We start from the raw sequence: 72,089 nt of genomic DNA, 5'->3' as shown, positions 1-72,089 counted from the left end.
AGAAAAAGTTGGTTCTTTGAAAAACTAAACAAAATTGATAAACACTTAGCCAAGATAATGAAGAAAAAGAGAGAGAAAATCCAAATTATTAAATTTTTGATGAAAAAGGAAATATTGCCACAGACACCACTGAAATACAGACAATAATCAGAAACTACTTTAAAAATTTATACTCCAATAAAATAGAGAATCTTGAAGACATGGGCAAATTTCTAGAGACATATGAGCTACCCAAATTGAATCAAGAGGATATAGAAAATTTTAATAATCTATTTCAAGTAATGAAACTAGAGACACCATCAAAAACCTACCAACAAAGAAAGGACCAGATGGATTCTCAGCCAAATCCTAAAAGACCTTCAAAGAAGAACTTACACCATCCTCCTCAAATTATCCCATGAAGCTGAGTGTGGTGGTGTATGCCTATAATCCCAATGGTTCAGGAGGCTAAGGCAGGAGGATTGTGAGTTCAAAGCAAACTTTAGCAACTTAGTGAGGCCCTGAGTAACTCAGTGAGACCCTGTCTGTAAATTAAATATAAAAAAAAGGCTAAGGATGTGGCTCAGTGGTTAAATGCCTCTGGATTCACTACCCTGTACCTAAACAAAACAACAACAAAATAAAACATGAAATAGAAAAGAATGTAACCTTTCCAAACTCATTCTATGAAGCTAGTATCACCCCGACACCAAAACCAGACAAAGCCACATCAAGGAAAGAAAACTTCAGACCCATATCCCTGATAAACACAGATGCAAAAAGCCTCAATAAAATATTGGCAAAACACATACAAAAACATATTTAAGAGATTGTGCACCATGAGCAAGTGAGGTTCATTCCATGGATACAAGGTTGTTTAAATATACAGAAATCAATAAACATAATTCACCGCATCAATAGATTTAAAGACAAGAATCCCATGGTCATCTCAGTAGATGCAAAAGAAGGATTTGACAAAATTCATCATCCGTTCATGCTCAAAACAATAGAAAAGTGAGGCATTTTAGGAATACACATTAATATTGCAAAAACTGCATATGTAAACTTAAGGCCAAAAATTAGAAAAAAAAATGGAGAAAAATTAGAAATATTCTCTCTAAAAACTGGAACAAGACAGGGAAGCCTTCTTTCTTGAAACCCATAGACAGAGTAATTAAAAATGAAGGAAATTTAAAGGGTATGAATAGGAAACGAAGACTCAAACTATCCCTATTTTCTGATGACATGATTCTATATTTAAAGGATCCAAAAAACTCTGCCAGAAAGCTTCTAGACTTCATAAACAAACTCATCAAAGGATCAGGGTATAAAATAACACCAACATATCAGTTACATTCCTATATACCAATGACCTATTAGGTAGAAGAGAAATCAGGAAAACTATCCGTTTCACAATAGCCTTCACAAAAACAAACAGACAACAACAACAACAAAACTCTTAGAAATCAATCTAACAAAAACAGGCAAAAGACAATGAACATTATAAAATGAAAATTATGAATGAAATGAAAATTACAAACACTAAAGAAAGAAATTGAAAAAGACCTTAGAAAATAGATCTCACATGTTTTTGGTTAAGCAGAATTAATACTGTCAAAATAGCCATGTTAACAAAAGTGCTACACAAATTGAATGCAATTTCTATTAAAATATCAATGATATTCTTCACAGATACAGAAAAAGCAATTGTGGAATTCAATATACTACAGAGTTATAGCAAAAAATCCAGCATGTTACTAGCACAAAAACACACAGGAAGACCAGTGGAACAGAATAGAAGACACAGAGACAAACCCACAAAAATATAGTCATCTCATACTAGATAAAGGCACCATAAACATACATGGGAGAAAAGATATCTTCTTCCACATATGGTTCTGGGAAAACTGAAAAAAAAATAGGTAGTAGAATAAATTAAACCCCTATCTCTAATCCTGCACAAAACTCAACTCAAAGTGGATCAAGGACCCAGGCATTAGACCAGAGACCCTGCACCTACTAAAAGAAAATGTAGATCCAATTCTCCATCATGTTGGCTTAGGAACCAACTTCCTCAATAATACTCGTAAAGTACAAGAAGTAAAATCCGTAATCAATAAATGGGCCGGGCACAGTGGTGCATGCCTGTAATCCCAGCGGCTATGGAGTCTGAGACAGGAGGATAGAGAGTTCAAAGCCAGCCTTGGGAATGGCAAGGAGCTAAGCAACTCAGTGAGACCCTGTTTTAAAATAAAATACAAAAAAGGGCAGGGGATGTGGCTCAGTGTTAGAATACCCTTGAGTTCAATTCCTGGTACATCCCCCCCAAAAAAAGAGTCAATAAATAATAGGATATCAAACTAAAAATCTTCTTCACTGCAAATAATCAATGTGAACAGAGAGCCTATAGAATGGGAGAAAATCTTTGCCACCTGCATCTCAGATAGAGCATTAATCTCCAGGTTACACAAAGAACTCAAAAAAACTTAACACCATAAAACAAACAAACAAACAAACAAGTCAATAAATGGACAAAGGAACTAAACAGAAACTTTGCAGAAGAATTATAAATGGTCAAAAAATATGTGTTCAATATCTCTAGCAATTAGAGAAATGTAAATTAAAACTACACTGAGATTTTATCTCACTCCCATTAGAATGGCAATTATAAAAAATGCAAATAACAATAAATGTTGGAGAGGATGTGGAGAGAAAGGTACTCTTATACATTGCTGGTGGGACTGTACATTGGTACAACCACTATGGTAAGCGTATGGAGATTCCTTGGAAAACTTGGAATGGAACCATCATTTGATCCAGCTATCCCACTCTTCATTCTATACCCAAAGGACTTAAAATCAGCATATTGCATTGACACAGTCACATCAATATTTATAGCAGCTCAATTCATAATAGTAAGCTATGTAAACAGCCTACGTGCCATTGAACAGATAAATGGAATATAAAATGTGGTATATCTACACAATGGAATATTACTTGGCAAATGTCATGCTAAGTGAAATAAGCCAGTCCCCCAAAACCAAAGGCCATATGTTCTGTCTGCTTTGTGGATACTAATTCCTCAATAATGGAGTATGGTGAGAAGAAGAAGAGAAGTCCTTTGGATTAGACTAAGGGGAAGAAAGGGAAGAAGGGGACTTAGAGAGGACAGCAGAATTAATTGGACGTAACTTCCCTAGCCTGGATTTGAATATATGACCAGGGTATCTCCACATCATGTACAACCACAAGAATAGAATCCTAATTAGAATAAATTATACTCCATGTATGTATACATGCCAAAATACATTCTACTGTTATGTATATCTAAAAAGAACAAATAAAAAATTTAAAAGACTGCATTCTTAAAAATCAAGAATGTGTTCATTTGTTGTGAGAAGGATAATCTTTAGGATTTTGGTTTTAATTACAAGGTTTGGAATAGCATTCCCTGATTCATTCTCAGGTCTTCTCTGTTCACTGAGTCCATCTGAGCCCACATTGACGTTAAGTTCTTGAGGTGATGATACCCTTGCCTCTGCAAAGTCTGTTTTCTGGGAAAGGAAAACATTAAGTCCAGGAATTAATACATGAATAAGAAAGGCTAAGCTATCTTGATGTTTGCTTATCAAAACTCTCATTAAGGGCATTGACGTAGTTACTCATTTTATGTGGGTTTTTTTTCCTACCACAAGATAATGCAAATGTTTTGAAAATATCAGGACTGGATGGAACAGAAGTAATGCATATTAGTGTCACTTGGTTTCACATACACATGAATGGGACGAATTTGTCAGAAGTAAATGTAATGAGGCTACTGTGTTGGTTAATTTTATGTGTTAATTTGAATAGATTAAGGGATACCCAGATACACAGTAACACATTTTGCCACATGTGTCTGTGAGGGTTTTACCGAGAGTCTAGTATTTGAAGCAGTAGACTTGGTGATCAATGTGAGGGGCCATCTGCCAATCCACTGACGGATTGCCTGTAGATCAAAAAACAAAAGAAGGGGAAAATTCTCTGTCTCTATCTCTCTTTCTCTCTACCTTAACTGGATCATCCATCTTATTTCACTTTGGACACTAGAGCTACTGATCTGACCATGGATTTTGGCACTGTGGTCTTCAAGACTTCCCCACATCACACCTCACCTTCCAGGCTTAGACCTTTCAAGACCTTCAGACAGAATCACACCACCTCCTTTCCTCATTCTCCACCTTGCAGACAGCACATCAAGGGCTTCTGACCTCCGTATCTCCTGAGCCTGAAATGAGAAAATTCAGGAAAAATAAGAAGTTTTAATATGCTCATACATTGCTGAAAATTTTCAGATCGTTGGAATGTTAACTAGAGAAACAAATGGCTTGCACCCTTTTATTTTTACAAATGTTTTAAAATTGTTAATTCTGACCACTCGTTTTTATGTTAGTTCAGTTGCATTCTCTTTTGTCATCCCTCCATCCACACCTCTTCTTTCTCACTGATTTCCTTGCTTTTTCTTTACAGGTCATGCCTGAGGACCTTTGAGGTTGCTGTTCCCCGTGGCAATGCCCTCACTCTATCCAGGTCTTTGCTTCAATGCCACCCTGTCATGGAGTCCTTTCCCGACCATCTGAGTGAAACAGCCATTCTCCACTGGCCACATAAACTGTCCTGTCCTCCTGTGTCATTCTTCATAGGTCTTATCAATCCTTATCTACTATATGTTTTCTTGTTTAACTTCCTCAACTAGGAAAACTCCACAAGAGCAGTGATTTGATCAAATTTGTCCCAATGTGATTAATAGTACCTTAATATACACCAGTTTTTAATTTAAATTTAATTTAAATTCTAATGAATATTTGTTAATGGGATGATTAATTGTGATTTGCATTTAATTGTACTGATATTTCAAACCTTGAAAGCACTGTTTATAAAGTGAATTTTGCAGAATAAAAATCTTATAGATCAAAATTCAGTGCCTCTCAAGAGAGTGTTGATTTTCTCATGTTAGTGCTACCTCCTTTGTTTCCTCATTTAAGCCAACTCAGCAAACAACTGGTTGGGCCCTTACTAATTCCCTGAAATCAAACATTTAATGCAGAATCTTTGATTGGGGTGAGGGGTGCTATATTACCATTTTGTCCTGATTCAGCTTTTTCTGCCTTTCACAAAGACTAAAACCTTAATATCTTTTCCCACGTATGTGCCCAAGGTTTCCCTCCACATAAATTATAAAACACAAGTAGGTCATTTGGAGATTAACCCATCTCCCCATATGTCACCTACTATCTAGCAGCCTTCTGAGCCTTGAGTGTAGATAGAGATCTAGAAGCCAGGAGCAGTGGTGGTGGGTCCTGAAGCTCATCCTGTTGTCTTGCAGAGCAACAGCCTTAATGTGATGCAATAAAGTTTGCCTGGGAAATGCAAGGTCCAGAAAACTTTCCTTAGACAATACAGGATTAATTCCCTGAGATACAGTGGAGAGGTTTATTTTATGGGGGTAGAAAGGCTAATTCTACCACCAAATCAGACTCATCAGAATACAGGGGATCACTTCCTGAGTTTCCAAAGAGTCTTCCTACATATTTCTATTCCAGCCACCAGGATCTAATACCTCACAGTCAGTGCCTTCACTCTTTGTTGTTGTTTTTATTTTCAAATTTTTGTTCTTTTTAGTTATACCTGACAATAGAGTGCAATTTGACATATTTCTACAAACATGGAGTACATCTTATTCTAACTAGGATCCAAATCTTGTGATTGTACATGATGTAGAGATTCACTGTGGTGCAGTCAAATATATACGTAGGATAGTTATGTCAGAATCATTCCGCTGTCTTATTCCTATGTCCCCTTCCTTCCCTTCATTCCTCTTTGTCTAATACACTGAACTTCTGTTCCTCTCCTCTCTCCCCTTGCTGTGTGACAGCATCAATATATCAGAGAGAACATTGGACACTGGAGCTACTGATCAGAGAGAACATTGGACCTTTGATTTGGGTGGATTGGCTTATTTCGCTTAGCATAATAGTCTCAGGATCCAACCATTTTCTGCCTAATGTCATTAAGTCATTCTTTTTTTCTGGATAAGCAATGTGCCATCTTGTATATATACTACATTTTCTTTATCTATTCATCTGTTGTAGGGCACTTAGGATATTATGCTGTTTTAAAGTCTTTTGCATATATATCAAGAAGTAGGATTATTAAGTTAAATGGTGATTCCATTCCAAGTTTTCTGAGGAATCCCCATACTGTTTTACATAGTGGTTGCAACAATCTGCAATTCCACCAGAAATGTATCAGTGAAACTTTTTTCCCCACATCCTTGCCAATATTTACTTATGTTCTTGAATGCTGCCCTTCTGACTAAAGTGAGATGAAATCTTAGCATACTTTTAATTTGCATTTCTCTAATTGATAAGATGTTGAACCTCTTTTTAACATATTTTTTGACCAAACTGAATTCAAAGTGGATCAAAGACCTACAAATATAAATCCAATGCTCCATCGTGAATGCTTGGAAACTGGCTTCCTCAACAAGACTCCTAAAGCACAAGAAGTAAAATCAAGAACCAATAAATAGGATGGTACCAAACTAAAACCTTTCTTCACAGCAAAGAAAACAATGACTAGCATGAAGAGAGCCTACGGAATGAGAAAATCTTTGCCAGCTTCAACTCAGACAGAGCAGTAATCTCCAGGGAATAAAAAGAAATTAAAAAAAAAGAAAAAAAACCTTATCACAAACAAAACAAAACAAAAACAAAAAAACCCCCACAAAACCACAATTACTAAATGGCCAAAGGAACTGAACAGGCACTTCAGAATTAAAATAGACACACTGTTAGGTTTAAGAGTCCTATTTGCATTTTAATTTAGGCACCCAGCATTAACTTCACCTCAGCAGTCTCAGCACTAAATCTATAGCAGATAAGGGTCACTTCCTGAACAAACATGGACAAAATTTCAAATAATTTCTTCAGGGTTAGAGAGGTCATTCAGTTCCTGATTTCATCCTTTTTTCTTCCACTTTCTTCAGCCATATTAGGTTTAACAGCCAGTTACATTGTACTCATTAGTTTGAACAATTTTTCATGGTGTCTCAATTTGTTGGTGGGGCTACAGTGAAATACTTAGATGTAGTGATTTATACGGAATGGAAATTCATTCCTCTACTGTTCTGAAGTGTGAGAGGTCTTAGATCAAGGTGCCAGGGATCTGGAGTTTGCTGAGGTCCTGTTCTTTATGAGGCACAGCTGTGCTACAATTTTGGGTATAGGGAGGGAAAAGAGGAACATTGTGGGAATTTCACGTGATAGGATGATTGAATAGAGTGCCCCCATATGGTCATAGACAGAGAAACAGAAAGGGTCCCCCCCTAAGACCCTCAAGCTGTTCCATAAGGGCATTTATCCCCATCATGAGAATAGGGCTTAATCACCTAGTGACTGAGACTCAATCACCTCCTCAAGGTCATGCCTCCAAATATGATCACTCTGGATCCTTGATCTAAACATGACCTTTGAGTGGGCATATACTTTGAACCACAGCTTGTGGTTACTCTGATCCTTGTTTGGGGGCTATTTTGAGTATCCAATGTTTATATTTTGCGTTGCTCTATTGCCAGAGTATGCCTTGGCCTGCCATGTTCTATTTATTACTGAAAATAGAATTTTTAGTGCTTTTTCAATTTAACCAGGTTAGAGATCCAGTTCCAGAACCCTCAGAACCAAATCATGAAACTCATCCTTTAGATTCTGCTCCACTAGAACCAATTTCAGAACCAACATTCGGTTTTGATAGGGTTCTTCAGGGAATCAGAACTGACAATTTATTGATATATACTCTGTAACAAACATACATGATATTATAAGGATTAGTTCTTGTGATTATGAGGCAGAATAGTCCACATTTTCAGCTGGGAAGTACACTTAGGTCCTGGAGAGGATGAGTATTGCCAAAGAGGTTTCAATAGTATACAGTCTCTGCTCTGATATAGCCACATCTCTACTGTTTTTGTAACACAGAATGCATTCTTGTATATTTTGTGAACATTAACAAGCTTATAATCAATGTGCTATGCATTGTTAAATCCATGTAAGAAAAACATGTGTTAGAAGTAGAATTCATTATATTTCATTTTTGTCTACTTCTGTAGTTATATTCATCAGTTTTCTTGCTTTAGTATAAAGAAAAAACTTACAGACTTACAGACAGATGCAGACCCCACAATAGTAATAGTTGGGGACTTTACTACTTTACCTTCAGCAATGACAAGTCACCCAACCAGAAAATCATCACAGATACAGCAGAATTGAAGGCACCTAAGCTAATGGGCCAAAGAGAGTTCTACAGAACATTCCATCCAAGAACTGCATTCAACAGATGAAAAATTAGCATTCCTCTCTTCAGTACATGCAATATATATATCAGGATAAATTATAAGGCCAGAGAACGTTTCAACACAAATTTTTAAATTGAAATATTATCAAATGGCTTTTCTGACCACAATACATGAAAATAGAAATCAATAACGTGAAAATCATGTGAAATTGTTCAAATAGGTGGAAATTAAACAACCTACTTTTGGAACAAGCAGTGCATCAAGAGGGAAATCAAGTGGAATACTTCTAAATTTATTGAAACAAATGAAAATGGAGACCTTCCAAACCAAATAGATATAACAAAAGCATTACTGATGAAGTTCATAGCCTTCAATGCCTACATCTAAGAAGATAAATTACCTCAAATAAACAATTCATTGCTTATTGCAGCTTGAGGACATAAAAAAAATAAACCAACTTTAAAAGTAGGAGGAGGCTGGGCGTGGTGGAATATGCCTGTAATCCTAGCAGCTCTGGAGACTGAGGCAAAGCCAACCGCAGCAACAGTTAGGCTCTGAGCAACTCAGTGAGACCCTGTCTCTAATAAAATACAAAAAAGGGCTGGGGATGTGGCTCAGTGGTTTAGTGCACCTGAATTCAAAGCCTGGTAATCCCCACACCCAAAATAAAAAAGTAACAGAAGAAATGAAATCATAAAGATCAGAGGAGAAATATATGTAATGGAAACTTTAAAAAAATCAAGAAAACAAAGAGTTGGTTCTTGGAACATATTAATAAAATAGACAAAGCACTGGCTAGAGTAACTAACAAAATGGAAAAAAAAATCAGTTAAAATAAAATCAGAGATGTAAGGAAAACATTGGAGAACTCAGAAATACAAAAGATCATTAAAGGATTATTATGAACAATGATCCACAAATGAATTTGATGACCTAGACAAAATGGATATAATCCTAGATACATAACAACCCAGGGGGAATCATGAGAAACTAAAAACCTGAATACCCTAGTAACAAGAAATGAGACTAAATAAGTAATAAAAAGCCTACCACAAGAAACTGGTTTCCTTAGGGAGTTCTAAGAAACATTTAAAGAAGAAATAAATACCAATACTCTTTAAGTGGCTCAAAATAAATAAATAAATAAATAAAAAGATTGAGAACTAGTAGAAGAAGAAGAAGAAAGAGAAGAAGAAGAGGAGGAGGAGGAGGAGGAAGAGGAGGAAAGAATTACTCCAAGTTCAGTATATGATATCAGCATCTACCATGATTCCAAAACCACATGAAAGGCACGAGGACAACAGCAAAAAAGGAGTCTACAGTTGAATATCCTTAGTGAACATATATGCAAAATTCCCCAACAAAATCATATTCACCTGAATTCAAAGCATGTTTGCAATATCATGCACCACAGTCAAGTGGGGTTTCTCCCAGATGAAAGGATGTGCAGCAAATCAGTGAACAAGATTTGCCACATCAACAAAGAACAAAGGACAGAGACCATATTATCATCTCAATACATGAAGAAAAGGCATTTAATATATATTCATGCTTTAAAAAGACACTTAACAATCTAGGTATTGAAGGAAAATACCTCAGTATAATAAAGGCTATTTATAATAAGCTGTCAGCTAACTTTATGTCGATGGGAGATGCTGTGAGGAAGTAAAATAGAGAGCCAAGAAATAAACCCACGTGTTCATAGGCAACTGATTTTTCAAACACACTTTGTAGAAAACACTTTTAAATAATAGGGAAAGAATTGGATAGCCACACGCAAAAGAACCCAAAGGAAACTAGACCTTTTTCTCTCATCTGTTCAAGAACCAGCTCAAAGTACATTAAAGACGTGAACATAAGAACAAAAACCATGAAACCAGTGTGGTTTCAGACACTGGAATGAGCAAAGCCTTTTTTTTTTTTTTAAAGAAAATCCCCAAAGCTCAAAAAACTAAAGCAGAAATGGACCTATGGGATTGCAACAAACTAAAATGGTTTTGCACAGCAAATAAAATAATCAAGAGAGTGAAGAGACAACCTACAGAATGGGAGAAGAGATTTGAAAACTTTACGTCTAAAAGGGGCTGGGTAATCAGAATATAGAAGGAACCTCAAAACTCAAGAGAAAAACAAAACAACAACAACAACAACAACAAAAACCAAACAAGCAAATAACCTGATTGAAAATGAGAAATAGACATGAACAGACATTCCTCAAAAGAAGATATACAAATGGCCAACTGGTGTATGAGTAAAAGCTCAACTTCACTAATCATCAAGGAAATACAAATCCAAACCACTTTGAGATGTTACCTCACCACAGCAAAAGCAGCTTCATTGAAAAAACTAAAAATAACTACTTATGGCAAGAAGTAGAAGAAAGGGAAGGAAACTTATACCCTGTTGGTGGGAATATAGATTGGCACAGTCATTATGGACAATTGTATAGAAGTTAATGAAATAATTATAGAAACTTCATGCGATCCAGCAATTTCAACAATGAGTTTAAATTCAAAGGAAATTAGCTAGGCATGGTAGTACATCCCTCTAATTCCATCTACTCAAGAGGCTGAGGCAGGAGGATGGCAAGTTTGAGACTAGATCAGCAACTTTGCAAGACTCTATTGAAAAAAATAAAATAAAATAATAAAAATAATTTAAAAGGATCAGAGATCTAGTTCAGTGGTAGAGAGCCCCTGGGCTAAACACATAATACTGTAATTAATCAATGAATTCAAAAGAAATGAAATTGGTATGTCAGAAAGACATCTGTACCTTCATGTTCCCTTGGAATTTCTTCCAATATCTAAGAAATGGAAACAACCTGAGTGTCCAAAAACTGATAAAAGGATTAAGAAAGTGTGTCACCGATGCAATAGAAAATTTGGCTCAGTCATAAAGAAAGAACTGTTGTCATTGGCAAAAGTAGTTCATTATATAAAGTGAAATAAGCCAATCTAAAGACATTTTCTGAATGATCTCACTCATGTCCTTGAAAAGTCCTTCTCACAGAAGTCACGAATTAAGCAGTGTTTATCAGAGGATGGATATAACGGAGAAGGAGAGCTGGGGAGAGGATGATCATTGGTACTACTTTGCTGTTAGGAGCAAGAAGATCTGGTGAGCCATGGCACAGTAGGGAGACTACAGGTAACTCTTACATAGTGTGCACTTCAAAAAGCCAGAAGCAAGGATTTTTAAAGTTTTCCCAACAAGGAAATGAAAAGCATTTGAAAAGTTAGGTATGTTTGAACTTATTTAGGTGGTACACACTATATTCATGTACACAACAATCTAATGGTATGAGTCAATTTGTACAATTTTTGTGTTTTCATTTACCAATAAAGAGAAATTTAATTTTAAGAGTATAATTATGAACTTGATCCCTAAAGGCTCTTTAATTGCTTCTTCCTTAGCAAAGTGGGACAGGGAGCTGTAGATAGTCTCATGGGGAAAATCTCCAGAGGTCTCCAAATCGGTATGATTCTCTCCAGATCTCCATGTATTTGCCTCTGAAATCCCAAGCACTTCACATCACTTTATTTTAGAAGGAACAAGGTACAGGCCAGCTCCAGTGGACATCCTTTCTTCATCTGCATGATTATTGTTGGTATGCAGCCTTCTTCAAACCTGAGGGTTTGCTAAGAACCTTCAATTATGGTCAGAGAAACATTCAAATAAAAAAAAAATCACATTGGTTGATCTTAAATGATGTTATTTTTATGAGATCTTCTGTAGATGTTTCATTTATTCAGGAGCATGATCTATGAATTACCTGGGAGAGAAGTAATATTATCCTATGTTTTCTATGTAGAAGGAGGGGTAAGTAATTGTTCCCAGGGCACAGAAAGAACTCATGGTAGATTCTCAACTGGACCCATGTTAACTATCTTTTCTCCTTTTCTTCTGCCTTAGAGAACATGGAGTCTTTTGATGACTACCTGAGAGAGGCCTCCTCATAGAACTTATTCCATTTCCCATTCCTGATTTAATGAATTTAAAAATACCCCTCTGAATAAGCTGCCTTTCACTTCTAGCAGAGTGGTAAGCTCTCTATTCCATAACATTTCAGACAGAAGTGTAAGCCATGCAAAAGCACTGGGCTACCTGTGCCTGCTCTCAGTTATTTGAAAACTAAAGAAATGTTTCTCACAACTGAGGTAAGTCCATGCACAAATGTCAAACATCTATTATGGGGACTTTAATGATTCATAGAACAAGAACAAATCTAGCTTTAAAAATGAACAAAAAGTATTACAGATGATGCTTTGATTGATTAGTGACCTTATCTTGTTTACTCTATATTTGGACATCATCAAAGTTTAAAATGCAAACACAAAACAAAATCCCAGAAGTGAAATGATCCTTGTTTAAACTATAAAATAGTCCTCAATGAATGAACGGACTCTGATCTGTATTTAACCCTTTCACCATTGTCTCAGGCTTATTCTTGGGAGGTGACTGTAACTCATGAATCTTGAGTCTTTCTTATACTACCTGTTTAATTTTAGAGCTTCACACAACTCCCCATATTCCCAGTAGCCTTTCTGGTAAAATAAGAACAACAATACAATCTACTTCACACATTTAACACTTCCAGGAAAATCTCTTACCATTTGTTGTAGAACACAGTATCTCAAGTGTATTAAGAATACCAACCATGATGTCTTCATGGAAATTTAAGCTGTCAAATACACAGGAGAAATATGGAAGGCGGCATCCAAATTAACATATAGATTTGCGGAAAGAAATTTTCAGCAGGACTGATCCACAGGGAATTGCAGCAGCAGTTATCACAAGCTTAGAGTAATGGAAGACCTAGAAACAATCAAGAGCACAAAACACCAAAATGGCCATCACAGGGAGAAAAGGAAAATTGGGGAGAAAAGTTTAAGACATCAACATCACTCACAACTGAAGTCATAAATTTGAGCATCCACCTTGTTCAACATGGGCCATTATCCCCTTCTAGCCCCGTGATAGCTAGTACCCATCAGGATGTGCTTACACCCCAAATTTTATTTTCCTTTAGTATTATTTAGTTTTCACAAGAATGCCTCAAATAATATCTCTCATTAATGTCTTCCTTTTGCAGATGGAAATTGGATGTTCGTAGGAGTTACCTTAAGACTTGTGACTCTTAGGTGATAAATGGCAGGTCTGATGTGCCTCTCTAATGATAATCTAAGCTTTGTGTGTCTTCTGTATCTGATATGGATTCACTCTCAATTCCCTCTGCAGGCAGCACATGGTCCCACCATTCCAGCTAACCAACCACAGCCACTGTGTATAGAGATGTGCTATGTTGATTCAAATGTCAGACTCATCTCTGCGTAATCAAAGGTTATGCCTTTAGGCACATCAGTATCAACATGTGTAGATGTGCTGCTAATAATAAGCAGGAGATTTCTGGGGAAGGTTAATATACAATGAAGAGCTTATCAATTAATTTGGGGTCCTTCTGTGGTTGAAACAAGGACTATTTCACTGTTATAGATTTGCTTATTTGTTCTATATCTAATGAGAAGCAAGCATTGTTGTAAATAGGATGAATTTGCATCTTATCAATGACTCCCATATATGTAAAAACTAGCATATTTCATAGTTTCATATCACTATGAAACCCCAATTGCTGCTTGTAATTCACTTTAGCTCCTTAGATTTAGGAACCATTCAACATGGGTTAAGGATGGGTCCAGAGCAGAGATAAACAATTAGATTTTGCCAATATGAATGAGTTATTTTGCCTGTTATGCATCAATTTTTACATGGATAATACAATGAAAAAAATTCAAAATGTTATGGTGAGGAGACACAGAATGCACATTTAATGTACCTCCAGCAATTATCAGCAGGTGAACAATGTGAAAGTATCATTTTCTTTTCTAGGATACCTGAAAGAACTGAATGATTTGACCATAGAAGTAATGTAGATTAAGCTGTTAAACTGACTGCATTAACACTGTAAAAAAAAATTTAAATTGTGTACATGATCCCTTAAGATTCCTGAATTTCACAGCATGCAACATTGTAGAAGTGATGCAATCAATTTGATACAGAAAGTCATGCTTTTACTAGAGAATCTCAGATTACAACTTATTGCTGCAATGAAAGAATACATCTTGTATATATACTTTGAATTTTCAAATCATTAATTTTTCATTCTGTTCTTTCTTCTCAAAGCTATAGAACACCTAATGATTTTTAGGAAACTGATGGAAAATAGGACAGAAGTGACACAGTTCATCCTGCTGGGACTGACCAACGACCCAAGTCTGCAGCTTCCCCTCTTTGTGACCTTCCTGCTCATCTACATCATCAATCTGATTGGGAACCTGGGGATAATCCTGTTGATTGTCTTGGACTCACGTCTCCACACTCCCATGTATTTTTTCCTGGGCAACCTGTCTCTGGTTGACTTGTGCTACTCTTCAGCTGTCAGTTCCACAGTCATGGCTGGGCTCCTTCTTGGATACAAGGTCATCTCCTACAATGCTTGTGTCACCCAAATGTTCTTTTTTGGAGCCTTTGCCACTGTGGAAAACTACCTCCTGGCCTCGATGGCCTATGACCGCTATGCAGCAGTGTGTAAGCCCCTGCACTACACCACCACCATGACAACGAGTGTGTGTTCATACCTGATTGTAGGCTGCTATGTCAGTGGATTCCTGAGTGCCTGCATCCTCACTGGGAACACATTCAGTCTCGCCTACTCTAAGTCCAACATGGTCCATCATTTTTTCTGTGATGTTCTAGCAGTGATGGTTCTCTCTCACTCTGATAGACATGTGAATGAACTGGTTCTTATTTATGTAGCCAGCTTCAATATCTTAATTGCTCTCCTCATAATATTAATATCCTACATATTTATTTTTATCACAATCCTAAAGATGCGCTCAGCTGCAGGACATAGGAAGGCTATATCCACCTGTGCCTCCCACTTTACTGCAGTCTCTATATTTTATGGGACTCTAATCTTCGTGTACTTACAGCCCAGCTCCAGTCACTCCATGGACACATTCAAAGTCGCATCTGTGTTCTACACTATGGTCATTCCCATGCTGAACCCTGTGATCTACAGCCTCAGGAACAAGGAGGTCAAGATTGCATTCTTAAAAGTCAAGAGTGTGTTCATTTGTTGTGAGAAGAATAATCTTTAGGATTTTGATTTTAGCTTTGTGGTTTGGGGTAAGTTTTCTTGATTCATTCCTCTTAGGTCTTCTCTAAGTATTGGGTACATCTGAGGCCACATTGAAGTTAAGTTCTTGATGTTATGTTCTTACCATTGCAAAGTGTTTTATGGGAAGAGTAAACATCAAGTCCAGAAATTAATACCTGAATTAGAGTGGCTAAAATATCTTGATGTCTACTTTTCAAAACTCCCACTTAGGACATTGATGTAGTTACTCATTTGATGTGTTCTTTTCCTACCACCTGTTTTAAAAAAAAGGGACTAGGATGAAACAGAAGTAATACACACTAATGTCACTTAGTGTCACATTCACATTGATGTGGCAAATTTGCCAGAATTAAATGTAGTGGGGCTACTGTATTGGTTAATTTATGTGTTAATTTGAATAGATTAAGTGATACCCAGATACACAGTAATACATTTTGCCACATGTGTCTGTGAGGGTTTTACCGAGAATCTAGTATTTGAAGCAGTAGACTTGGTGATCAATGTGAGGGGCCATCTGCCAATCAACTGACAACTTGCCTATAGATCAAAAAGCAGAGAAGAGGAAAATTCTCTGTCTCTGTCTCTCACTCTTTACTTTAATTGTGACATCCATTTCTCCCATTCTAGACACAAGAGCTACTGGTCTGACCATGGGTTTTGTCACTGTGGTCTTCAAGACTTGCCGAAGTCATAGCTCACCTTCCAGGCTTAGAACTTTAAACTCAAAATCATACCATCTCCTTTCCTCATTCTCTGCCTTACAGACAGAATATCAAGGACTTCTGACCTCCATATCTCCTGAGCCTGAAAGAAGATAGTTCAGGAAAAATAAGACATTTTAACACACTCATACAATGCTGCAAAGTTTCAGACAATTGACATATTAAATAGAGAAAGAAATAATATTGCACACTTTTATTGCTGAAAATGCTTTGAAATTGTTAATTCTGACCACTCATTTTTACTTTAGTTGAGTTGCATTCTCTTTTGCTATTCCCCAGTTCTTTATACCTCTTCTTTCTCACTAATTTCCTTGTTCTTTCTTCACAATGAGACCCATGGTCTCTACTCTGTGGGAATGCCCTCACTCTATCCAGGTCTTGCTTCAATGTCACCCTGTCAGTGAGTCCTTCCATGACCACCTGCATGAAATAGTCACTGTTGATTCACCACATTAAATGACCCCTCCTCCTATGTCATTCTTCATAGTTCTTATCAACCCTCATCGACTGTACCTTTGCTTACTTGTTTCTTTTTTAACTCCCCCAACTATGTAAATTCTCCATGAAAACATGGACTTTATCAGGTTTGTCCCAACATGATTATTGATATATTAATAGGTGACTATTTCATCATTAAAGCAAATAAATATTTATGAAAGGAATGAATAATTTAGATTTCTATTTAATTGTACCAATATTTTGAACCTTTTTAGCATTGTTTATTAAGTGAATTTTGCATAATAAAAATCTTATAGATCAAAATTCAGTGCACCTCAAGACAGTGCTGATTTTCTGCTTTGCTGAAACGTTTTTTTCCCACATTGTCACTCAGTCTTCATACTCTTCACTTTGACTCAAACGGTTTTCGTTTTTTATATATTTTTAAAATTTTTAATGTAATTTCATTATAATATTATTTTCTTAGTTCTTTTTAGACATACATGACAGTAGAGTGTATTTTAAGATATACTATTTCATAATTCATAAAGACACACTGATAATAAAATTATTTAAAAGATGCATATCTGCTTATATTTGAGTGATTATTACATACACCAAAATATGCAATTAACTGAAATGATTCTAACATTGCAGGTAGATTATACATGACTGGGTATGTTAGTAGAAAACATAGGTAAATTCTGCACACTAATATAGATCTGGACCTTCATGTTTTAAATTAGATCTTCGGGGAGCTCAGTATTAGTGCCTTTTGTTCTTGGGTGGTAGCATTTACTCTGCAATGGCGGGACCCAATTAATCCGATGGTTTCAGTTTCAAAGTTTGCTTCTTACCATCCCACAGTGGGTAGCAGATTTAAAATAACACATCCTCTCTACCACTCCACTTATCCTTGTATTTGAGTCTCTTCATGAAGCCACAGTGTGTCAGGTTTTCTAATTCTCATGTTATTGCCACCTTTGATTCTACCTTTAAGCCAACTAAACAAACAACCCGTTGAACCCTTACTAACTCCCTGAACATTTAATGCAGAATCTCTGATAGAGGGTCTTCATCTTATTATTTTGTCCTGATTTAGCTTTTGCTTCCTTCCACAAGAACTAAAACCTTACTATCTTTATATACTATATATGTGCCCAAGGTTTCATTCCACATATTTATAAAACATAAGCAGTTCATATGGAGATTAGTCCATTTCCCCATATGTCACATGCTGCTTAGGGGGTATCTGAGACTTGAGTCTAGTAAAGATCAAGAAGCAAAGAGCCATGGTGGTAGGTCCTGCAACCCATCCATTTATCTTGCAGAGCAACAGCCTTAATGTGATTCAACAAATTTTGACTGTTAAGTGTAAGGTCAAAGGAAACTTACCTTAGGCAAATCAGGATTAATTCCCTGAGATACAATGTAGAGGTTTATTTTGCTGGAGGTAGAAAGGCTAATTCTACTGACAAATAAGACTCATCAGAATATAGGGGCTGGATGTCTTGAGTTTCTATAGGGTTTTCCTACATATCTCTATTCCAGGCACCACGATTCAATACCTTCACAGTCAGTGCCTTCAGTCTTAAAGTAGACACACTGTTAGGTTAGGAATCCAATTTGCATTTTAAGTTAAGTGCCCCTAGGATTGATTTCATCTCAGCAGTTTTAGCACTAAATCTACAGGAGATAACCATCACTTCCAGAACTAGGGGACATCTACAGAACACTTCATCCAATAACTGCACTCAACAAAGGCAGAATTAGCATTTTTCTCTTCAGCCCATACAGTGTTCTTGAGGCTAGATAATAAGGCCATAAAATGTCTCAACAAATCTTTAAATATTGAAATCTCATCAAATGCCTTTTCTGGCCACAATACATGAAAGTCAAAATCAATAACAAGAAAAATCTTTAAGAAGTATATAAATACATGAAAATTAAACAATTTATTTTTGAACAAGCAGATGGTCAAGAAAGGAATCAAGAAGGACATTTAAAAATTTATTGAAACAAATGAAAATGGAAACATTCTAAAGCCAATGGATACATCAAAAGCAGTGTTTAGGGAAGTTCATAGTAGTTAATATCTAAAAGAAAGAAACAAAATGACCGCAAATAAACAATTTATCACTGTAACTCATGGAACTAAATAAAAGAAGAAGAATCTAAATGAAAAAGTAATCTGAGGTTCAAAATAATATAGAACAGAGGAAAAATACATGAAATAAAAACAAACAAAACTTAAAAAAGATCAAGAAAATAAAGAGCTGGTTCTTTGAAAATATGAACAAAATAGAAAGTCATTAGTTACAGTAATGAGAGGGAAGATTCAATTAAATAAAATTAGAGATTAAAGGAAAGACAATGGATGCTTCAGAAATATTGAAGCTCATTAGAGATTATTATGAACAATGCTCCACAAATGAATTTTATGACCTAGAAATAATGGAGACAACTCTAGACACATATAACAACCAAGATGGAATTAAGAAGAAATAGAAAAACTTGAATACAGCAATAACCAGTTAAAATGTTGAATAATAAAAAGCCTACTATCAAGAACAAAAACTGCTGAGTTCTAGGAAACATTTAAAGAAGAAATAATACCAATTCTCCTTAAGTTGTTCCAAAGAGGAGGAGGAGGAGGAGGAGGAGGAGGAGGAGGAGGAAGGGGAGGGTGGAGGGAGAAGGAGGAGGAGGAGGAAGAATCCTTCCAAATACACTTTATGAGGTCATTATTACCCATCATAACAAAACCCATAAAGGGCACAAGAACAACAAAAATGAAACTGGAAGGTGAGTATCAATGAACATATATGCATAATTCTCCAACAGAATACTCATGAAGAGAATTCAATAGCCTGTTTGAAATATTATTCACCATGGTCAAGTGGAGTGTATCTCAGATGTAAGGATGTTCAAGATATGGAAATGAGTAAACAAGATACACTACATCCATAGAACTGGGGACCAAAATCGTATCATCTTAATATATGCAGAAAAGGATTTTTTCATGATTAAAAATATACATAACAAACTAGAAGGAAAATAGCTCAGCAGAATAAATGTCATACTATATAACCAACTAACATTATGATGAATGGGAAAATGTGGGAATCTTTCTAAGATCTGGAACAAGGCAAGGATGCTCATTTTCATCACATTTTATTCAACTTAGTGCTAGAAGTCTCAGGCAGAGCAATCAGGCAAGAGAGAGAATTAAGGGACATCTGTATTGCAAACAACAAAGTCAAATTGTTACTGTTTGAAGAACACTTGCTATTGCATTTAGAAAACTCCCAAATCTCCACCATCATATGAGTGCCAGAAAATGTTATAGGATTATTGACTGTGCAGTATATTAATTAGCGTGTGAGTTCGATAACGTCTGTAAGCACTGTGTACATGATGTAATGTAAACTGCAAAACTTAGATAAACTGCAGAACTTAGACAGACTTAGATAGTGATGTGAGAGTCTATGCCTGGGCATAAACCCCAGAGCTCACCCAGTTATCATTTGCAAGCACACAAAAAAAAATCGAACTAAGACTTAAAAAACCCAGTCTTTGGGGGCCAGAGGGACTAACGGGACTCGGACAGAAAGACCATCGCTGTTGTCCCCCTGCACCAGACTCCTCCATCCCAGATCTAGTTCCAGCGACACAGACTTAACACATGTCACAGGTGAGTGTCTGGGACCCTTGGGTGGAGACTTAGTTAGGACTTAGAATGTGTGTCTGAAGTGTGATGAGCATTAATAAAATAGATTTGGTTGAATCTAACTGTGCCTGAGACTGAGTCTGCAGAAACCGCTTGTGACACACCAAAAAACTTTTTTTTTCTATTTCTGTTTCTTCTATATTCCACAGTTCTACTGAAACCAGTCTTAAAAACCAAGATCAGGTCTCATTTCCCCATTGTTGAAGATAGAACACTGAGAAACGCTGAGCACGAGCAAAAAGTTTTGTTTAAAGAATAGAACAGAGAAGGTGGGGGAGGAGGGGATCCAGAGCTCTTGCCCAAGGGAGTAGAGGTGTCTTGCCACTTTTATAGATTTTAGATTTTCTTTTCTTTCTTCTCATGTTCCCTCCTCCCACTTTACCTATGTGATGACCAAAAGATGGAGTGACCTGTTAGAGTCTGTAAACAAGTCTGGATGGTACCTGGCAAAATGCCAGAGGGAGTGGTTTGTGAAGTAACACCAGCAAGCCATTAAGTGTGGAGATTCCTTATTGGTTGACTGATGTATCTAGTTTATGCTAATTAGATAAGCTGTGTGGAATGTATAAATACTGCTCCTGTCCTGCAATAAACGGCTCCTACTCCTGCTGTATCAACATACACAAGTTGTTCGTCACCCCCCAGTTATTTTGCCCAGCCAGCAGGGCTGCGGCAGAGACCAAAGATGTAGATAGAGCCACCAGGGGGTACTTGCTGAGAAGAACAATTCCCAGGACTCAGGTAACCTTGGCAGCAGGTTGGAGGAGTGGGAAATGCTCTGGGGATATTAGGATTGTATTTCCTTTTGAATCAGCCCCCACCTTCCTGACCCAGTCATTCATTATCTGCACTGTCTGTCCTTTTGCCCCATCTCAATCCACCCTCTGTTTTAAGGGAAGTCTTACTGTTGTAGAGGAAAATGAATTACTGCTCTGGCTAGATTGGGCTGAGGGAAGGTGATGTGGAACAAGCAGTTTGAGTTTCCCTTTTTGGGACTGTTTTGGGTCATTTGAAGGGTCTGTGGTAAAATCCTGGTTCAGAAAAAAACAGGTTCTGAAAAACTTTTGGAACTAATAAATTCAGCAAAAATTGCAGGCTACAAAATGAAAATCCAATAATAAGCAACATTGCTATATCACCATAGAAAATTATCTTAAATACAAATAAAGAAAGCAATCCATTTACAATAGCAACAGTATACCTGGATATAAGTTTCACTAAAGAAGTAAAAATTTTCTATAATAAAAATTATGATATATTGATGAAAAAAATTAGTGGTCACAAAGAAATGGAATGACATCTCATGTTCCTGGATTGAAAAAAAAGCAACATTGTTAAAATATTAAAATGTCTGTATTATCCAAAGCAACCTATATATTCAATGTCATCCCTAACAAAATGCCAAAATTATATTATTCAAACATCAAAATAGTGATATAAATACAGACACATACACCAGGGGAACAAAATAGACCAGAAGGAAACCCACACACCTACAGTCAACTGACTTGTGATAGGGGTGCTAAGACACACATTGGAGAAAAGAATTCCTTTTAAATAAATGGTGTTTGGAAAACTGAACATTCAGATGAAAAAAAATTAGGTAAGTAGAAAATGATTTCTCACCAGTTTCACAAATCAACTCAAAATGAATTAAAAAATGTAAGTGTATGTACAGAAACTATGAAGCCCATAAAAAGAAACATAGGAGAAATACTTTAACATAGGTCTGGCCAAAGAATTTTGCAGAAGACTCTTTCTCTGAAAGCAGAGAAAATAAAACCAAAAATAGACAAATGGAATTCCATCAAACTAAGAAGCTTCTGTACAGCAAAGGAAACAAGGGATTAGCAAGAAAACATAAACAATGGTAGAAAATATTTGAAACATGTACATCTGAAAAGGAAGTGATATACAGGACACAGAAGAAACTCCAAACTCTACAGAAAAAGAAAAATTTAAAGAAATGGCAAAAGGTGTTTGAAAATCCAAGACACACAAATGGCCAGCAGGTAAAGACAAAATGCTCAACTTCACTAATCATCAAGGGAAGGCAAATCAAACCAAAACGAGATACCATCTCACTACAGTAAAAATGGCCTTCTCAGAAATAACTAGCTCTGAAAAGGATGTGGAGGGAAGGGACCTGCACACAACTGGCAGGAAAGTAAATTAACACAGCCATTGTGGAAAATTGTGGAGATTACCAAAAAAAGTTAAAATAGAACTACAACATGATCCAGCCATCCCAATACTATCAATTCAAAGTAAATGAAGTCAGTATGTCAGAGAGATCTCTGCACATGTTCCTTGCAGCACTATTTACAATAAAAATAGAAACAATCTTGCAAAATAGAGTGACTGTAGATAACAATAATGTACCCTACATTTCAGAAAGGTAGACAAAGGAATTTAAAGTTTTTTGATGGACAAAGAAACTATAGAGCTCAGTAATACAATCAATAACTTAGACTTATCTGACATATATAGAATATTCCAACCTTCAATGAGAGAATATACTTTTTTACTCAGCAGCACATGGATCCTTCTCTAAAATAGACCATATACTAGGCCACAAAGAAACTCTTAGCAAATATAAAAAAGTAGATACACTACCCTGCATTCTATCAGATCATAATGGAATGAAATTAGAAATCAATGATAACATAAGAAATAAAATCCACCCCAACACTTGGAGACTAAATAATATGCTATTGAATGAACAATGGGTTACAAAAGACATCAAGGAGGAGATTTAAAAGTTTTTAGAGGTGAGTGAGAACACAGATACAACATATCAAAGTCTCTGGGACACTATGAAAGCAGTTCTAAAGGGAAAGTTCATTGCATGGAGTTCATTCCTTAAAAGAACAAAAAGTCAACAAGTAAATGACTTAAAACTACATCTTAAAGTCCTAGAAAAGAAGAACAAATCAACACCAAAAGCAGCAAAAGACAGGAAATCATTAAAATCAGAGCTGAAATCAATGAAATTGAAACAATTGAAAAAAATTTGCAGAACAAAAAGTTGGTTGTTTGAAAAAATAAATTAAATTGACAGACATTAGCCATGATATCAAAGAGAAGGAGAGATAAAACTCAGATCACTAACATACATGATGAAAAAGGAAATATCACAACAGACACTACAGAAATACAGAGGATAATTAGAAATTATTTGGAAAATCTGTACTCCAATAAAATAGAAAATATTGAAGGCATCAACAAATTTCTAGAGTCATATAGTTTGCCCAAATTAAATCATGATTATATACACAATTTAAACTGATCAATTTCAAGTGACAAAATAGCCATCAAAAGTCTACCAGCCAAGAAAAGCCCAGGACTGGATGGATACACAGCCGAATTCTAAAAGACCTTTAAAGAGGAACTAATACCAATACTCTCCAATTTATTTCAGGAAACATAAAAAGAAGCAGCACTTCCAAACTCATTCTATGATGCCAATATCACTCTGATTCCAAAACCAGGCAAAGACACAGATACACACACACACACACACACACACACAAAACAAACAAACAAACAAAAACTTCAGACGAGTATGTCTAATGAACATAGGTGCAAAAATTCTCAATAAAATTCTGGCAAATTGAATACAAAAACATATCAAAAAGATTTTGCACCATGATCAAGTGGGATTCATCCCAGGAATGCAAGGTTGGGTCAACATACCGAAATCAATAAATGTAATTCATCATATCAATAGACTTAAAGATAATAATCAAATGATCATCTGAATAGATGCAGAAAAAGCATTTGACAAAATACAGCACCTCTTTATGTTGAAAACACTAGAAAAACTAAGGATAACAGGAACATATCTCAACATCATAAAGGCGATCTATACTAAGCCCAGGCCAACATCATTCTAAATGGAGAAAAATTGAAGGCATTCCCTCTAAAAACTGGAATAAAACAGGATGCCATCTCTCACCACTTTTATTCAACATAGTTCTTGAAACACTGGCCAGAGCAGTTAGATGAAAGAAATTATAGGTTTACACATAAGAAATGAAGAACTCTAATTGGCACTATTTGCTGATGATATGACTCTATACCTGGAAGACCCTAAAAGTTCCAGAAAACTCCTAGAACTAGTAAATGAATTCATCAAAGTAGCAGGATATAAAATCAACACCCATAAATCAAAGGCATTTCTGTATATTAGTGACAAATCCTCAGAAAGGGAAATGAGGAAAACTACTCCATTCTCTATAGTTTCTTTATTCAACTTTTGTTTGGAAGATCTATCCAGTGATGAGAAAGGTGTGTTAAAGTCCCCCAAGATTATTGTGTTGTGGTCAATTTGACTCTTGAACTTGAGAAGAATTTGTTTGATGAACATAGCTGCACCATTGTTTGGGGCATATATATTTATGATTGTTATGTCTTGTTGGTGTATGGTTCCCTTGTGTAGTATGTAATATCCATCTTTATCCCTTTTGAGTAACTTTGGCTAGAAGTCTAGTTTATTTGATATGAGGATGGAAATCCCTGCTTGCTTCCACAGTCCATGTGAGTGGTATGATTTTTCCCAACCTTTCACCATCAGTCTGTGTATGTCTTTTCCTATCAGATGAGTCTCCTGGAGGCAGCATATTGTTGGGTCTTTTTTTTAATCTAATCTTCTATCCTATGTCTTTTGATTGGTAAGTTTAAGCCATTAACATTCAGGGTTATTTTTGATACATGGTTTGTATTCCCAGCCATAATTGTTTATTTTTGTTATTTAAATTTACTTGATTTTCTTCTTCAATTAGTTTTTTCTTTAGGGTACTACCTCCCTCTGCTGATTTTCATTGTTGTTTTTGTTACTTGAATTCTTGATTGTTGCCATTCTTCCTGGAATGAGATGAAATTTCAGTGTAATTTTAATTTGTTTTTCTCCAATTGCTAGAGATGTTGAACATTTATTTATATAAATGCAGACCATTAGTATTTATTTATTTTTTTGAGAAATGTCTGTTTAGTTCCTTTGCCCATTTATTGACTGGTTTATTTGTGGTTTTTTTTGTTTGTTTGTTTGTTTGGTTTGGTTTGGTTCTTTGTTTATCCTGGACATTAATGCCCTATCCAATTTGCAAGGGACAAAGATTTTCTCTGTAGGCTCTTTTTTCACACTCTTGATAGTTTCCATTATTATGAAGAAGCTTTGTACTTAGATGCCATCCCAAATATTGATTTATTATTTCAATTATTATGTTTTAGGAGTCTTGTTATGGAAGTCAGTTCCTGAGCTTTTGAGTGTTGTGCTCACATTTTTTTCTAGCATGTGCAGGATTTCTATTCTTATTCTTTGGTCTTTGATTTCACTTTGTGTTGGGTTTTGTGCAGGGTGATAGATAGAGGGTAAATTTCATTCTACTCTATGGGAATTCCTAGTTTCCCAGCACAATTTGTTGAAGGAGCTAACTTTTCTCCAACGTATGTTTTTGGCACCTTTGACATGTATGAGATAGCAGTATTTATGTGGGCTTGTCTCTGTGTCTTCTATTATATTCATGTGGTCTTTATGTCAGTTTTGGTGCCAAAACCATGCTGTTTTTATTCCTAAAGCTCTGTAGTATAATTTAAGTTCCAATATTATGACTCCTCCTGCTTCACTTTTCTTGCTAATATTGCTTTGCCTATTCTGGGCCTCTTATTTTTCCAAATAAATTTCATGACTGCTTTTTCTATTCCTATGAAGAACATCAATGCAATTTTAATGTGAAATGCATTGAATTTGTACAGTGCTTTTGGTAGTATGGCTACTTTGACAATATTCTGCCCAAACTGTATGATTCTAACAGCAGCAGAGTGGCATAAATACAGACACATACACCAGGGATTAAAATAGGCCAGAAGTAAACCCGCACATTATCTTCAGACTGATTTTTGACAAGGGTGCTAAGAACACAGATTGGAGAAAGGAGAACCTTTTAAATAAGTGATGTTTGGAAACTGAAAACTCATGAAAAAAAGTATGAAAGTAGACAATTATCTCTTGCCAGTTTTATAAATCAACTCAAAATGAATTAAAAGCTTAAGTATATAAATATAAACTGTGATGCTAATAGAAAGAAATGTAAGGTGAAGCTTCAACCATAAGAATTGCCAAAGAATTCTGGAGAAGACTGCCTCTACAAGAGCACAGAAAACAAATCCAAAAATAGACAAATGAGATCACATCAAACTAAGAAGCAAAAGAAACAATCAACAGATTAGCAAGAAAGCCTACAGAATGGTAGAAAATACTTGAAACTTGTACATCTGAAAAAGGATTGATATACAGAACACAGAAGAAACTCTGAAACTCAACAGAAAAAAATGGGATGAAAACTGGGCAATAGACATTTGAAAATGCAAGACATAAAAATGGTCAGCGGGAATATGACAAAATGCTCCAGTTCGCTAATTGTCTGCAGAAGACAAATCAAAACCACAATGAGATATCACCTCACCACAGTACAAATGGCCTTCTCAAAAAAATTAAAAATAACCAGCCCTGCCTGGGAAGGATGTGGAGGAAAGGAACCCTACCCACCCTGCTCGAGGTAAAGTTGATTAGCCTGGTCAGTAAGGAGGTTATGAAAAAATTAAAAAATAGAACTACGACGTGGTACAGCAATCCCATATTGACTCTAAATTCACAAGAAATGAAGTTAGCATGTCAGGAAGACCTCTGCACCACTGTGTTCCTTGCAGCACTATTTACAATATCAGAGAGAACCATGCATATTTGGGTGACTATAGATAACAATTATGTACCATGCATTTCCAAATAGTAGACAAAAGAGTTTTAAAGTTGTTAGTATTAAAAAAATGGTAAGTGTTGGACAGTCATGTTTAACCTGACTTAACCATTAAACAATGTATACACCCACACATATATACACATATATAAACATCTCAGGTACCCATATGTATATATACTATTTTTGTTTTGCATTTATCAGTTGAAAAATAATTTTATTTTAAAAATATAATAACCACCTTGATCCCTACAGACAGGTTAATTGCTTCAACCTTAGGAAAACGGAATGTGGATGCTCAGATAGTCTCATAGGGGAAACCTCCAGAGATCTCTGAGTTTCTATAATTCTCTCCAGATCTCTATGCATTAGCCTCTGAAATCTCAGTATGACTAAACAATATTGTCATTTAAGAAGGGACACATGCATGCCATTCCCCACTCTATGTCTTTCATCTGAATGACAATTGTTGTTAGTGCAAACAGCCCTTCTTCTGAAGTGAGTATTTCCTGTGAGCCTTCAATCAAGATCAGAGAAACAGAATATAAAAATCACATGGATTTATTTTTAAATGACAATACCTTCACCACGTTTTATGGACCTCTCTTGTTTATTATTTACAAAGATGATCTATGAATTGTGAGAGAAGTTGCTGATCATCTTTGTATTACAAATAAGAAGGAGGTAAGTAGTTTTCCACAAAGCACAGCAAGAATTTGTAGATTCAGAAGTTGACCAGTGTTAATATTGCTGCCTCCATTTTCCCCTCCTTGGAGAAGTTGGAATGTTTTGATCATGACCTGAGAGAAAGTTCTAACAGTACCTATGCAAAATTGCACATCTGGTTTTCATATTTCAAAATCACTCTTCTGGATGGACTCCTCTTTCATCTGTAACAAAGTGTTAAACTTCTATAATTCATAAACATTTAAGTAAGAAATGGAATTCATTCAAAAGCAGTAGGTTGTCAAACCTCCTATGAGTTATTTGCAAATAGAAAGAGATGCTTTCAAAATATTTCTAAAATAATGATGTAAATCTGGGGTCTAAAGTTCAAAATGGTGGGCATGATACATTCAATGATTTATATAACAAATCATGCTTCTTTCTGAAGACACGAATCAAAATTAAGAGGTGAAGCTTTATTTATTTGTGATATGATCTTATTCACTATACATTTGTACCTCATTAGGGATTAAAAGATAATGACACACAAAACAACCCTAAAACTCAGAATAGTGAAATGATCCTTCTTTCAACCACAAAAGGGTCCTAAGTGAATTAACATGCTCTGATCTGCATTACAACACTTTCATAATCATATCATTTTTTTCTCAGGAGGTGAATTTAACTTGGAAATCTCAAACCTTCCTCATACTCTCTATTTAACTTTGAATACCTTTTAAAATCCTGCTTCCTTACTGTGCAGTAGGAATAAGCACATGGCCTAACTTACACATGCACACTTACTTGTAAATACGTTATAATTTTAATGTGTTATTCTTCTAGAAAATATGTTCTAGAGCACGGTGTATGGTAAATGTGATCATGTGTGTGAAGACTGGCAACTACAATGTCTTCAGTGTCAGGTTCATAAATTGAAGTGACTAAAGGCTTAGGAGAGAAATGTTAAGGAATAATAGTGACTTCAAAAAAATGAAAGTTACTGTTATGACATAGAAACAAATTCAAATAAAATATTGTACAATGGGGATGTTACAATAAAGTTAGTGACCTAATGACAGGCCATAAAATGAAAAATTTCAATACTGTGTCTCTATTGTTTGGCTATTTGATGACAACAATAAGGGTAAGAATGAGTTTTAAGAACAACAGACTCTTACACAAGCTAAAATATGGATTTCAAGGAAGAAATTTTTAACAACAGTGGCTCACATGGAATTTAGGAACAGCAATCACATGCTTGGTTAAGGGCAGACTGAGAAACACTGACCATCACACAATATTACAGTGACTCTGAATGGGGAAGAAGGTAAATTGGGAGGAGAAGCTTCAAGAATTCTTTTATCTCACTGAGGACTGAAGGCCTGCTTGTTGGCAACCACTTTGATCAAACCAAGATGAGCTGTTATCCCATCCTAATAATAATGTGATGTTAACATTTCTAAGTTTTTTTTAGCATTTTATTGTATTTTATGTATTTACTATCTTAATTAATTCTCACAATAATACCTCAAAGTAGGTCTCATTGCTTTCTTGATCCTATAGGTAGAAATATGATATTCAGGTGAGATGGTTCAGAACCAGTATCACTCAGGTGGAAACGGTAAGTGTGATATGTGTCTCTCCCAGGGACCTGAGCTCTGTGCCTGCTACTTTTGAGGATATGCCTTTGCCCAGAAATGCACCTGCAAGATAAGCCTGCTCCCACTACCACAGTTATCCAACTGCATCTACTATGCAAAGAGATGTGCTACAGTGGTTTAGAAGGGAAACTTCTCTTCAAGCTAATCAATAGTTAATGCTTAAAACCACACCATCCATGTCAACATTTGCAGACTTGATGCTGAGAGCTCCAGGCAATTTTACCATTCAACCCAGACCTTGTTAATTCATTGAGGACACTATTGTCATTGAAAAAAGGGGTCATTTCAACTATTCTGAATTTTTGTTTTATTTGTTTTGTTTTACCTCCAATGAGAGGAGAATGGAATTATCATCTAATCAACCATTGTCTTATTCACTGTGAAATCTCAAATGCTGAGTTTGAACCAAAGGAGATAATGAGTCATTTTAAGCTCAGTTAAACACAGTTTTATTTAAATTCACTTCAGAACTTTGGATTTAGATTTATTATTACATTTATTATACATTGAAGGGTTGCTGAGATCATCAATTAATATTTTTGCAAATAGGAATAACTTAACTTCTTCTGCTGTATAATTTATATGAATGTGACAACCAACCAAACTCATAGTATTTTGAAGAGAAGAATGTTGAACACACACCTCAAATGTCTACAGCAGTTCTTGCAGGTGAGCAACATGGAAGTCTTAGCTTTTACTGAGCTCAAGAGAAGTTGATTCATAAATAGATACATCCAGGCAAGTCATATTTATCATTTTGAGTTGTTTGTGACTTAACAAATGTTTAAGATTTTATCATTGTTCACATGATCCAATGAATTCCTGAGATTCATGTTATGCAGCACTATAATATAATTAATGCATTCAATTTTATTATGAAGTTCATAATTTTTCCAGACAATCTTGAAATACTAGTTGTTTCTACAGTACCAGAATACATCTTATGCTATAATTTCCAATTTTATTTCATTTCTTTTTCTTCTTTTTTTTTTTTCTAGTGGTTTTAGGGCATGCAGTTACTCGGAGATAACTCTGATGGAGAACAGGACAGAAGTGACACACTTCATCCTGCTGGGACTAACCAATGACCCAGGTCTGCAGCTTCCCCTCTTTGTGACTTTCCTCTTTATCTACTCCATCACTCTGGCTGGGAACCTGGGGATGATCCTGTTGATTGTCTTGGACTCCCGTCTCCACACTCCCATGTACTTTTACCTCGGTAACTTATCTCTAGTGGATTGTTGTTACTCTTCAGCTGTCACTCCCACAGTCATGGCTGGGCTCCTTCTAGGAGACAAGGTCATCTCCTACAATGCATGTGCTGCTCAGATGTTTCTCTTTGCAGTCTTTGCTACTGTGGAAAATTGTCTCTTGGCCTCAATGGCCTATGATCGCTATGCAGCCGTGTGTAAGCCCCTGCACTACACCACCACCATGACAAGTGTGTGTACTTGGCTGATTTCAGGCTCATATGTCATTGGTTTCCTAAATGCCTCCATCTACACTGGAGACACATTCAGTCTCACCTTCTGCAAGTCCAATGTGGTCCACCATTTTTTTTGTGACATTCCAGCAGTCATGGTTCTCTCTTGCTCTGATAGACACGTGAATGAGCTACTTCTAGTGTACATTGTGAGTTTCAACATCATTTTTGCTCTTCTGGTAATCTGGATATCTTACACGCTCATTTTTATCAGCATCTTAAAGATGCACTCAGCTTCAGGGCATCGGAAGGCTATATCCACCTGTGCCTCCCACTTCACTGCAGTCTCTATTTTCTATGGGACTGTTATCTTCATGTATTTACAGCCCAGCTCCAGTCACTCCATGGACACTGATAAAATTGCATCTGTGTTCTACACTATGGTCATCCCCATGCTCAATCCTGTGGTCTACAGCCTGAGGAACAAGGAGGTCAAAAGTGCTTTCTTAAAGCTCAAAAATTCATTAAATTTTTGGAATCAAAATAAACTTTAGGATCTTGATTTTACCCTTGTGATATGCACTATTTCTGGATTCATCCCTATCAAATCTTCATGTACTGAGTTACATTGAGATTACACTAATGTTACACTCTTGTCGTGATACCCTTACTTCTGTAAACCTTTATTTACTGGGAAAAAGGAAATATTATACCCAGAAATAAATACCTGAGTGAGAATGACTAAATTATCTTGGGATCTTCTTGTCAAAACCCTCATTAAGTGTTTTTATGTATTCACTCATTTCACATGTAAACTTTGTACCACATGTTAACACACACATATGTAGAACAAGTGCAGAAAATAGCCCACAAACAGAAAAAATGGAGCAGGTGTCTTATGCTATCACTCACATAAGGGTGTGGTGAATTTGTCAGAATTAAATGTAATGTAACTGTGGTGGTTAATTTTATGTGTTGATTCGACTGGATTCCCAGATAGCTGGGAAAATACTTTTCCTTTTATGTTGGTGATTGTGTTTCTGATAGAGTCTAGTATTTAAAACAGTGGATGTAGGTAAAAAGATCTGTCCTCATTAATGTACATGTCTATCATCCAATCCAACGAGGGCTCACCCAAATAGAACAAACGAGTAGAGGAAGGGCAAATTCTCCACTCCTCTCTATTTCCCTCTCTCTCTTTTAACTGAGACATCCATCTTCTCTCGCTCTATGATCTGTCCTCTGATCTGTTCCTGAATCTTGGGCCTTAGGTCTTCCTTGAAGAGTAGCATCAGCTACTTTACCTTCTTTTTAGAGCTTTGAATAAACCACTTGCTTTCCTTTTTCTCCAGCTTAAATATAGCACATTAAGGAACTTTACAGCCTCTACAATTACAAAAGGCAATACCCATAATAAATTTCCTCTTATATGAAAATAATATATAAATAAAGGATATATATATAAATTTATTATATATATATACATATATCCTTTGATGAAACATTATATACTCAAGTTTAACAAACATAATATAATATATTGATTGGGTATTATAATACAAATTTTGGCTGATATTTTTCTAATTTTTCACTATCATTCTAATAGTTCTATTTTGAGAAGAAAAATATGCTATATAACTATATGCTATATATGCACTTTATTAGCGCAGTTTAACAAGAGATGCAAAAATGGTGGCATCTCATATGAATTCATATTTCTCTTTGACTAAGTCCTTCTCACAAGCAAGATAGCCATATTTTAATTTTCAAAAGGATAAAATAGACAATAAGAAAATTCCGGGGAAATGAAAGTATATTTAACATACTGATGTATTACTACAAACTTTCAGAGTATTTAAAAATTAAAGTTTGTAGTGGAACTGTATTACCTCAAACTTTCAGACTACTAAGTAAGCATTTTGCTTTTGGCAAATTCTTTGAGATTGTTAATTGTTAAATCGGACCATTCATTTTTATTTCAGTTGAGTTGTGTTCTCTCTTATCACAACTCCAAGCATGCTCCTGCCTGAGGGCCTTTGAGAGCCGTGTTCCCTGAGGCAATGCCCTCACTCCATTCAGGTTTTTGCTTCAATGTCACCCGACCACCTGCATGAAATAGTCACTCTTCACTCACCACGTAAGATGATCCCTCCTCCTATGTCTTCATAGTTCTTATCAACCTTCTCCCAGTATACATTTGTTCAGCTATATCTTATTTATCTCCCCCAACTAGAATGTCAACTCTGAGAAGAGTGACTTTGTTATGCTCTCATGATCATCAGCACCTGCATAAATGTTTTACAGTCGATTCTAATAAATATTTATTAAATGAATAAATAAAATCATTGTGTTAATTGTACTGAGTTTAATATTTTGAAGCTTTGAGTCTTTTTTTAGGATATGAATCCTGCATAATGAAAACCTTCTAGATCAACATTCAGTGCATTTGAAGAGGCACAGCTAATTTTCTGTTTTGCTGGAACAATATTTTTCTGCATTGCCACTCAATCTCACACTCCTTATTTATAGGAAAAATGCCTCCCTTAAATCCCAACATCAAGTCAGTCATTCCAAACCTCTTATAATGTTTAGTAGGAAGTGTTGTCTCATTAAGAGACAAGCGATATATTATAGAAGTATTATCTTATAATCATAAAACACATGAAATATAAATTAGAGTATTCTTATCTGATTATGTTTGAACAATTACTATTCATATACAATTTATATGATAAATGGAAATGATCCTAAATTCTAAGTAGAATATAAACTTGATAATATTTGCCATTAGAAAAAAATAAAGTACATTCAACATTTTAATAGAAAACACAACCTTCTCATTTCAATCTTCAGGGAGCTACATAGTAAGCAAAACCTATACCTAGGAACACGTCTCCATGTGTGATTTGCAACTCCTATAAATTAGGAGGCCTCAGCATTGTTTCATTTGTAGTTTTGGATCAAATGTACAATAATGGTCTTGCTGTTCCTTGTGCAGCTGTGTAATATAAAACAAGTATTCACTTCTCTTCTATAGTCCTGGTTCTAGGGAAATCACTCCTAATTATCATTGTAAGGATTATTTAATTGTATAGTTTCAGAGGATTTATGGAAAATTATGAGAGACTGTGTAATGCTGCCATATGACACTGTGGCAGCACAATGATGGATCCCAAAGAGATCCAAGTCCCAATTCTGAAACTTTCAGTGTTCCTCTATGTGGCTCTGAAGGACTCTGTAGATGTGAGCAAGTTAAGGATTTGAAGAATAAGAGTTGAGGAAAACCTTTAGGGTAAAGGAGGAATCAGGAGGAGGGAGCATGGGAAGGAGTAGGAAGATACTGGAGAGGAGATTGGCCAAATTAAGTTTCCCTGTATGTACAAAGACACCACTATGAAACTCACCATTCTGTGTAATTAATGCACACCAATAAAAAGAAATTTTAAAAAAAGAATATGACGTCATCCAGGATTATCTCTGTGAGTCCTAAAAATATAGAGAAAAAAAGGTAGGGGGGAATCCCACGAAAATAGAAGAGAGATCAGTGGAATGGAGGAAGGGGATCGAAGAGGAGGGAGAAGGGATGGGAAAAGAGAGCAATGGTGGAATGAAGCTGACCAAACTACTGTGTGTGTGTGTGTGTGTGTGTGTGTGTGTGTATGAATGTATCACAGTGAGTTTCCTCTTTGGGTATATCTATAATGCACTAATTTTAAAGAGCTATAAACACATAGAAGAAAGACCAGTAGAATGAGGAAAGGGAGCAAGTGAGGGAGGAGAAGAGGGAAAGAGGATGTACTGGGAATTGAAATGGTGCGAATTATGTTTCATGCTTGTATAATTATGTCAAAATGAACCCCAATGTTATGTGTAATTATAAGGCACTAATAAAAATGAAAAAAAAATTCTTGTATCCTTATGAAATACAGTTAGAAACATTTAACCATAGGCAAAACAAGATTCCACAAAGTCACCAGGGTGACAAACCGAAGCCAGGTGACCAGAGGGCATGAAATTCCACAACCCATGGAGGATGGTAGAGGCAAGAAACAGCAGTGTCCCTGGAGCCCATGAAGGGACCATGGCTCTGAGAGACCATTGATTCTGCTCGTGGAGATGATTTCACACTTCTGGTTTCCTTAACTGTGGAAGAAAAAATATGTGCTGTTGTAAACCTCCACGTTTCAGTACTTTGTTAACAGCAGTCACTGGAATTAATACAAATCCTCACCAGGTGTTATCCATGTGATAAGTTTTATTACTATGGCACATTTGCTTGGGGGAATTCACCAGGAAAATCCTGGAATTTCATTTGTTGGGAAGTTATTTGTGATTGATTCACTCTCTACACTTGTAGATATATTCAGATTTCCTTTTTCTCTACAGTCAGTTTTAGTAGTGTGTATTCCAGGAATTTGAATTTTATCTGTTATCCAGTTTGTTGGTATGCAGCTATATATAATATTTTGTTATATTATTTTTATAAGGGCAGACATGATATCCTTGCTTTCACTTATTAATTTAATAATTTGAGTTTTCTCTTTTTTCATAGTCAGTCTATAGAGTTTTATCATTTTGAATAATCTTTCCAAATAATCAATTTTTTGTTTGTTGATTTTTATTATTATTTTATTACATTCTGTTTTGTTTATTCTGCTCTAATCATAGTTCCTTCTTTGTGCTCCTTCAGATTCTGTTTTCACAGTTAATTCTTAAAGTTTCAAGTTAGCTTAAACACTTGAGATTATTTTTTATTTTTTGTCACTTAGAGTTATAAATTTCCTATGACCACTGTGTCTGCTTCCTATCACAAAACGGGATATGTTGTTTTTTCAAATTTGTTTTTCTATAACTATTTTTACATTTCTTTTGATGTATTTTTTACTGAATGATTATAGATGAGTTTGTTCTTCACTTTTATGTGAATATTTAATATTTTCCTTGTTACTTATTTCTAGTGCCATTGCATTGTGATTGGTGAAGCTGTTTTATCTGAGTTAAATCTTTAAAGCTTATTCAGACTGGGTTTTCAGCCTAATATAGGGTTTGTCAAATTGACTGATTCATAGGCAATTTGGAATTCCACTGCTCTTGGGAACAGTACTCTGTATATATCTGTTTGTATGGCTTAAATTGTGGGTTTGCTCACATCCTCTGCTTCTTATTGATTATCTCTAGCTATTGTATTCATTATTGAAATGGGGGTACCGAGGTCTTCAGCCCTCATTGCAGAACCATTTAGTTCTGTTGTCAACATTTGCTTTTATATTCTGGGCCTCTGGTGTGTGTGTGTGTGTGTGTGTGTGTGTGTGTATACACATTTTTATATATACACATTTATATATTATCTACACTCACTTTCCTAATTAATTGTCCCTGTTATCAATATACGATGTCTTATTTCACTCTTCTAAGAACAATTTTTGACTGCCAGTCTATTCTATTATTAGTATCATCATACTAAAAAGAAACCTGTTTTGGTTTCCATTAGTATGGTATATATATATATATATATATATATATATATATATATATATTTTCCCTCCTTTTACTTCCAATTTGTTTCTTTCAATGCAAACAGATGTTTATAGGCATGATTCAGGTTAATTCTATTTTTCTTATAAATTCTTTCAAATCTTTATTTTAATTGGTGAGTTTACACTTAAGTTCCTAATGAAAATGAAGCATTTACATCTCCATTTTGGTATTTGGTATATATACAAGTGTGTGCACGTGCACACCTGTGTACAGAGGCAAAGAGGTAAAAATGGGGAGAGAGAGAATGAGAAACAGAGGAAAAAAGCAGAGAGAGGCATTTGTCATTGGGAATTGACTGTGCACAATTCTGGAGGTGAGCAAGTCCAAATCAGTAAGCTTGGAGAGTTAACAAAGGATGAAGAATTGAAGGCTGCCTTTCAATGTGAGGCAGAGATGTAGGAAAGCTCATGATTCAATCCATCCAAAGGTTAGGATCGATCACCATTAATTTTTTCATTGCCTGGTGGTTCAGAGACATGAGGAACACAAAGTGATTAAGCAGCAATTTTAACTTCCAGTTCAATAGAATCACTCTCATATCTCCTGGAGAAGCATTTCTCACTCCCATTGATGTCACTTCCATTTTTACCTATTTCCGGACCTATGAATCTTGACAATGAGAGAAACAAAATCATTTGTTGATAACAATTCTGAGCATATTGGGTAAGAAGAAAACATCTGGAATGAAGGAGATCCCTTAGGACTTCTCTCAGTATAAATGTGCCTTGTGATTAAGTATAAAGGAAAATTATAACAATTCAATTAAAGCAGAACAACTAATATCCCAGATTCTTCAGAAATGAAGTTTTGGATATTCCCACCAAGTAAGAACATGACCAGCTGATGTGCTTGCTAAAGCTAAAGGTAATAACAGAATGATTAGCAGAAGAGGGCAGCTATGAATACCAGTTCTGACTACAACACCATTAAATAAATTAAATTTGCTATTGTAATGAATATCTCTTCTTTATTTTGTTATTGATATATGTGTGCTTGCCTCCTTGTATAATCTATTTCTTCCCTATGTAATCCCATTATCATGAAACACAAGATGTGTTGACTTAGATCATATTATTTGGATATCTCAATGCAGTAAAGTTGAACACATGAAATTCACCACCACAAAGAACCACATTACATGTAATTCTGGTAAATCATCTACATCCATGGGTACCTGTCATCATGGGATGCCTGCATGCATTTCTTCTATTTATGGGCCCATTAGAGTCCATATTATGTACATTTGCATTTGAATGTGGTAGAAAGAAACCACATGTAAAATGAATGGATGCATTAATATCTTTAACAAATGGGGGTTTTGACAAGCGGGTCCTAAGATATTGTAACCATTCTCTTTTAGATACTAATTTCAAGAAATAATACTTGCAGATCTAAGGATATCATTTCTAGAACTTAACTTCAGTGTGGTCCATAAAATGTCTACATACATGGAAAAGAGCTAAGTGAAATAAATCCAGAAATCATGCATCCACAAAGTAAAGACAAAACTTCTAAAGATTATTTTTCTTCCAACAAATAAAAATATCCTTGACCTTTAGGAATGCACTCTTTACCTCCTTGTTCCTGAGGCTGTAGACCACAGGGTTCAGCATGGGGATGACCATAGTGTAGAACACAGATGCAATTTTTTCTGTGTCCATGGAGTGACTGGAGCTGGGCTGCAAGTACATGAAGATACTTGTCCCGTAGAAAATAGAGACTGCAGTGAAGTGGGAGGCACAGGTGGACATAGCCTTCCTATGTCCTGAGCGTGAGTGCATCTTTAAGATGGTGACAAAAATGAATATGTAGGATATCCAGATAACTAGGAGCGCAAAAAAGATACAGAAACTCACAATATAAATAAGAACCAGTTCATTAATGTGTCTGTCAGAGCAAGAGAGAACCATGACTGCTGGAATATCACAGAAAAAATGGTGGATCACATGGGACAAACAGAAGGACAGACTGAATGTGTCTCCAATATGGATGGAGGCATTTAGGAAACCAATCACATAGGAGCCTGTGACCAGACTTGCACACACACTTCCTGTCATGATGCTGGTGTAGTGCAAGGGCTTACACACTGCTGCATAGCGATCGTAGGCCATTGAGGCCAACAGGTAGTTTTCCACAGTAACCAGAGCTGCAAAAAAGTACATCTGAGCAGCACAAGCATTGTAGGAGATGACCTGGTGTCCTATCAAGAGCCCAGCCATGACTGTGGGAGTGACAGAAGAAGAGGAACAAAAGTCCACCAGAGACAGGTTACCCAGGAAAAAGTACATGGGAGTGTGGAGACGGGAGTCCAAGAGAATCCACAGGATCATCCCCAGGTTCCCAAGCAGAGTGATGGTGTAGATGAAGAGGAAGGTCACAAAGAGGGGCAATTGCAGACCAGGGTCATTGGTCAGTCCCAGCAGGATGAACTCTGTCACTTCTGTCCTGTTCTCCATTGATGTTTTCTGAGAATCCTACATGGTCTGTAACAACATCAGCAACAAAGAACAGAATGACAAAGAATTTGAATCAAAACTGGAAAATATAATTACAACATGTAACTATACTTTACAATACTGCCAGTATAACAATAACCTGTACTTGGAATATTTCCAGAAAAGCATGTTCTTAAAAAACCATGAATGCATTACTTGCATGCAGGGTACCATACCCTTGAATCTGTAGAATCTTAATTATGTATGCAATTTTGAAATTTTATCACTTGTGGACAATTTAATTGCTTCATGAAAATTAATTGTATGACTCTATGGGCCAGTTCACTACTGATGACCTAGTAAAAGCTGACTCTTCCTTGTTGCCCACCTGCCTGGAACTGCTGTAGGCCCTGTGGATGTATATCCACTGTCTCCTCCCAAGAACATTATGAGTTTAATTGGCCATTACTTCAAGTATATAGTGAACCACAAGAGAAATTTAGTCATAATTGCCCAAGTGTTAATGACAACCTCAGCCCTGGACCCACGCCAATCTTTAACACATGTTGATTCATTCCTAAGTCTAAGGGTCTCATTTAAATTTAGATAAAATTGTTTTTAAATAAATTCATAATTACTCATTGTTCATTTTGTTTCCAACTCAGTGTTTAGGATTCATGGTGAATTTGAAAATGACTGAATAGGTGGAAAACTCATCTTGCTCAATGTATGTTTGCCTTTAATCAGTGGTAAAACAAACAAAATCTGGAAGAGTGAAATGATCCTTCTTTCAACCACATATGTGTACTGACTAACTTTGCGAACTCTGAGTTGCACTGTGACCTTTCCCCCACAATCTCATGCTTATTATCACCAGCACATCTACATAAGTTGACAAACCATGTGCCTAAAAATGCAAACTTTTAATCAAGCTGAAGATGAGTTTTACCTCTTGAATCAATATAGCACATTTGTATGCACTGTCCACATGCTGGGATCACAGGTTGGTGGAGCAAGTTCAATGGGTAGATGCAATTCTGTGTGAAGGCAGGTCATCTAGCATAGCAGGCACAAAGCTTAGGTCTTGGAAGAGACGAATATCAAACCTGCTGCCATTACCGCACAACAGACACTAGTCCTAACCTACCTCCCCAAGATATCCCACTTTCATCTTCAAAGTGAAGTCAGAAAAGAGATCTATGTTCAGGTATTATTGTGAAAGTTAAATAAGGAAGTGCATTAAAAATAATAGAATGCTGGGTATTAAGCCTAGCCTCCTGAGTGCCAGCTATTCTGTTACTGGGATGGGATTATGGTCCATGCTGATTTGATCAAGTTGAATGCTGAAATCCAGGGCTTTGGCTGTAGTAACTTTATAGTCTTGAAGCTTCGCTCTTCCCTCCCCAACTTGCCTTTTCCCCTGCATTAGGACCACTCACATTTCCTGTGATTTCCAGTGTTCTCTATCTTTACCTTAAACAAATGATTGTTGCTCCTGCAATTCCATGTGAGCTATTTATTAAAAAAAAAAAATCTTCCTTAAAATCTGTGTTTTTACTTGAGTAAAGATCCATTTTTCTTAGATTCATTCTTTCTCTTGTCACTCTTATAGCCAAGTCACAGAGCTCAAGGGTTGAAAGATCTATTTATGGGCTGTCTTGAGGCTCAAAGACCTATTGTGGTGGCAACATCTATTTTTATTTAAATGCTTCATTGTATAGCAGTATTTCAAACTTCTTCATTCACTTTGTTCTGCCTAGGCTGGCTTTGAATTTCCGTGCTTAATTGTTCCATCTTCCTCAGTCTCCAGATCAACAGGGACTCTAGGAATGCGACACTGCACCTCGCTCTTTCTTATTTGAATGAAGCCTTTGGAAGCATTTGTATCCAAAATTAACTACTATTCTTTCCCATTTTCCTGCTAGAGCTTTGGCATTTCCAATTTTTGAGCTCGCCCTTATGAAGTCATTATGTTGGCCAACCTTTAATTTACAATAACATTTTTAGCAAATATTAAATTTTACAACCAATGATAATGGCTTTGTGTATGAATGTGGGTATGTGTGTGTGTGTGTATGTGTGTGTGTGTGCATGTAAGGATTGTTATTAGTTATTCTGTATTTTTATTCTTACATTACAATGAAGTAAATCCAGGGTGTATGCAGTTATCTGATCTTCAAAAACATTATATAGCTAATAACGAGAAAGACTAAAAATTCACAATTTAAAGCCATCTTCAACCTAATTTCAAAATGTATACTTTTAGTCACAGCATCATAAACACTAGATGTATCTAGTATTATATGTAGTAATAATCTATATAGTAATAATTTATGTGAGACTATAGGGAAAATTATAATGCATTCAGAGCATGCCAATTCATTTAGGACTCTTGTAATTTAATAAAGGATCATTTCACTAGTCTGGTTTTGTTGTTGATGATTTTTTGTTTGTTTGTTTCTTTCTTTCTTTATCTTTAGCAATAGGTAAATATATAGAGAAAAGATGACATCAGCAGCTAACCAATCAATGTGCAATATGTCTTACTTTTTTGTCCATATTTTTGGAGAAATGGCACTGCTAAATTCCCCATGACAAAAGTGTTGGCATCCACACAACAGGCTCACCTCCTGTTTTAAGAGCAGCATTGAAAACAGCTCTTTCTCTTTAAAAACAACTCACAGTAAGTCTAGCTGCACCTCTGCTTTTGCATGAACTGTGCTTCCCTCTAATAATGTTCATGGAATATATACTCTTACCATATTATTGGAAGAGAAAGAAGAGTCAATTCAGAACATTCCATCTGAAATCATAAAGTAAGCCATGGGCTTTCATGAGTGCATCAGAGGAGATCCCGGGAAGTAAACAAAAGTTTGCAAAATCTCTACAAAAGAACATCAGCATGTATCAACTTCTAAGTCTTCCATGGATTCTTTGTGTTGTGGAAGAGTAGCTTACCTCCTCCTTATTTGGAAAACAAATATGATAAGATTGCATCGCTCACATAATGTTGTGTCTGAATATGGCAAACACAGGAAGTCTAGTGAATATCTCGTGAAGAGCTGATTACTTCAAAGTCAACCAACAAAATTTTAAAATTTGAGTCTTTTTGGCTGGGTTTGAAGGCTCAGCAAATCCTCAGGTCAGAAGATGGCCCATAGATAGTAAGCACTGATTACCATTCAGATGAATAATTGGTGTCCAATGGGGAGGGCCATGAATGTGACCCTTTTAAAACAATGTGGCGTTGAGTCATACTGGGATTTCAGAGGCTAATCTTGGAGATCTGGTGAGGATTGCAGACTTTGAGACCTCTGGAGATTCCTCCCAGGAGAATATCTGCAGTTCTCATCCTACTTTTCTAGGGAGGAAGCAATTAAACAGTCCATGGGGGTTAAGCTGGTTATATTTAGTGTGCACACATGTTTTGGTGTTACTTGTTATTTCTTATATTTCCTAATTAATGCATAATTTCCATAGGGTAACCCCTATAGTTTTAGCATCTAATTCCAAGAATTTTGTCTAGTGTGTCATCTTGTATTCATTACTGCAGTCACTAAAACAAATTCTCTGAGTTGTTCTTTCATAACATCTCTCACGTCTTACACCTGCCATCATCTTATTTTGCCTTTGCTAGAATGTCCTTAAATATATCTTATAATATTTGGTCTTTGAGTCTGATATTTTCATTTTATCCTTTGTGATCATCCTTATTGTCACCTATGTGATAGGACAATATTTTTGTTTCGAAGTAGTATTTCACTATATACAAATTATTTTTTTCCATTCTGCAGTTGAGTAACATCTGTGCTGGTTTTAGTGTTTGGTGATTATAAGTAGGCTGATCTAAGTGTTCACTGAAATATTTTTGTGTTGACATAGGTGTTCATGTCATGTCATTCAATACCTAGCAGGCAGGATGATTTCTCAAATAAGAATTGTTATCTGAATAAGAAACTGCCAACCTGTCTTCTAAAGAGACTCTTCCAATTTGAGCTCCCCTTAGCAATCCATTCAAATTTTTTTTCACATCTTTATCAACATTTTCTACGGTACCTTTTAAAATTATTATTGTTCTCTTTCATTTCTGCTTGTTCTCTAATACATCTCCAGAAATCTCCTTTGCAAATCCTGATTTATTTTTAACACCGACCATTATTACCCATATACCATTATTACAGCTCTGGCCTAGGAATGATTTCTTCTGGCAAAAGAAAGATGAGAGTCATTTTTTTTTTATTTGCACATTTGCTTTCAGTTCACACTCTCAAGCTGACTGATCAGAGAATTCTCAGGACAGGCACATGTGATCATGACACGTTTGTTCTATGCATCTGTGTTACTTCCCTTCAAATAGAGGCAGGGATTTAGCCTTTTCAAACTTCAGCTTCTCTATCATAACAAAAGAGATGGTAAAATCTTGTCATCCTCATAGGATTTTCAAGAACAGTGTTACACGACATATACACAAAGCATAGCACAATTTGTCCACATATTGGGGGTTCTACAGGATAATTACTAAGTTCATTATTTATCAATCTGATACAACAACATGGGTCACAAAAGCACAGCTACTAAAATAATTTTTCTGCTTCCTCATATCTTCCTGCCCCATTTGACTAGGTAGGACATGTAATAGTTCTGGCTGATGAACTGAGGAAGAATCACTATATGTGTTTGCCCATGCATGATTCTCCATTTGTCTTTTCTACTACCCTAGGAACCAGCAGGCTCCTGTCCCAGCAGGTGCCTTCATCTTTGAGATGTAGACAGAGCCCTCAACTAACCCACACAGCCTGTGTGAACGTGTAGGAGCACGAGCAAGAAACAAATCTGTAGGAGGCTTAATCATGATATCAGATATCAGAACCTAATATCTGGTGTCTGTATACATTATCTTACATGACAATGGCATTACAGTAGATTAAGTATAGTAAGATGAGAGATTAATCTGGTTTGTTTACTGCACCCTAAATTCAACTACCAATTCCATATAAAACCCAAACAGGAAAAATGGTAGATTGGGGTACCTCAATGGCCTGTTACTACATGTAAACACTGAAAAAAAAAACAATGAAAAATGTAACAAGGATCTTTGTTACAACTCTGGAAAAGTGTTATTGAAAACTTGGAGGTTACAACTGCACATATCACTCTTCTTCAGTTCTGGAAACCGGTAGTGTGAAATCATCTCCATGAGCCATTGTACCTTCCTAGGCTCCAGGGTACATTGCATTCCTTGCCTCTTCCATCCTCCAGGGGTTGTGGAATTCCATGCTTGTGGTCTTATTGCTTCAATATTGTTTCCTTGGTGACTTTTCCAGCTCCTCTTTTGCCTGTGGTTAAATCTTTTTAACTCTATTCTGTGAAGTATAGGGGATTGCATTTAGGGAGCACACACAGATAATCCTGCATAATTTTTCATCATTAGAATCCAAAACCACGTCTGCACAGTCCTTTTTGGCACCTTGAACATTGAAATGTTTCAGAATTAGGACACGGATTTTTTGTGTGGGTGGGGGGGACATTATTGAGCCTGCCATGGTGGGATACTGTGACGTCCTACACTATCTTTGAAATTTTCCCATAATTCTGAGATAATTCTAGAATACTACCAAATCATTAAAATAGTAATTAGAAATGGTTCCTGTTGGAGAACTTTCACCACAAATATGGAAGTGAAGATCTGTGTTAGACAGCACTGCTCCACATGGAGCATCACAACCACACAGCAGGTTAGAGCCCAGTATTACAAATGCTAAGATGACGCCTCATGCTTTCTAGGAGTATCAGACCCCAGGTGGAGTTCCATTCCTATGGGTAGGTTTTGTATAGCATTGAGGTGCGTGAGCTCTCTCTCATCCAGCAAGGAGGTCCATGGAACAGGGTAGAGGAGAGTGTGGCTGCTGAGTCAATAATCAAGACCTCTGGAGAACAAGCAGGAAGCAGGTCTGATTTTTTGCACAGTTATCACGTATATATACTCAGGCAGTAGCTAGGCAGATTACAGGCAACCACCAATACAATTTCTGCTCACTGTCCTTGCAGCAACCAATCAAGGAGTGGGCCATGGGGCAAGCGCAGGGACTGGATACATGGCCTCACACCCAGGGCTGTGCCTACAGGGTATGCAGTCTGCCACTCACATGCCTAGCACAAGGGAGTGGCCTGCCACTTAGACGCCCTTAATGTATGCCATGTATGCAGTACTCCATGCACTTGTCCCCACATTGAGGTCCCTCCAAATCAAAATTGAAAACATGAAGGTTGTGCTTTAGATTAGAGTAGTTAACATATCACATTTCTAATGACAAACATTGTCACATTGATATTCTACATAAAAATTTAGAATTTTTTATAATTTGTGTAATATTGTAATTGCTCAAGTATAATCACATATGAATTCTTTCAGTAATTTTATATTTAATGTGTCCTTCTGAATTATAATTGTTTGATACTATCAAATGTTACTTGACACTTAATGAGACCTCACTTCCCAAAAAACATTATGAGAGGGCTTGAAATGATCAACTTTGTGATGGGATTTCAAGGAAATCAGTTTGTCTAAAAACAAGGAGTGTGAGAACTGAAAATGTAGAAAGAATATTTCAAAAGAGCAGAAAATTACCTGTGCCTTTGGAATGCACTGGATATTGATCTAGAAGGCTTTCATTAGTAGGAGTCATCACAAAACCAATGATGCAAAGAGTCAACATATTAGTAAAATTAAACTCAAAGCTCAATTAGTTTATTCATCCATTTAACAAACATGTATTAGAAGATATTATGAAACAGACATGTATTCAGGTGCTGACGTTTATGTTGTGGACATAACAAGGTCACTGCTCTTGTGAAGTTCACATTCTGCTTGGGGGAGATAAATGAGATACAGCTGAACAAGTATATAATAGGTGAGGGTGATAAGAACTGTGAAGAATAATATAGGATGAGGGAAGGTTTAGGTAGTGAGTAGACAGGAACCAATATATAAAGGTGGTCAGGGAAGGACTCCATGTTAGGGAAACACTGAAGCAAAGGTCTGAATGAGGGGGTGAGAACATTCTCATATAAGGAATATTAAGTGAAAGACCCTGAGGCATGAGCATGGTTGGAGTTGTGAAGGAATACAGAAGAAATCAATAAAAAAGAGAGAGACTGGGGAATGACAAGAGAGAATGTAACTCGGCTTAAGTAAAACTGAATGTCAGCATTGATTTCAAAGCATTTGCAGATGAAATTTAAAATAATATTTGTTACTCAGTTTAATTTTTAAACAAGATGAAAGTTGGTGGTAATAGATGAATACATTAAAATGCTTTTATCATTCCTGAATTTTCTTATCTACTTTTTTATCCTTTTAAAAACTAAAATGTGGACATGTGGAAGACACAAAATGAGTTAGTCAAATGGAAATATGAATTCATATGAGATAACATTTATTTATCTCTCATTAAAAAGTCTAAAGCACATATGCTAATAATATATCACAGTTTTTCTCAAAAGGACTCCTAGAACAGCAGTAAAGGAAATGAAGAAATGTCAGACAAAGTTTTGTTCTAGTACCTAAGTCAAATATTAATTTATGATTATTAAACACTAGTATGTTAGTCTGGGTTCTCCAGTGAAATAGGATCAGTAGGATATGGAGAGATACGTAAGAGGAGATTTATTAGGAATATCAGATCATATAATTTGGAGTTTGGGAAGTCCCTTCACGTGCTGCTGTGTACAAACTGGAGAACAAGGAAAGCAGGTGCTTAATTCAGTCTGAATTCAAATGACCGTGAAGAAGAAGTTGAGTGTGAATGGTGTCAGTCTAAGAGAACCCAGGGCCAAATCCGTAGCTCTGGCATCCAAGGGTAAGAGAAGACGGGTGTCCCAGCTGAAGAAGTGAAAGAGAGACAGGGCAAGGGGGAAAGAGTGAATGAGACAGAGACAGAGAGACAGAGAAACACACACACACAGAGAGAGAGAGAGAGAGAGAGAGAGAGAGAGAGAGAGAGAAGAAGAAGAAGAAGAAGAAGAAGAAGAAGAAGAAGAAGAAGAAGAAGAAGAAGAAGAAGAAGTAGTGCTTCTCCATTTCAGCTGTATTCATGGAAGCCTGAATGGATTGGATCATGGCCACTGACATAGATGAGGGCAAATCTTCTTTCATAAGCCTATTATTTCAAATACTAGACTCTTTGGGAGACACAATTACACATGAAGAAGCATGCTTCAGTGGCTACTTGGTTATCACTTAACCTACTCAAGCCAACAAATTAACCACCACAAATAGTGACATCACAATTAGTTCTGGTAAATATACCTCATCCATCTATATGTGATCTCATGGGACACCTGCATGAATTTCCTCTATTTCTGGAAATAGAAATATTTCGTCAGTGAGAGTTTTCACAAGCAGACCCCGAAGAGAGCTATTCTCATTTTGTTTTTCTGGACAAAATATTTCTTTTTTCTTTTCCAGACAAGAACAGGTAACAATATCACAAAAGAACTTTAGTGTGGGGATAAAATGCAACTCAGCACATGGAGGGAATGTGAGAGAAATGAACCCAGCAATTGTGCACCAAAATTCAAAATCCTAAAGATTACTTTGCTTCTGGCAAATGAATAAACTCTTGATCTTCAAGAAGGCACCCTTGACTTCCCTGTTCCTCAGGCTGTAGACCACAGGGTTCAGCATGGGGATGACCATAGTATAGAACACAGATGAGATTTTGTCTGTGTCCATGGAGTGACTGGAGCTGGGCTGTAAGTACATGAAGATAACAGTCCCATAGAAAATGGAGACTGCAGTGAAGTGGGAGGCACAGGTGGACATGGCCTTCCTATATCCTGCTCCTGAGCGCATCTTTAGGATGGTGATAAAAATGAACATGTAGGATATTAAGATAACTAGGAGAGCAAAAAAGATATTGAAGCTCACAATAGAAACAAGAACCAGCTCACTAACATGCCTATCAGAGCAAGAGAGAACCATGACTGCTGGAACATCACAGAAAAAATGGTGGACCACATTGGACTTACAGAAGGAGAGACTGAACATGTCCCCAATGTGGATAGAGGCATTCAGGAAACTAACAATGTAGGAGCCTAAGATCAGCCAGGTACACACACGTGTGGTCATGGTGGTGGTGTAGTGCAGGGGCTTGCACACTGCTACATAGCGATCATAGGCCATTGAGGCCAGGAGATAATTTTCAACAGTACCAAAGGCTCCAAAAAAGTACATCTGAGCAGCACACGCATTGTAGGAGATGACCTTGTCTCCTAAAAGGAGCCCAGCCATGACCTTGGGAGTGACAGCTGAAGAGTAGCAAAAATCCACCAGAGACAAGTTACCAAGAAAAAAGTACATGGGAGTGTGGAGACGGGAGTCCAAGACAATCAACAGGATCATCCCCAGGTTCCCAACCAGAGTGATGGTGTAGATGAGGAAGAAGGTCACAAAGAGGGGAAGCTGTAGATCTGGGTCCTTGGTCAGTCCCAGCAGGATGAACTCTGTCACTTCTGTCCTGTTTTCCATCAGTGATACCTCACAATCACTATATATTATATAATCATGAGGGGAAAAAACAGAATGATAAAGAAATTAATTGAATTTGAAAGCATGCATACATGTTGTACTTTGAGATTCCCCAGAAATATCATGGCTATCAGAATCAAATTTGGTGCATTAATTATGCAAAGGGTTACATACTGTCAAATCTTTAGAATCTTAATCACATACACAATTTTTAAAACTACACACATTTGTTATCTGACATGTAGTCAATTAAAAATTTGATCATAAGGACTATTAAGGATGAATCTGCCCAGGCTCCTCTGCTGAATTCATTACAAACTGACCCTCCTTTTTGCCCACATTCCCAGAACTGCAGAAGGCCCTGAGGCTGTGTATCCACTGGCTCCTCTCAACATCATGAGTTCTATTGGTTGTTTCCTCATGTATATACTAAAGCACAAGAGGTACAGTAATTTAATCATCATTTGCACAAGTGTTAGTTGAAAATCCTGGCTCTGGACACATGAAAACCTTTTATACGTGTTGAGTAGTTCCTAAGTCTAAGGGTCTCATCTGTATTTTAACTGAATTTATGGTGAACAAAGGGTTTGATAGATGAGGGTAGTTTCATCTTGTTCACTATATATTTGCCTCTAATTGGATGACAAATAAAGAAATAAAAACCCAGAATGGTAAATTGACCCCTCTTTAATAACAAAAGTATCATAAGTAAATTAAAATATTTGAATTGCATTTTAACCTTTTTCCCATCATAAAATGTTTATTATCCTCAGCATACCTGCCCACGTTGATATGGTTGGTGTGATTGAAGCATAAACTATTGATTTAGGTTGAAGATGGGTTTGGCTTTGAAGCATCATAGCACATCTCTCTGCACAGCAGGTGTGGTAGGGTAACCAAGGGTGGTGGGACGCTGAGATGCCTGGGGATGCTGTTCTCAGTGAAGGTACATCATCAAGGCACAGAAGACTTGGAGCTTAAACTCTTGGAGGAGATGCATATCAGACCTTCCATTTACCACCCAGGAGTCACTGGTCCTATCCCAACCCCTCAGACATCCAATTTCCATCTGTAAAATGAAGACAGTGAAGAGACCTGCTTTGAGCTGATGTTGTGAGAGCTAAGTAAGACAATGCCCAGAGGACTACAGCCTGCTGGGCATAGGCACAGCCTGCAGAGTATAGCCATCATGATGTTTTCCTTAGGCTGCGATCATGACCTATGTCCTGGTTCAGTCAAGGTGGATGCCAACACGCGGGGCTTCGTTGGGGGTGACATTGGACTCTTGGAACATAACTCCCCAGTGGGCCTCTTCTCCCATGTTAGGGCCCATGTCCTGTTCTGTGCTCTCCAGTGATTCTCAGTCTGTTCTGATTCAAGTGTATGATCTCTGCTTCTGAAATTCCATGAGATCTTATCATTTTAAAATTTCTTCCTTGCTACCCATTTTAATTTGGACATAAGAGTCCATTGTTCTTAAAACCTATTCTTTTTCTCACTACTGATGTCCCATAGCCAAATCATAGACCAAGCTTGAGAGTACTCAGTTTTGGGGCTGTCTTTAGCTGACAGATCTGTCTCGTGGCAAGTTCCATATTGTAAAAGATTTAAGTTGAATTGATTCTTGCATAGAAAGAGTATTTTCAACTTCTTTATTTGAATTAAAGCCTTTGGAAAATATCCTTCCAAAACTAACTACTTTTGCCTAACATCTGTCTCTTTAGCCTGTGACACTTCAATTTACAAATCTATTCCATGAAGACATCACGGTGGCTGATGTTAACACACATGATCACAGTTAGCATGTACCATGTTATACAACAAATGATAAGGAGTTTGCATACAAGTGTGTTTTGTGTGTGCAGGTATAATGTAGTTAGTATTATTCTTCATTATGTTTTATTTGTGCATTGGAATTATGCATAGCAGTGGAATTAGTTGTGACATATTTGTACATAAACAAATATAATTGGATCAACTTCATTCCCCAGAACCTCCTGTTTTCCTTCAATTCTCCTTTTCCAAATCCTGCTCCTCTACTCTACTGGTTTCACTTCCATTGGGTTAATTGGTGCATATAATTATACCTCAAATTGGGATTCATTATTCTATGTACATGGAAGGAAAGGGGAGGTAATGGGGAAAAATGGACCAAATTACATTAATTATTATAATTCTTTATCCATAAGGACACTGAGAATTTGAGATGGTGTGTGATACTCTAATATTATACACATATTATGAGAAAGACTCAAGGTTCTAGACTTAAAGTCACCTTCCAAAAATAAGCATGAAATGGTTGAAAGGCAGGACAGAACATGTTAATTCATTTAGAACCCTTTTGTAGTGTAAAGAAGATCATTTTTTATTCTAGGTTTCTTTTTGTTGTTTTTTGATTTTTAATCTCCACAGAGATGCAAATAATATCACCACATAATCAATCAGGGCTTCAACTATCTTAATGTTAGTTTATAATTTTTAGGATACAATGTGATTTGTCATATACATCACTAAATCCACTATAATACATAATTTGTCATTGATTTCCCAGTCTGAACCTCACCATTTGAGAAATATTTGTAAAACACTTCTTTCCATTCATATATGTCATAGTAGGTGTAGACAGGCCACTGCTTTTACATGACTTAAACTTCTCACTAAAATGTTTATGGACTGCTGAAACTTACTAGTTTGCAAGAAAACAAAACACAGTCAGTCCATAATAGTCAATCTGAAATCATAAAATCAGCAATGGGTATTGTACAGGTTCCAAATCTCTAAAGCAGGGACATGAAAAAAAGAAGATTAACAGATCAAGTTCTGATTTTGCCATTAATTCTTTCTGTGTCTTTCAAAAAGCCACATACCTCCTCTGTATTTGTAAGATAAACATGAAAGATTGCTTCTCTCCCACACTCCACAGTTGGTAGGTAGCTTGTTAATTCATTTAGGACACTTCTGTAGTTTAAAGAAGATCATTTCACTTTTCTGAATTTTTTATTTGTTTGGCTTTGTTTGTTTGTTTTCACCTCCAGTGTTAGGTGAATGTATAAAAAAAGGAGAAAATCTCCAGCTTATATCTTATTTTTTTTTATTTTTGTTACTAGAGAGAATCCCTGGCCTCATTTTGTCAGTCATAAAACAGATTCCCCTCAATTTTTAGAAAAAACATTGAAGCCACCTCTTGCTGTTTTTAAGTAACCTCAGTAAGATAGCTGTCCTTACTTCTGCATGAATCCCAGAAAGCAGGTGCTTACCAGCTTGCCGGGGGAGAAAGAACATCCCATCCAAGATGTCAGTCTGATCATAAAGTCAGCCTTGGGGTACCTCATACCTTCTCTTAGAGGATCTCTCTCAGGTAGTCGTCAAAGTATCCAAGTTGTCTAAGGCATGGAAAAACAGAGGAAAGAACATTAACATGGATCATATTCTGAATTTACTGTTAATACTTTGTTTCATAGAGGGATCTCTTATCTCCTCCTCATTTGCAAAATAAACATGATAAGATTATATCTTTCATGTAATTCATTGAATGTGCCTGTAGAAACTAAAACAAAAATAAATAACAAATAACAGAGATTTATAAAACATCCTGTGAGAGGTTATCATTTAAATGTCAATGAAGAAAACTTTCATCATCGAGGGTCTCCCTGACCATGGTTGAAGTCCTATAGCAAATCCTCACGTCAGAAGAAGGCCTGAATGTGCTCTCAGTGATTGTCCTTCACACAGTAAACAATGACCAGCGAAGCACAGCATGGCGTGCGTTCACTCCGAGCAATGTATATTGAGTCATGTTGGGACTTCAGAGGCAAACGCATGGGGACCTGGAGAGAATTATAGAGACCTGGAGATCTCTGGAGGTTTCCCATGAGGCAGCTCCAGCCCTTGATCTTGCTTTCCTAGGGAAAAAGCAATTAAACTATTTGAGGAAATTGACTTAGTTATGATTAGTTATTTTACCATGTATGAATGCTTTTGTATCACTTGGGTTTTTCTTCTTTCTAGATTTTCTAAATAACTCATTATGTTCATAAAGCAATAGCCACATATACTAGTGGATAGGCCTAAGGATTTTGTCTAATGTGTAGTCACTAACCACTATGACAATCACCTAAACCAATTCCGGGCTTCTCTCATGATTTCTTTTCCTACCTACTCCCACTGGCATCAAAGAAACTGTATTTTCACAAATATTTTTGCCTTTGTTAGCAGTTCCTTGACTATATGATCTCTGAGTCTGACATCTTTAGCTCATCATTTCACATCCATCCCTGTGGCCACCCGTGAGACAGAAGAGGTTGTTGTTTTTTTTGTTGTTGTTGTTGTTTTTTTGGGGGGGGTTATTGAACAGTAGCATCTATTATGTGGAATTCACAAGGTTTTGTTTTGTTTTGTAATGTTGGGATTGAATCCATAATCTCTTTCAAGCTACACAAGCTCTCTACCACTAAGCCACATCCCCAGCCTGACTTTACAGATTTTTGGCTCTGCAGTTGAGGAGCATTTATGTTGGTTTTAGTGTTTTGTGGTTATAAATAAGGCTGTGAATATAAACAAGACTGATGCACAAACATCTGTTGGAGCAGCTGCATGGACATGGGCTTTCATGTCACATGAGTAAATGTGTTGAGTCAAGTTGATTTGTCAAAGTCAGGTGTTTTTTTTTTATTTTAATAAAAAACTGCTGAACTGTTTTCTAAAGAAATTGTTGCAATTTGAACTCATACCAGCCAGTCACTTACATAATCTAATACCTTTATCAACATTTGTTATTTTAAGTTTTAAAATCATTGCTTTTATTTTACTTTCATTTTTGGTCATTCTTTAACATATCTAAAGAAATTTTAGTGAATATATTTGTTTCTTCTTCTTATATACCCACCAAAATTATTATTATAGTTTTAGTCTAGAAAAGCTTTTAAAATTTTCTTACAATGAAAGAGGAACATTCATTTTCCTCATTTACATACTTGCCTCTCAGTCCACAGTACCAAGAACACTTATCATAACTTTCTCAGGGCAGGAAGATATCACGTTGGCTCTCCCAGGTCATGCGCAAGCTAGCCCCCCTGCAGATTTGGACTTCTCAGCCTTCATAATAACATGAACCAATTATTTCATATTTTGTATGTGTTTGTGTATATAATATGGGTATATATATATATGCATATATATAAAATATATACACAAACATATATATAGAATGTATATGTACATATATATAGAATAGAATAGAAATCATTATGACTATTTTTAGTAGTTTTGTAGGGTTTTTATTTTTGGCAGGGCTAGAGCTCAAACCCAAAGCCTTGTGCATGATAGACTGTGCTCTGCCACTGAGCTACACTTCCACCTCAATTTTCAGTTGTAAAGACAGTATGGTAGTCCATAGTGTGATCTGACAAGAGAGGAACACAAAATACAACCTTTGAATACGCACAATAAAATAATTTAAAAAAACACAAATATCTGAGTTAACATATGCTATAATATATTTGAAAGTTGTGGTCCCCACCCCCCCTGAAACTCACATGTTGGAACCTAAGACCTATTATGATTCTGATAAGAGGTGGGCCTTTAGAATGTGATTGAGTTTCCTTTTAGGAGGTGATTAAGTTCTGCCACCATGATTAGGATTAGTGCACTTATAGAAGGGCTTGAGAAAACCTGCTGGGTCCTGTTTTTCGAAGAGGTCCTCTTTTTCCACTCTTTTACGAAGTTATGCAGGGGTTCAAATCTTAGACTTCTATTCACCAATATAGATCTGGTTACAGCCATTGTTTAGTGTCCAGTATGTCGCAGCAGACACTAACTCCATGTCCCTGATTGGTGCCATTCCTTAGTATAACCAGCCAGTGAGCTGGTGCCAAGTAATCCTACTTGGCCACACCATTGTGGAATGGAAGCATTTTATTTTCACTGGAATAGACACTTATCACATATACAGGCTTCCCTTCCTTTCATGCAATGCTTCTACCAAAACTACCATTTGTGCAGTGATAGAAAGCCTCATCCTCTATAATAATATTCCAGTAGAATTGCTACCAATTATTATTTCACAGAAAAGGGAGTGGGACAATGGGTCCATATTCATGGAATTCACTGGGATGCCCTCACCCCATCATTCTGAAGTAGCTGACTTGATGGAATGCTGCAATAGCTTTTCAAAGACACAGTTACAGGGCTGGTTGTATGCAATACTCTGTAGGTCCTATGCATTGGTCTCATGTCTATATGCTCAAAATTAGAATCCCATATTTGTTTTTTTCCCCATTGCTAAGATGCATAGGTCAAGGGGCAAAGGGGTGACAAAGAAAATGACATCAATGCTAGTGAGAAATTCTTCCACCAGAAGACACAAGAGTGGTTCTAGAGAGTGGAAGTTAAGATTGGTGCTCAACCACTTTGAGCTCTCCATGTTTCTGAAATGAAAGGTTGTGAAAAATTTTAAGTATTCTCTGGTGATTGACACTGACTAGCGAAGGGACTTCTACTTCACTGTGGAGGTAAAGAAGAATATACTTGGAGTGCAGGAGACCCCCTTGGGACTCCTTTCACTATTAGTATGCAACTAATAATGAGGAGGTTATGCAAGAGTTCAAAACATAGACTCTGAGAAGGTCCTGCTGTCCTTTATGAATAATGACTCTCCTTTTGTAAAACAGATATTGAGAAATAGAAAGATATTGGGCATTGGCAGACACTGAAACCCTAACCATGGGCCCCAAATTACCAGCAACCTTAGCTGCTTATTGTAAATTGTATTTCAATTGACTAAAAGGAAAAATCCAATGGTTCAATTAAGGAAGGACTATTAGAACTTGTAGGATTATAGTTTTGGGTGAGCCCACCAATTAAGAGCCATGACCACCTGACATGCTTACTGAAGACAAAGGTAATAACAGAATGGGGAGCAGAAACATGTAGTTATGAACACCAGCTTTTACCACTTGCTCATTAAAAAAAAATCAAGGTTGTTATTCAAAGAATATTTCTTCCTTATTTTGTTATGGTAATATGTGCGCATGCCTAATGCAGTCATTGTCTTCCCTATCACACCAAAAACATTCACTGGAGAGAAGATAGCCTCTTCAACAAATGGTATTGGAAAACTTAGAAATCCACATGTGACAAAATGAAATTAAATTCATGTCTCTCACCAGGCATGAGACTCAATTTAAAGTGAATCAAAGACTAGAACAGAGACCCTACACTTAATGGAAGAAAAAGTAGGCCCAAATTTTCAATATGTCGGCTCAGGATCTGACTTCCTTAACAAGACTCCTAAAGTACAAGAATTAAAATCAAGAATCAAACTCCTAATGTTTTTGAGAGGAAACAATGAATACACATAGCAGGTGCAGCTTTTACTAAGCTTAGGTAAAGTATATCATCAGAGAGATTCATCCACACAAGTCATTTTACCAACTTGAGAAGTTGTCTAAATAGCAGTTCACAAAGCACAGAATTTTAAAATTAAGTACATGATCAATTAAAATTCTTTAATTTGACAGTAACCCTGTGCATAAAATTCTGGAGATTTTTAGAGTAGAGGTTTTTAAAAGAATACATAATACATAATGTATGTATTCTTCCCAATTTCAATTCGATTTCTTTATCATTCCTTTCCCTTTTCTCATGGTTACAGAACATCTTGTGATTCTCAGGTAACACTGATGGAGAACAGGACGGAAGTGACACACTTCATCCTGCTGACTGATCAATGACCCAGGTCTATAAGTCCTCCTTTTTGTGACCTTCCTCCTCATCTACACCATCACTCTGGCTGGGAACCTGGGGATGATCCTGGTTCCTAGTATTATCTTGGACTCCTGTCTCCACATTCCCATGCACTTTTCCCTGGGTAACCTGTCTCTGGTGGACTTTTGCTACTCTTCAGCTGTTACTTCCAAGATCATGGCTAGTCTCCATCTAGGAGACAAGGTCATTTCCTACAATGCGTGTGCTGTTCAGATACACTTCTTTGGAGCCTTTGGTACTGTTGAAAATTACCTCCTAGACTCAATGGACTCTATTGCTACGCAGCAGTGTGTAAGTCCCTGCATTACACCACTACCAAGACAACTAGGTTGTGTTCATATCTGGTTGTGGGCTCTTATATTGTTGGTTTCCTTAATGCCTCCATCTATACCGGGGACACATTCAGCCTCTCCTTCTGTAAGTCCAACCTGGTCCATCATTTCTTCTGTGATATTCCAGCACTTATGATTCTCTCTTGCTTTGAAAGACATGTGAATGAGCTGGTTCTTATTTATGTAGCAGCTTCAACATCTTTTTTGCTGTTATCAATATCTTAATATCCTACATGTTCATTTTCATCACAATCCTGAAGATGTGCTCAGGAGCAGGACATATGAAGGCTATGTCCACCTGTGCCTCCCACTTCACTGTAGTCTCCATTTTCTATGGGACTGTTATCTTCAGGTACTTACAGCCCAGCTCCAGTCACTCCATGGACACAAACAAACTTGCATCTGTGTTCTACACTATGGTCATCCTGATGCTGAACCCCGTGGTCTACAGCCTGAGGAACAAGGAGGTCAAGAGTGCATTTACAATGATCTTTCTGAAGCCCAAATAATCTTTATGAGTCTACTTTTTTACTCTTTTGAGATGTACAGTATCTATATTCATTTCTTTCAAATTTCCTCTATATAATGTGGCACATATTAAACCTTACACCATATTCAGGTTCCTGAGAGAGAACTCTGTCTCCCCAAACATTTAAATTTCCCATCTAATTTTTACCACATATCAGTGCAGATACATGTAAAACAAGTGCACAAGGAAGAACATGAATACAAACATTGCATTAAGGTGTCCTGAGAGAATGCAGACAGATGGGTATATGGAAATGTCCCAGAATTAAGTGCCATCTCTAACGTGTGTTGCTGACTTCTACATGTTAGTATATCCCTTAACTGAATGAAGGAATAGCTAGATAGGTAATAAAACACCTTGGGTGTTCGTGTGTCCGTGAGTCTGTTTCCTAAACAGACTACTATTTGAATCAGTAGATTTAACTAAAGATCTTCCCTCATAATATGGGTGAATTCAGTCTCTCTCTGTCTCTCTTTCCCCCCCTGTCTTTCTCCTCCTCTTCCTCCTCCTTCTCCCTATCCCCCCCCCACCCGTCGTGCACTGATACATATGTTTACTTTCTCGGGTCTTTGAACCAGATTGAATTACACTTCAGTTCCCTTGACATCCAGCTTTCATACAGCCCAGTGTGGGTCTACGAGGCTTTCATAACCTCAAGAGCACATACATGTAATAAGTCTCCTCTTATACTTTTGTACATGTTCTATTGATGGTGTTTCGCTACAGAACCCTGATTCATAGACAAGCTTTTAAGGATTATGAAAACATGGTACAGTATCAAATCAACTCTGTGATTCTTCTTTGCTATTTTTAACAAGAAACACATGCATCTGGCACCTCATATGAATTAGTGAATCTGTCTGAATGTATTATGTTATACAACCATTATATTCATGATTTAAATTTTGAAGGAATAAAATAGTCTTCTTACTAGTTAAATGAAAGAATAATAAAAGCAGTTTTTAATATGTTTATCTACCACTACTTCAATTTTTTAGACATGGTAAAAATTGCACAGAGAAACCAATAATGCTGTACATTTTTCTTTCTGTAAGTGCTTTGAAATTGTTAGTGCTCCTATTATTATTTTTTTAATTTTGTTGAGTTTTTTTCTCTACTGTCATTTCCCTAATGTTTTACTTCAGTCCATTCTCTCTGATTTCTGTGCTATTTCTTCACAAATTTCTTCACCTTGTTCACGTCTCTGGGTGTTTGCACTTTTTGTTCCCTGTGAGGAACACCCTCATACCATTCAGGTCTTTTCTTACCCCATCCTAAAGTCCTTCCCTGACCACAAACTGTCTCATTACCCTGTTATTATAAACACTTTCCTACTATATATTTACTTACTAGTTTCCTATTTTTTCCCAATCAGAATGTAAACTCCATAAGAGCAAGGACTTCCTGTTTTGTTCAAACATGACCATCAGTAATTGCATAGATACCTGTTTCATAGTAGATTATCAATACATATTTGTTAGAAGGGTGAATAAAATAGTTAAGCTTATTACAAGTCTGTTGACCTTTGTTGATTGCCAAGTCTTTCATGAGATAAACCATCTAGATAAACATGCATTGTAGGGACACAGTGAATTTTTTCCTTTTCTGCAACAGCTTTACTACATTGTCTCTCAATTCTCACATGCCTCACTTTATTGGGGGACAGGGGAATACCAGAGATTGAACTCAGGGGCACTTGATTGCCGCAGTCCGGCTGACAAACAACTTGTGTAGATTGATACAGCAGGAGAGGGAGCCGTTTATTGTAGGACAGGAGCAGTATCTATACATTCCACACAGCTTATCTAATTAGCATAAACTAGATACATCAGTCAACCAATCAGGAATCTCCACACTTAATGGCTCGCTTTTGTTACTTCTCAAACCACTCCCTCTGGCATTTTGCCAGGCACCATCCAGACTTGTTTACAAACTCTAACATTCCCCTGGCAAAATGCCAGGTGTTATTTTGACTTGTTTACAGACTCTAACACTTGATCACTGAGCCTCATCTGCAGCCCTATTTTGTATTTTATTTAGAGACAGGGTCTCACTGAGTTGCTTAGCCCATTGCTTTTGCTTAGGCTGGCTTTGAACTTGCAATCCTCCTGCCTCAGCCACACGAGCCTCTGGGATTACAGGCATGTGTCACCGTGCCCAGCACATGCTACACTTTTAAGGAAATCATTTCCTAGAAATTCCACCATGGAGTAGATCATTTCAAACACTCATAATTTTTACTTACAAGTGGTGTGTCATTAAATGGCAAGTAAAATGTCAATTGAGTACTATTCAGGAAACCATAAATTCAGTATGAGATGAATTAAAGTTTTCCCTCATTGTTATATTTTTAAAACTGCTTCACACACATAATACAATTAATTGAAAATATTCAAAAAGTCCACGTGGAATATACACACGACAGTATTTGTCAATAGAAGTTATAAGGTATATTCAATATGCCTATATCATGCACTATATCCTGGATTTTAAATTTAATCCTCAAAAAACTCAATATTATACAATACTCAAGCATAGTACTGTGCCCCCATGGGTAATTTTTTATTGCTATGCAATAACAGGCATCAACATCAATATATCTGGGACTGAATGTGCTAATATGGCCATACTGATACTTTGGAATAGTGTAGTTAACACTAACATTCAGTTCTTCACTTGTGGTGATATTTCTCCACTTGGAAAATTTTTAAATCATGTTTTCAATATTTTTAATTTTGAAGTTATTTTGTACTGGTAGAAAAATTTCAAACAGTGCATAGTGTGATTGACATACCAAATGCTGACAGGTTCCTTAATGGCCCTAAGAATGGTCAGGTTATGTTTTCCAAAACTTTTTACTGTTATTCTCCATGGCTCAGAGGAACTATGCAGGTATGATCAACTTAAGACTCTCAGGTCTGAGAAGTCATTGAAATTAACCATGCATGCCTTAAAGCCAATTCCATGCATATGATGAAAGGAAGTTAGAAAAACTTAACCACAGGAATCAGGGAAGTTGGCAACAAGACCACAGATACAGCACTGAAGTGGTGTTACCATTGATGCTGGCAGCCACCTCCAGGTGGAAGGGATAGATGATGGAGTGGCACCCAGAAATTATATAGAGACCAGGGATCTGATGCCACTTTGACTGCAGCTCAGGAAGATGGGTTTCAGACTTTTGTTTTCCAGAACTGTCAAAGAATCCATATGTACCATCAAAAGTTTCATATTTGCAATCCTGTTAGAGCAGCCATAGGAAACCGGCAAAAACACTCGTGGGGTCTCTTTCCTGTCATCATACATTACAATTATATGCTAGTTTGAGAGAATTCAGAGTGAACTCATTTGTTCCTGGACTTTCCTTTGTTGAAAAATAATTTATTATTTGCACTTTTCATAAGTATATTCAGAGTTCTTTTTTCTTTGTAGTTCATTTTGCTAGTGTGGGTATTTCAAGGAACTTTGTATTTTTTCACTATTTTCCAATCTGTTGTTGTATTCACAAAATTCTAATTGTTTATATATATATAAACAACAAAATATACATATTTTATTAATAATATATATTTGTACTGTTATAAATAATAATATAAAATATATGAATTTTAAAATATATATTTTCTAAAATATATATTTTTTTCTCTTACTTGGACCCCATTCAATCCTAGCAGATTTCAGGTCACTGGGAAAATGGGCTTGAGTAACACCAAAAAAAGGATAGGTTGCCTTTAAAACTCAGAGACAACTGCTCATTTATGTATATGTTAGAAAGACAGGCCAGATGAAGTAATTTATCCTTTACTTTCAAATAAATATCTCAAGATATAACAAACAACTGAATTTCTTGAAAGTTCACTGAGGAAAATGGCCCCTACCATTTATTTCCCACACACTGACACTCAAATGGCTTTCTAATAATACTAGAATATTTGTGAATTCTCCCTCACTATATCCAATCCCCATAATGTCATCCATCTAATGGGCCCAAGTGGTATCTTGTGGAAAGGAAAATTGATCAAGTTCCCTGAGGATTAAATTACCAAGTAGCCCAGGGGATGAAGCAGCCCTGAGGTGGGACATTGAAAGTGTTTTTAGCAGATAGCTTCTGGTTATCATCACTAACAAGGATAAAAATCAAAACAAACAAACAAAAAAACCAGCTACCACCCAAATACCAGATGATGTGTTAATTGCTCACAAAAAAACCCACATCTAATATAGTGACTATCATTTGAGTGTACATTCTATTTTAACTCCCCATAACTTACTTTTGTTCTCCAAGATACGTCTGCTTTGTGCACTGGCCAAACAGTTAATATGATGGCTGTATCGTGGGACTCACCACCTTTGCACTTGAAGTCCTCGATGGTGGAATCATTCTGAAATTCCTCCAAGCACGTGGAATTGCTTTTGACATACTGTTTGTCAGGTATATGCATTTGCATTGACTTCCCCATGGCCTTTCCAACCATAACAGCTGCCCTTCATAGGTCAGCAAATGATATGGAAATTCTGCCAATGGCTAAGTGTAACTGTTTTAGTTATGCATTCTGAAACTCTGGTCATAACCACATAATGGTATGGGGATGCACTGGGCCCAATGGGCCACTCGTTAATATTACTGGTGTGAGATTAGTAGCAGACGACAGTAATGCTTTTCATCTAAAAATAGCATCAGTTTCAGAGCTAAAGTCCAGTAGTCATCCAAAGTCCCAGTTATCTCCTTTTTCTGGTTTACATTACTCTGATAAAGGATTATAAAATATATTGGAGAAGGTTTAGATAAAATATACAACATACATCTTTGTGAGTTATTGGGATCCTGTTGCCATTAACTGGTTCACCTATGAGAATAGACTGAGTGATAATGTCTCTTGGCTTTTCTGATTCTCATGGACTTGTTCACTTGACTAGAATCTCTGCTCACACACATCAAATAATAATTAATAGTGTGGCTTTCTATTTCACTTCCAGGAACTCCGTAATCACCTTGCCAATACCACAAGACTCACACATCAGAATATTTTGACTGCTGCTTTCAACTTTCTGTGCATTTTGACAACATCACACAGCTTTCCTGCCACGTCAGGAAGCTTCACTATGATTATTTCACCAATTCAGAGACCTCACTTCTCATTTGATGGTTGGCCTAAAAAGTGGTGTGATTACAGAGTTCTTCAAAGGTGTTTTGGCTCCCCTCATAAAATTATTTTCTCTTATAGTTGTGGTAAAAGGTGTGTTTCCTAGGCCTTCTTGGGGTGCACATGAGGCTTACAATAACAAGTCCATTCTAATAGTCCAATAACCCTAAGCTTTGGAATCTTTGCTTCTACACCATGACAGTGTGTAAGGACTTCAAGTATACATTGTAGGGCACTTAGTGGTCCAAGTTTCAGAAAAGAATGTATGGCTAATTTCCTCAAACACCAGGACAGTCTGACATTACTACTCTCTAGTAGTGGTGGGAAGAAAGGTTTATTCCACTAATAAAGAAGATGAATCAGAATTTAGGATTTCCGTTTATTTATCTTCATTGCAGTCTTCTCAAATTTGCTGATTACAACATCTAGATCTTCATGCACAACCCATGGCATCACTTTTGTAGTAGATTCCCTGCCAGATTAAAAATTTAATTTGCATTTTAAATCAACCTGTCACACGGCCAAAGTGGAGACTATTATATCTTCATAAAGTGGAAGGCAGAGAGACAACAAAAGAATAGCTAGTTCCCAAAGCTCTCCTGTAACCACACTAAATCCAATTGCGAGGGAATATTTAAATCGCCTTCTAGAAGATACTTAATCAATTATTAAAGGTTCCACCTTTTAAAACCATCAAATTTGGTCTTAGTCTCCAAAAAATAATTTGGGAGATTTAAGTACTTTTAAATTATAGCAAATGTTCACTTGGGTGCATGGGATTACAGTAGTTGATTTATGTGAGTATTCAATGTTGCTGTTTTGTGTGTCTTTATTGCTAGATCATGCCATGAACTAACATGATCTCTTCACTATCAAAAACAGAGTCTTGAGTGATTTTAGATCTGACCCATCTGATAGGGCTCCATTTCCCCATCTCTAGAACCAATTCAGGAAACTCATCCTTAAAATAGGTCTCCTCTAGATCCAATTTCAATACAAAATTCTGTTTTAAAAAAGGTTATCAGATATTCAGAAGAAATAAAACTAATAGAATATCTCATAAGTTATTTTTATCTACTTATGGAATTGGTTCCCATGAATATGGAGACTGAGAAGACCAATATGCAAGAGGGAGCATGCTCAAGACCTGGAAGAACCAGTAGTTCTCTAATTAGTACACTGCCAAAAAAGCTCCAATATTGTATGGAATATCTCCTCCTTTTTCTTGTCATTTTATTAAAAATTACATGTTCATATGTTTGTGTTCATTACCATAGATTTATATTTGATGTTTTATGTATTTAAAAGACCATGAGTGAGGGACAGTGGAATTAAAACAAAAAATGCAATACTATGCAATTATATATATTTTTAATTATTATAGGCAGTCACCTTCAGCAGGACTTTGATATCTTTTCAAAATTGTTTTATTTTTAAGCCAATTATTTTTTATTATGATGATGGACAACCTTATATTCATGTGGGTTCAAGTTATTTTCTGGTGTCACTTCATTTCAGGTTGGAGGGACATTTATGCATTTCTTACAAAGCACCAGTGACCAACCCTCAAGTTTCCTTTATCTCATAAGGTCTCTGTTGTCTGATTCTTGAAGAATAGTTGTTATGATTTAGATATAAACTGTCCCGTGAAAATCTTTTATGTGAGATGATGCAAGAATTATATGGTGAAATGACTAGGTTATGAGAGCCTTCATCAAATCAATGGATTAATCTACTGATAAGGATGAACTGGGTGGTAACTAGAGGTAAGTAGAGGCTGGAGGAAGCAGGCCACTGAGGGGTGCTTTGTGGTTTACATTTTGTTTCTGGTGAGCAGAGATTTTTTCACTCTGTTTCCTGGTTGCAATATTCTGTGTTGCTTTCCTCCACTACACCCTTCCATTGTGATATTCTGCCACACCTGGTTGGGGGGGGGTGGCCTGAGCTATGAAGATGGTCAACAATGCAGTGAATCTCTAAAACTATGAATCTTAATCAACTTTTCTTCCTCTACATTGTTCTTGTCAGGTCTTCACTTGTCACAGTGAAGGGAAGCTGACAGCAACAATAGTTTTATTGTATATAGATTTGTTCAAGATGTTTTCTCTCCTGTTCTCAAATATTGAATATGTCTTCTTACTACTTCTGGATCCATGGTTATTTATGAGAAAAGCCCTATTAATCTGATTAGTAATCCCTCGAGTTACTCAAGATGTAACAAGGTTCTTATCTTTCCGGTTTTTATGTTCCTCTCTTTGACTTTGAACAGTTGAATTATGATGTATGTGTGCATTTCTTTAGGTTTGTACTAAGGCTTCATGGGTTCTATAAACATTTTGGAAAAGGAGGTTCACATCTTTTATCAAATGTGAGCTTCTAGACATATTATATTAACTATTCTTAAATTCTTCCATTCTTCATATTTTTTCTCCTTTTATTCCAGTTATCCATATGTTGGTAACTGTGGGGCAAGCAATAGGTCTGTTAGGCTCCATTAAGTTATTATTCATTCTTGAATCTTTTCTACTCCTTCTACAGAATTATAGTGATTGATTTATCTTCAACATCACTGATTCTTCTACATGCTCAAATCACCACTTAAACTTTCTAATGAACATTTTATTTCACTTACTGTGGTTTTTAGATCTACCTGGGTCCATTTAAATTTTCTTTGTCTTTATTGATATTTAATAATTATGGAAACATCATTTTCCTATATTGCTCTAGTTCCTTGTTCAATATTTCCTCAATTGTTTTGGGTATATTTAAGACAGCTGATCTAGATTCTTTCTAAATATAATGTTCATCCTCTTTCAGGCCAGTTACTGTGAATTTCTGTTTTCTGTGAATGAGAAATATTTTATTATTTATTTTCATATATATTCCTTATGGTTGACAATTGGACATTGGTAATATTTTAGTGTGGTTACACAGTAAATCAAATACTTCTCCATCACCAAGGTCATTGCTTGTTATGGGTGCTGTTGCTAATTTTGTTGAGTTCTCTAAAAATCAATTATTTTGGTTCTGGGTATTGAAGCCAGGGTTCTGTGCATACAAGGCAAGCACTCTACCACTGAGCTATAGTCCCAGTCCCTAAAATACTTTCAAGAGTGTATAGTCTTTGACAATATTGGTCTGAAACCTCTGTCCTTTTCCCTGAGAAAATCGGAAGTTTGACAAATATTTCTTAAATTCCATGCATATTTACTTTCTTCATTATTATTTTTTAAAAATTTTTATTGGTAGATTACAATTACACATAACAGTGGGATTGATTATTCAATATTCATATGTTCATATAATGTAATTTGATCAGTCTCATTCCCCAGGACCTCCTTTTTCTTCACCTCCTCTTTCTCCGCATGATCAACATAGTCTATTCTGTTAATCTGCCTTCTGTTATTATTTTAATTTGTTGATTTCAATTCTCCACAATCAAAATAATTGAAATATAGTTTATACATAATGTATAAAATAATATTTATAATATCATATATAATATATAAATAGTATATAAATATAATAAAATAATATATATAATACAAAATAATATATACTTATATAAATTATATATATACATGCTATGTATATAAACAATAGTTTATATATTATATATGTAAATAATATGTATAAAGTAATATATACACATACTATATATATATAAACTATATATATGTGTGTGTGTGTATATATATATATATATATATATATATATATATATATATAAAGTAGGATTCATTATACTATGATCAGGCATGAACATAGCATAATTCGGTAGATTTCATTCCTTAGTGCTTCCTTATGTCCTCCCCACATACCTTCCCAATCCCCTTCTCTACTCTTTAGATATACCTTCTATTTTTATGATATCACCTTTTTATTCCCCACACACCACTTTCTCTTTGTCCACATATGAGAAAAAGTATTTGACATTTTCTGTCTCTGGCTAATTTCACTTAGCATGTTGGTTTCAAGTTTCATCCGTTTATAAGTAAATGACATGATTTTTTCCTGATTCACTAATAACTAATTTTCTAAAAATACTAAAAAATTCCAAAAATATTAGAAAATTTCACAGGAACCCAGCCTTTAGACTCAGAGAGGTTTCAATTTCTTTGGGGGTATTCTGTGGTGTAACAAGCCCTTGGTATACCTCAAACTACCTTTTACTTCAGTTCTATCATATAAGGAAATGGTAGCTTGCATCTAGACCCCCTATGTAATTCACATTCATCACTCATCTCAGTGGCTGTTTAAGAAGAAAACAAGTTTTGCTAAAGAAATTTCTATAGATGTGTTAAAGAATACCAAAAATGAAAGTATATAAGAAAATAATTTAAAAATTTAAATACCAAATAAAAATAAAAATGTGAAACAACGCAAATAGATTGTTGGTGGGAATTCAAAGGAGAAGAGACTTTCAGAAAATAGTTTCAAATTTTTTTATTCAATCAAGAAGTACTTATTCTTTCACAAATCAACCAGACTCCTTTATATTTACACATGTGCCATAAAGCTGATATTCACACACACCCCCACAAAGTTGAAACAACTATTTAGATCAGTCTGAAGTGTAATGACCAAAGACTAAAGCAAAAGCAAATGGTTCTTACAGAATGGAATTAATGTATAAGCTTACTATTGTTTGATACATGAGTTTCCACAATGATGCAGTTGAAAATAGGAATGGACTTCAAACTCTAAGTAAAAATGTGGAATTCGAAGACAACGTAGTCTAGTACTCCATGTCAATAGCTGGAGACATTCTACCAAAGGGAAAATCAATTGGATGAAAACAGCTGACGAAGGGCAGAATATGGGCAAGTTATCCAATAGGAGCTCAAACGAAAAGCTTTACATGATTGTGGGAGTAGTTACAGGGCCATGCGTTTGACAAAGTCCTTAGAACTACATACTATAAAATGTGTATTTTATTGTATATGAATTATGCATTAACTAGAACTTTTGAAAAACAAAAAGGCAGTACAAAAACCTGTGCATGTTATGGTAGCCTATTGATTCCCACAGGTAGTTTAATTGCTTGTTTCCCAGAAAATAGAATGAGACACTACAGAGAGTCTCACAGGTAAAAATGCTACAGATCTCCAAGTCTATATAATTCTCTCCACATCTCCATGTATTATTCTCAAAAGAAAAAAAAATGCATAGGACTCAATGTCACATTGTTTTTGAAGGAACACATGACATGCCAATGCTTCATTGGTCATTGTTTATTAATCTGAATGATTGTCCTTAGGACACACAGGCCTTCTGACATGAGGACTTGCTAATGGCCTTTAAACAGGGTCAGGGAATCACACAAAGACAATAGTCCCATTGTTTGACATTTAAGCGATAAGTTCATCCCAAGATGTATTAGAGACCTGGCTTCTTGTTGTTTATGGACATAGTCCGTGAATTATGTGGGAGATATAATCTTATCAGCCTTATTTTACAAATAAGGAGGAGAAGGGAGATTCTTCAATGAAACAGAAAGAATTAATGATAAATTTGGAACTTTACCCATGTTTGTGTTCTGTCCTCCATTTCTGCATGCCAGGGACAACTTGGAAAGTTTTGACTACTGCCTGGGAGAGATCCACTCACAGAATATATGCAGTACTCCGTGGTGGATTGTATGATTTCTGACTGACTATTCTGAATTGAGAGTTTTTTTCCCCTCCTACACCAAACTGGTAAGCTCTGTATTCCTTAAATATTCTTAATAAGAAGTGTAATTTATGCAAAAAACCAACAACAGTGCGGTGGCCATAGTACCTGAGAGTTATTTTAAAAGAGAAAGGAATGAATTCAACACTTTTCTGAAAAACTGAGAAGACTCTGGGATATAAATGTCAAAATGCCTGTTACAATTAATTTAGTGATTCTCATGACACATCATGCTTACTTTTACAAAAATACACATGAAAATATGAAAAAGAAGATTCTCTCATTGTTTAGCAGGTGATTTCATCTTGTTCACTATGCATTTATGACTCATTATAGGTCAAACAAACAAACAACCCCTCCCCCTAAAAAAATCCTAGAAGAGTGAAACGATCCTTCTTTAAACTAGAAAGGGGTCCTCAGGATTAAGAAGCTCTGAATTGCCCTCCCTCACCTGCCTGCAGGCTCCTGCTCATCATTACTAGAACTTCCATACACTTTGACAATGAGGGAGCTTAAAGCATTCATTTAGATTCTGGAGAAGATGACATTAAATGTTTCATTTTGAGACTTTCTCATTCTAGCTATATAATTTTGGAAGATCAGAAACTTCTCAAATCCTCAATTTTCTAAAAGACTATATAAAAATAGTATGCTGTCTACCTTACCCACACATGAATGCCTAAAGCCCTTATAATTTCTTGTGGAAATATATGTTGGTTAAGGTGATGTGTGTTACATTAGACCAACACAATGACTTCACAGGAGGCAGGCACATAAAGTGAAGAAGTCAAAGTCCTAGGAGATGTGATGTTAGGAAACAATAATTATTTTGGGGTAGAAATTCTTCCAAAGGCTCAATGCAAATTTTTTAAAAAATAATGTTACTACAAAGAAAATTTGAAATATGATATTACAGGAAAGGGAATATACAGCAAAAGCTAAAGACGGCCCATAAACTGGAAGCTTTTAACCCTGGGTTTCTGAGATTTGTCTATGCAGTGACAGTAGGAGTGAAAGAATATTTGTTGTTGTTGTAAAGAAAAATGAATTCTTCTACTCAAACAAAATATATGCATTTTAAAGAAGACTTTTTAAATTTGTTTTAATTAGCTATACAGACAGTAGTATGCACTTTGATAGATTATATATAATGGAGTGTAATTTCTCATTCTTCTGACTGCACATGATATAGAATCACACTGGTCATATAGTTATATATTTACATAGGGTAATAATGTCTGATTCATTCTACTGTCCTTCATATCCCCATACCCCCCCCCTTTCCCTTCACTCCCCTCTACCTGATCTAAAGTAACTCTATTCTTCCTTAGTTCCCCCACCCCAACCATGGTGAATTAGCATCCACATTATCAGAGAAAACATTCTGCTTTTGGCTTTTGGGGGATTGGCTCATTTCACTTAGCATGATATTTTCCAACTCCATCCATTTACTAGCAAATGCCATAATTTCATTGTTTTTTAAGGCTGAGTAATATTCATTTATACACACACACACACACACACACACACACATACACACCATGTTTTTTATCTATTCATCTGTTGAAATTTTAAGAGTGTGGCCCATTGAAATTACAGGAGCATCAGTCACATGCTTGGGGCAAGGACAGAATGTCAGTGGAGAGATCACAAAATGTCAGTGGACTTAGTGTGGGAGAAATGCTATTTGGGGAGAGAAGCTTCAAAACTTCAAACTCACCCACAACTGAAGTCTGCATGTGAGCATGCCCTCCATCAAATCAAGATAAAGACCATGATCCCATCCTAATAAGAACATGATAGCTACACTCAACAGGCTGTGATTACACCCAGTATTTTGTTGTCTTTTCTGCATATCTTATTTGATTCCCACCATGATACCTCATAATAGTCCTCCTTATGATATTCACTATGCAGATGGACATAATGTGCTCAGGATAGTTGTGTTAGGATTGGTGATTCTTAGTGGTTAATGGTAGGTTTGATGTGAGTTTCTTACTAGAACCCAAACTCTATGTCTGCTAAATCTGATGGCATGGCTTCTCACAAAATCACTTCTGCACGCTGAATAGAGTTCGTCTAGAGCTGTGATCCAAGCCTCTCTTGCTTCATAATTTGCATGAATATTGCAACCAACCAAACTCCTAATATTATTGAGAGGAAACAATGAATACACATCTGATATGTCCAGAGCAGTTGTAGGTCAGTGAGAAACATGGAAGGGCCAGCTTTGACAGCTCAGCAGAAGTATATGGTTGGAGAGATGTACCTACTCTTATGTTATTTTCCAAAGGGTAGTAATTATCTAATCACAGTTTAAATAGCATTAAAATTTTAAAAATTATGTTCATAATTCATTAATGTTCCTCAATTTGACAGTATGTCACCCTGTTACATATACAATTATATATAATTTGTCACAAATAATTATATATATAACTTGTACGCCAAATACGGTTTGTTTGTTTTTTTCCCAAACACGGTTTTAAGTTCAATGCTTTTTCTGAAGAATTTTTAGCATGCAAGTTTTTGAAAGACTACATAGGATACGCATACTTCCCAAGTTCACTATAATTTCCTTATCATTCTTTTCATTTTTCTCATGCTGTAGAATTTCACTGTCTTCTTCAGATAACATAGATGGAGAACAGGACAGAAGTGACACAGTTCATCCTTCTGGGACTGACCAATGACCCAGATCTACAAGTCCCCCTCTTTGTGACCTTCCTCCTCATCTACACCATCACTCTGGTTGGGAACCTGGGGATGATCCTGTTGATTGTCTTGGACTCCCGTCTCCACACTCCCATGTACCTTTTTCTAGGTAACCTGTCTCTGGTGGACTTGTGCTACTCTTCAGCTGTCACTCCCAAGGTCATGAATGGCCTCCTTCTTGGAGACAAGGTCATCTCCTACAATGCTTGTGCTGCTCAGATGTTCTTTTTTGTAGTCTCAGCTACTGTTGAAAATTTCCTCTTGTGCTCAATGGCCTATGATCGCTATGCAGCAGTGTGCAAGCCCCTGCACTACACCACCACCATGACAACAAGTATGTGTATGTGGCTGATCTTAGGCTGTTATGTCATTGGTTTCCTAAATGCCTCCATCCACACTGGGAACACGTTCAGTCTTATGTTCTGTCTTTCCAATGTGGTCCATCACTTTTTCTGTGAAATTCCAGCAGTCATGGTTCTCTCATGCTCGGAGAGACATGTTAATGAGCTGGTTCTTATTTATGTAGCCAGCTTCAATATATTTTTTGGTGTTATAGTTATCATAATATCCTACGTATTCATTTTCATCACAATCCTGAAGATGCGCTCAGATACAGGACATAGGAAGGCTCTGTCCACCTGTGCCTCCCACTTCACTGCAGTCTCCATTTTCTATGGGACTCTAATCTTCATGTACTTACAGCCCAGCTCCAGTCACTCCATGGACACTGACAAAATCATATCTGTGTTCTACACTATGGTCATCCCCATGCTGAACCCTATGGTCTACAGCCTGAGGAACAAGGAGGTCAAGAGCGCATTCACAAAGACAGTTTTAAAGGCAAAATAATCTTTATGATTCTGCTTTTAACTTTTTTGAGATGCATAGTACCTGAACTCATTTCTTTATGATCTTTTCCATGTGATGTGGCACACATTTCATGGTCTTTAATTTTGAAATTATTATGCATTGGTGGAAAAATTCAAACACGGTGCATAGTGTGACTGGCATATGGAATGCTGACAAGCTCCATATTGGCCCTATAATTAGTCAAGTGCTGTTTTCTAAAACCTTTTTTCAGTTATTCTACCTGGCACACAGGAACTAACTATGCAGGTATGATTAACTGAGACTTTTAGGACTGAGAAGCCATTGAAATTAACCATGCATGCCTTAAAGCCAATCCCATGCATATTATGAAAGAAAGTCAGAAAAACATGACCACAGAAAAAGGGGAGTTGGCAACAAGACCATGGATGCAGGGGATGTTACCATTGATGGTAGCCGCCACCTCAAGGTGGAAGGTGTGAATGTGGGAGTTTCACCTAGAGATGATATAGAGACCAAGACTCTGATGACACATTGGTCACAGCTCAGGAAGATGGTTTCAAGCTTCTGGTTTCTGTGAAAGAATTCATATGTGCTGTCTAAACTTCATATATGCAATACAGTTATAGCAACCATAGAAAACAGCCAAAACATGTAGTCTCTTCCATGTCATCATGATACATTACAATTATATGTTAGTTTTGGAGAATGCA

General features: G+C 36.3%; 5 protein-coding genes and 1 pseudogene across 5 annotated transcripts; 4 read left to right on the top strand and 2 right to left on the bottom strand.

Annotated features, from left to right (window-relative positions):
- Nucleotides 1-14,526: 14,526 nt before the first annotated feature.
- On the top strand, nucleotides 14,527-15,471 carry LOC107159923 (olfactory receptor 5B3-like). The gene has a single exon (XM_015506573.1). The coding sequence runs from the start codon at nucleotides 14,527-14,529 to the stop codon at nucleotides 15,469-15,471; it is 945 nt and encodes a 314-aa protein (XP_015362059.1).
- A 15,027-nt stretch (nucleotides 15,472-30,498) lies between these two features.
- On the top strand, nucleotides 30,499-31,443 carry LOC107159914 (olfactory receptor 5B3-like). Its single transcript, XM_015506565.1, has one exon. The coding sequence runs from the start codon at nucleotides 30,502-30,504 to the stop codon at nucleotides 31,441-31,443; it is 942 nt and encodes a 313-aa protein (XP_015362051.1). The 5' UTR covers nucleotides 30,499-30,501.
- Nucleotides 31,444-37,938: 6,495 nt separating this feature from the next.
- LOC107159903 (olfactory receptor 5B3-like) lies at nucleotides 37,939-38,883 on the bottom strand. Its single transcript, XM_015506558.1, has one exon. The coding sequence runs from the start codon at nucleotides 38,881-38,883 to the stop codon at nucleotides 37,939-37,941; it is 945 nt and encodes a 314-aa protein (XP_015362044.1).
- An 8,563-nt stretch (nucleotides 38,884-47,446) lies between these two features.
- Nucleotides 47,447-48,394, bottom strand: LOC107159892 (olfactory receptor 5B3-like). The gene has a single exon (XM_015506555.1). The coding sequence runs from the start codon at nucleotides 48,389-48,391 to the stop codon at nucleotides 47,447-47,449; it is 945 nt and encodes a 314-aa protein (XP_015362041.1). The 5' UTR covers nucleotides 48,392-48,394.
- A 7,800-nt stretch (nucleotides 48,395-56,194) lies between these two features.
- LOC125612038 lies at nucleotides 56,195-56,996 on the top strand (annotated as a pseudogene).
- A 13,474-nt stretch (nucleotides 56,997-70,470) lies between these two features.
- On the top strand, nucleotides 70,471-71,397 carry LOC107135394 (olfactory receptor 5B3-like). The gene has a single exon (XM_015477272.1). It carries the CDS (start codon nucleotides 70,474-70,476, stop codon nucleotides 71,395-71,397), a length of 924 nt encoding a protein of 307 aa, XP_015332758.1. The 5' UTR covers nucleotides 70,471-70,473.
- Nucleotides 71,398-72,089: the final 692 nt, after the last annotated feature.

This window comes from Marmota marmota, unplaced genomic scaffold, assembly GCF_001458135.2.
Source record: "Marmota marmota marmota unplaced genomic scaffold, marMar, whole genome shotgun sequence".
Lineage (NCBI taxonomy): Eukaryota > Metazoa > Chordata > Mammalia > Rodentia > Sciuridae > Marmota > Marmota marmota.
The sequence above is the reverse complement of the archived record's forward strand: the minus strand, read 5'-3'. Positions and strand labels throughout refer to the sequence as shown.

Bases quoted from the DNA above. Each gene is read 5' to 3' on its own strand.
- LOC107159923 (XM_015506573.1), top strand. From the start codon at position 14,527: ATGGAAAATAGGACAGAAGTGACACAGTTCATCCTGCTGGGACTGACC.
- LOC107159914 (XM_015506565.1), top strand. From the start codon at position 30,502: ATGGAGAACAGGACAGAAGTGACACACTTCATCCTGCTGGGACTAACC.
- LOC107159903 (XM_015506558.1), bottom strand. From the start codon at position 38,883: ATGGAGAACAGGACAGAAGTGACAGAGTTCATCCTGCTGGGACTGACC.
- LOC107159892 (XM_015506555.1), bottom strand. From the start codon at position 48,391: ATGGAAAACAGGACAGAAGTGACAGAGTTCATCCTGCTGGGACTGACC.
- LOC107135394 (XM_015477272.1), top strand. From the start codon at position 70,474: ATGGAGAACAGGACAGAAGTGACACAGTTCATCCTTCTGGGACTGACC.